This window comes from Bufo gargarizans, chromosome 11 (assembly GCF_014858855.1).
Source record: "Bufo gargarizans isolate SCDJY-AF-19 chromosome 11, ASM1485885v1, whole genome shotgun sequence".
NCBI lineage: Eukaryota > Metazoa > Chordata > Amphibia > Anura > Bufonidae > Bufo > Bufo gargarizans.
In genome coordinates this window covers 66,647,747-66,719,835 of record NC_058090.1, presented here as the reverse complement: position 1 = coordinate 66,719,835, position 72,089 = coordinate 66,647,747, and the positions used below count along the sequence as shown (strand labels likewise).

At 46.0% G+C, this 72,089-nt stretch overlaps 2 protein-coding genes across 2 annotated transcripts; one reads left to right on the top strand and one right to left on the bottom strand.

Annotated features, from left to right (window-relative positions):
- The first annotated feature begins 29,373 nt into the window (after positions 1 to 29,373).
- Positions 29,374 to 51,099, top strand: LOC122921292 (opsin-5-like). The gene is made up of 6 exons (XM_044271270.1): positions 29,374 to 29,482; positions 29,672 to 29,862; positions 31,315 to 31,414; positions 31,803 to 31,907; positions 32,563 to 32,786; positions 50,707 to 51,099. The coding sequence occupies exons 1-6, from the start codon at positions 29,374 to 29,376 to the stop codon at positions 51,097 to 51,099; spliced, it is 1,122 nt and encodes a 373-aa protein (XP_044127205.1).
- Positions 51,100 to 59,004: 7,905 nt separating this feature from the next.
- Positions 59,005 to 60,282, bottom strand: LOC122921291 (protein ANTAGONIST OF LIKE HETEROCHROMATIN PROTEIN 1-like). The gene has a single exon (XM_044271269.1). It carries the CDS (start codon positions 60,280 to 60,282, stop codon positions 59,005 to 59,007), a length of 1,278 nt encoding a protein of 425 aa, XP_044127204.1.
- Between the last annotated feature and the right edge of the window lie 11,807 nt (positions 60,283 to 72,089).

Genomic DNA, 72,089 nt, shown 5'->3' with positions numbered 1-72,089 from the left:
ACGGGTCAGTCGCACTGCGGAACAGCACCACTTCACCACCAATGACTGGGCCTCCATGCGAGACCTGTGTGCCCTGTTGCGCTGTTTCGAGTACTCCACCAACATGGCCAGTGGCGATGACGCCGTTATCAGCATTACAATACCACTTCTATGTCTCCTTGAGAAAACACTTAGGGCGATGATGGAAGAGGAGGTGGCCCAGGAGGAGGAGGAGGAGGAGGAAGAGGGGTCATTTTTAGCACTTTCAGGCAAGTCTCTTAGAAGTGACTCAGAGGGAGTTTTTTTGCAACAGCAGAGGCCAGGTACAAATGTGGCCAGCCAGGGCCCACTACTGGAGGACGAGGAGGATGAGGATGAGGAGGAGATGGAGGAGGATGAGGATGAAGCATGGTCACAGCGGGGTGGCACCCAACGCAGCTCGGGCCTATCACTGGTGCATGGCTGGGGGGAAAGGCAGGACGATGACGATACGCCTCCCACAGAGGACAGCTTGTCCTTACCCCTGGGCAGCCTGGCACACATGAGCGACTACATGCTGCAGTGCCTGCGCAACGACAGCAGAGTTGCCCACATTTTAACGTGTGCGGACTACTGGGTTGCCACCCTGCTGGATCCACGCTACAAAGACAATGTGCCCACCTTACTTCCTGCACTGGAGCGTGATAGGAAGATGCGCGAGTACAAGCGCACGTTGGTAGATGCGCTACTGAAAGCATTCCCAAATGTCACAGGGGAACAAGTGGAAGCCCAAGGCCAAGGCAGTGGAGGAGCAAGAGGTCGCCAAGGCAGCTGTGTCACGGCCAGCTCCTCTGAGGGCAGGGTTAGCATGGCAGAGATGTGGAAAACTTTTGTCAACACGCCACAGCTAACTGCACCACCACCTGATACGCAACGTGTTAGCAGGAGGCAACATTTCACTAACATGGTGGAACAGTACTTGTGCACACCCCTCCACGTACTGACTGATGGTTCGGCCCCATTCAACTTCTGGGTCTCTAAATTGTCCACGTGGCCAGAGCTAGCCTTTTATGCCTTGGAGGTGCTGGCCTGCCCGACGGCCAGCGTTTTGTCTGAACGTGTATTCAGCATGGCAGGGGGCGTCATTACAGACAAACGCAGCCGCCTGTCTACAGCCAATGTGGACAAGCTGACGTTCATAAAAATGAACCAGGCATGGATCCCACAGGACCTGTCCGTCCCTTGTCCAGATTAGACATTAACTACCTCCCCTTAACCATATATTATTGTACTCCAGGGCACTTCCTCATTCAATCCTATTTTTATTTTCATTTTACCATTATATTGCGAGGCTACCCAAAGTTGAATGAACCTCTCCTCTGTCTGGAAGCCGGGGCCTAAATATATGCCAATGGACTGTTCCAATGTTGGGTGACGTGAAGCCTGATTCTCTGCTATGACATGCAGACTAATTCTCTGCTGACATGAAGCCAGATTCTCTGTTACGGGACCTCTCTCCTCTGCCTGGGTGCTGGGCCTAAATATCTGACAATGGACTGTTGCAGTGGTGGCTGACGTGAAGCCTGATTTTCTGCTATGACATGCAGACTGATTCTCTGCTGACATGAAGCCAGATCCTCTGTTACGGGACCTCTCTCCTCTGCCTGGGTGCTGGGCCTAAATATCTGACAATGGACTGTTGCAGTGGTGGCTGACGTGAAGCCTGATTTTCTGCTATTACATGCAGACTGATTCTCTGCTGACATGAAGCCAGATCCTCTGTTACGGGACCTCTCTCCTCTGCCTGTGTGCTGGGCCTAAATATCTGACAATGGACTGTTGCAGTGGTGGCTGACGTGAAGCCTGATTCTCTGCTATGACATGCAGACTAATTCTCTGCTGACATGAAGCCAGATTGTCTGTTACTGGTCCTCTCTCCTCTGCCTGGGTGCTGGGCCTAAATTTATGAAAATGGACTGTTGCAGTGGTGGGTGACGTGAAGCCTGATTCTCTGCTATGACATGCAGACTAATTTTCTGCTGACATGAAGCCAGATTGTCTGTTACGGGACCTCTCTCCTCTGCCCTGGTGCTGGGCCTAAATTTATGAAAATGGACTGTTGCAGTGGTGGGTGACGTGAAGCCTGATTCTCTGCTATGACATGAAGACTGATTCTCTGCTGACATGAAGCCAGATTGTCTGTTACGGGACCTCTCTCCTCTGCCTGGGTGCTGGGCCTAAATTTATGACAATGGACTATTGCAGTGGTGGCTGACGTGAAGCCTGATTCTCTGCTATGATATGAAGACTGATTCTCTGCTGACATGAAGCCAGATTGTCTGTTACGGGACCTCTCTCCTCTGCCTGGGTGCTGGGCCTAAATATCTGACAATGGACTGTTGCAGTGGTGGCTGACGTGAAGCCTGATTTTCTGCTATGACATGCAGACTGATTCTCTGCTGACATGAAGCCAGATGCTCTGTTACGGGACCTCTCTCCTCTGCCTGGGTGCTGGGCCTAAATATCTGACAATGGACTGTTGCAGTGGTGGCTGACGTGAAGCCTGATTTTCTGCTATTACATGCAGACTGATTCTCTGCTGACATGAAGCCAGATCCTCTGTTACGGGACCTCTCTCCTCTGCCTGTGTGCTGGGCCTAAATATCTGACAATGGACTGTTGCAGTGGTGGCTGACGTGAAGCCTGATTCTCTGCTATGACATGAAGACTGATTCTCTGCTGACATGAAGCCAGATTGTCTGTTACGGGACCTCTCTCCTCTGCCTGGGTGCTGGGCCTAAATATCTGACAATGGACTGTTGCATTGGTGGCTGACGTGAAGCCTGATTCTCTGCTATGACATGCAGACTAATTCTCTGCTGACATGAAGCCAGATTGTCTGTTACTGGTACCTCTCTCCTCTGCCTGGGTGCTGGGCCTAAATTATGAAAATGGACTGTTGCAGTGGTGGGTGACGTGAAGCCTGATTCTCTGCTATGACATGCAGACTAATTTTCTGCTGACATGAAGCCAGATTGTCTGTTACGGGACCTCTCTCCTCTGCCCTGGTGCTGGGCCTAAATTTATGAAAATGGACTGTTGCAGTGGTGGGTGACGTGAAGCCTGATTCTCTGCTATGACATGAAGACTGATTCTCTGCTGACATGAAGCCAGATTGTCTGTTACGGGACCTCTCTCCTCTGCCTGGGTGCTGGGCCTAAATTTATGACAATGGACTATTGCAGTGGTGGCTGACGTGAAGCCTGATTCTCTGCTATGATATGAAGACTGATTCTCTGCTGACATGAAGCCAGATTGTCTGTTACGGGACCTCTCTCCTCTGCCTGGGTGCTGGGCCTAAATATCTGACAATGGACTGTTGCAGTGGTGGCTGACGTGAAGCCTGATTTTCTGCTATGACATGCAGACTGATTCTCTGCTGACATGAAGCCAGATGCTCTGTTACGGGACCTCTCTCCTCTGCCTGGGTGCTGGGCCTAAATATCTGACAATGGACTGTTGCAGTGGTGGCTGACGTGAAGCCTGATTTTCTGCTATTACATGCAGACTGATTCTCTGCTGACATGAAGCCAGATCCTCTGTTACGGGACCTCTCTCCTCTGCCTGTGTGCTGGGCCTAAATATCTGACAATGGACTGTTGCAGTGGTGGCTGACGTGAAGCCTGATTCTCTGCTATGACATGAAGACTGATTCTCTGCTGACATGAAGCCAGATTGTCTGTTACGGGACCTCTCTCCTCTGCCTGGGTGCTGGGCCTAAATATCTGACAATGGACTGTTGCATTGGTGGCTGACGTGAAGCCTGATTCTCTGCTATGACATGCAGACTAATTCTCTGCTGACATGAAGCCAGATTGCCTGTTACGGGACCTCTCTCCTCTGCCTGGGTGCTGGGCCTAAATATATGCCAATGGACTGTTGCACTGGTGGCTGACGTGAAGCCTGATTCTCTGCTATGACATGAAGACTGATTCTCTGCTGACATGAAGCCAGATTGTCTGTTACGGGACCTCTCTCCTCTGCCTGGGTGCTGGGCCTAAATTTATGAAAATGGACTCTTACAGTGGTGGGTGACGTGAAGCCTGATTCTCTGCTATGATATGAAGACTGATTCTCTGCTGACATGAAGCCAGATTGTCTGTTACGGGACCTCTCTCCTCTGCCTGGGTGCTGGGCCTAAATTTATGAAAATGGACTCTTACAGTGGTGGGTGACGTGAAGCCTGATTCTCTGCTATGATATGAAGACTGATTCTCTGCTGACATGAAGCCAGATTGTCTGTTACGGGACCTCTCTCCTCTGCCTGGGTGCTGGGCCTAAATTTATGAAAATGGACTCTTACAGTGGTGGGTGACGTGAAGCCTGATTCTCTGCTATGATATGAAGACTGATTCTCTGCTGACATGAAGCCAGATTGTCTGTTACGGGACCTCTCTCCTCTGCCTGGGTGCTGGGCCTAAATATCTGACAATGGACTGTTGCATTGGTGGCTGACGTGAATCCTGATTCTCTGCTATGACATGCAGACTAATTCTCTGCTGACATGAAGCCAGATTGTCTGTTACGGGACCTCTCTCCTCTGCCTGGGTGCTGGGCCTAAATATATGCCAATGGACTGTTGCAGTGGTGGCTGACGTGAAGCCTGATTCTCTGCTATGACATGAAGACTGATTCTCTGCTGACATGAAGCCAGATTGTCTGTTACGGGACCTTTCTCCTCTGCCTGGGTGCTGGGCCTAAATATATGCCAATGGACTGTTGCACTGGTGGCTGACGTGAAGCCTGATTCTCTGCTATGACATGAAGACTGATTCTCTGCTGACATGAAGCCAGATTGTCTGTTACGGGACCTCTCTCCTCTGCCTGGGTGCTGGGCCTAAATTTATGAAAATGGACTCTTACAGTGGTGGGTGACGTGAAGCCTGATTCTCTGCTATGATATGAAGACTGATTCTCTGCTGACATGAAGCCAGATTGTCTGTTACGGGACCTCTCTCCTCTGCCTGGGTGCTGGGCCTAAATGTATGACAATGGACTGTTGCAGTGGTGGCTGACGTGAAGCCTGATTCTCTGCTATGACATGAAGACTGATTCTCTGCTGACATGAAGCCAGATTGTCTGTTACGGGACCTCTCTCCTCTGCCTGGGTGCTTGGCCTAAATTTATGACAATGGACTGTTGCAGTGGTGGCTGACGTGAAGCCTGATTCTCTGCTATGACATGCAGACTGATTCTCTGCTGACATGAAGACAGATTCTCTGTTACGGGACCTCTCTCCTCTGCCTGGGTGCCGGGGCCTAAATATCTGAGAATGGACTGTTCCAGTGGTGGGTGACGTGAAGTCAGATTCTCTGCTATGGGACCTCTCTCCAATTGATTTTGGTTAATTTTTATTTATTTAATTTTTATTTTAATTCATTTCCCTATCCACATTTGTTTGCAGGGGATTTACCTACATGTTGCTGCCTTTTGCAGCCCTCTAGCCCTTTCCTGGGCTGTTTTACAGCCTTTTTAGTACCGAAAAGTTCGGGTCCCCATTGACTTCAATGGGGTTCGGGACGAAGTCCGGATCGGGTTCGGATGCCGAACCCGAACATTTCCGGGAAGTTCGGCCGAACTTCTCGAACCCGAACATTCAGGTGTTTGCTCAACTCTAGTAAGGATCTAACGAAGGAATGGAGAGCAAATGAATTTGACCTACTCTTGCGGCTAAAAGTTAGACCGACAATTTCACTTCTCTATCAATCTCTTAGAAACAAATGGGAGAGAGTAGACCCTAAGAAGATGTTTCGGAAGTGGGAAACGGTTTTGGAGATAAAGGACATACATCAGCTGGTTTGTGCGGGCATAGGGGCGCTGCATCAGGCTGTTCCAGATGAGAATTGGCGTGAGACCCATTTCAAGATTCTGCATCACGTAATATATGGGTTTCGATGTTCCCAATGCAGGTACAAAACAGGACAGGCTGATTGCATGTCCAAAATGCAATCTTTCTAGATCAGACTTGTACCATGGATTATGGAATTGCCCGAGATTGAGATCATATTGGGATGATATCTCAGATAGGGCTGCAACGATTAATCGATGTAATCGATTATATTCGATAACTGGATTCGTTGTCGACGAATCCAGTTATCGAATAATCGCCGATTCGTTGCTATGCGGGCGGGCGGTCGCTGCATCTTTATTTTACCTTTTTACAATGACGCTCCTGTAACAGCCAGGCAGAGCGGACGGCGGCGTAACGTCACTCACTCACGTGACACGCCTGCTCCGCCTCCTTCATTCATGAGGTGGGCGGAGCAGGTGCGTCACGTGAGTGAGTGACGTTACGCCGCCGTCCGCTCTGCCTGGCTGTTACAGGAGCGTCATTGTAAAAAGGTAAAATAAAGATGCAGACGTGATTAGTCCGACTTATAAGCATCGGGGCCGGGGCTGTTATGGGGAGGGGGGAGGATCTGTCTATGGCACTGCTATGGGGAGGGGGGGTCTGTGTATAGCACTTCTATGGGGAGGGGGGAGGATCTGTCTATGGCACTGCTATGGGGAGGGGGGTCTGTGTATAGCACTGCTATGGGGAGGAGGGGGGATCTGTGCACTGTTATGAGGAAAGGGATCTGTGCACTGTTATGCCCATAACAGTGCACATATCCCCCTCTCCATAACAGCGCCACCCACAGATCCCCCTCTCCATAACTGCGCCACCCACAGATCCCTCTCCATAACAGCGCCATCCACAGATCCCCCTCTCCATAACTGCGCCACACACAGATCCCCCTCTCCATAACTACGCCGTCCACAGATCCCCCTCTCCATAACTACGCCGTCCACAGATCCCCCTCTCCATAACTGCGCCACCCACAGATCCCCCTCTCTATAACTACGCCACCCACAGATCCCCCTCTCCATAACTACGCCACCCACAGATCCCCCTCTCCATAACTACGCCTCCCACAGATGCCCCTCTCCATAACTGTGCCGCCCACAGATCCCCCTCTCCATAACTACGCCGTCCACAGATCCCCCTCTCCATAACAGCGCCACCCACAGATCCCCCTCTCCATAACTGCGCCACCCACAGATCCCTCTCCATAACAGCGCCATCCACAGATCCCCCTCTCCATAACTGCACCGCCCACAGATCCCCCTCTCCATAACTACGCCACCCACAGATCCCCCTCTCCATAACTACGCCACCCACAGATCCCCCTCTCCATAACTGCGCCGTCCACAGATCCCCCTCTCCATAACTACGCCACCCACAGATCCCCCTCTCCATAACTGCGCCGTCCACAGATCCCCCATAAGTGTCGTCCACAGATCCCCCATAAGTGTCGTCCACAGATCCCCCATAAGTGTCGTCCACAGATCCCCCATAATAGTGTCGTCCACAATTTGTTTTAATATGGCCTTTGAACATATTTTTTCAAGTAAGATCATATAAACCTCTCTGTTTTGTAATTTTGTCGTTTTTGCCGATTAATCGATTAATCGTAGAAATTAATCGGCAACTAATCGATTATTCAAATAATCGTTAGCTGCAGCCCTAATCTCGGACCTGCTGAAGAATTGTGGTAGGAGCGAGACGGAAATCACCCCTGCAGTGGCGATCCTACACGTCCAGATTGATAAGGGTGACCAGTCTCATAGCTACACAGCAACCTCTCTTTTGCCACTGGAGCATAACATTGTACTAGGGGCAAAAAAGTGTTTGCTAAGTCTATGGCTTCAACCTCGGGCTCCCTCTGTCTCTATGGTCATCACGCGTCTCAGGCGTATGTTTCATCTCGAGTGGCTGGAGGCGACACAACAAAAAGAGATTAGGGGGAAGAAATTATACCTAACGTGGCGCAAATTTATATTTTAATGTTCCTTAATGATGTAACATGCTGAATATGCACTTTCATATTTCTTATGTCAATTATTATTTACTATCATTCCCATGTCTGTAATGGTATGATAATGTCAAATTGTTACTCTTTGGATTGGGAGAAAATAAAAAATTCTATTTAAAAAAACAAACATACACAGGAGCATGAATACCCCTATTTGCACTAAACTGGAAAGCGGTGTAGTTGTGAGATTGTAGATAAACTCTGCCTGTATAATGTTCATGTTTAAATTGTATTGGAACTGTCATTTGGCATTCCGGGCACTAGAGGCCACTGTTTTGCAGCACACTCAGCACACTCTGGGATCTGCATATGTAAAGCAGATGATGACTCATGCTTCCTGCTTCTGAAAACCAGGAAGTACTGATCTAACATTGTGGATGCACTGCTCTTTGACTGAATCCGATTCCATCCTGGCTTGCGGAAGTCCGGAAGTGAATGGACACGCAGAGGAAGGAGATTAGCTGTTGTCCCCTTACTGGATCCGGCTCTTTGAAAGAGAGATTGTTCCAGGAAGACATTGTACAGAGTGTGGGCAGAAGTTTTATTATCAAGCAAGGCCGCACGGTTGCTGAGAGGTTAGTGGCCATCCCGGGCAAGCGGCATCCTCGGGTCCCGAATGGACACAGGTCAGTACACCTGGTTACTAATTGTATTCTACTGTGTGGCGCCTGAAGTAACAGAGACTAGCCTAGGCCTTATCGTAGTTAGATAGTTAGGGTTACATGTTTTGCTAGGCCTTACTGTACTGGACTGTGGCGCAGTATTTGACTTGCAGGCTCTGCTGCGTCCGCCACCGGCTAGGTGTGTCCTCTTTAGCGGCACAGCAAGACTTGCAGCCTCTGCTGTGTGTGCCATCGGCTAGGCCTGTCCCTCGGACAGGGACGGTGACTGTGGGCCTGGGGTATAATTTAGTCAGTGTATACTTATATTGTTGTGTGTTCACTATTGTTAAAGTAAAGTTTCTGTTCTTGCATATAAAGCTGGTGTCAGTGTCGCTTTTCTTGTCTGTGACTTCGCTGTATCCTGGGGAGCACACCCCGGTACACGGCTTACATAGTAACCTGGCTCCTGCTCCTCATCCAGGATAATGTTGTCCTCGTTCTCCTCCCCCATCTACGGACAACACCAGGGATCCCAGAAAGATTTAAAGCACGCTCTTCTTGCTCCTCCTCCCAGGCACCATCCTCCTCTGACTCCTCTTCAGACTCCTGCTGACTTGTCTGAGATGGAGTAGCCCTCCCTAGGAAATCATCCAGCATTGCGACTTCCTCATCTTCCTGCTCCTGCTCCTCGACGGCTTGATCAATGACGCGATGCAACGCACGCTCCAGAAAGAAGGCAAAAGGTACGATGTCACTGATGTCGCCCTGGCTGCGACTGACCAGTTTGGTGATCCCATCAAATGGCCACAGAAGTCTGCATGCGTCGCGCATGAGCAGCCACTGGCGCGGTGAAAAAAAACAAGCTCCCCAGAACCTGTCCTGCCGCAGAGTTCGTACAGGTAGTCGTTAACTGCACGTTTCTGCTGGAGCAGCCTATCGATCATATACAAAGTGGAGTTCCATCGTGTCGGGCATTCACAAATAAGACGTCTGACGGGCAGGTTGTGTCGCCACTGAATGTCAGCAAGGTGAGCCATGGCTGTGTAAGATCTTCTGAAATAGCACAAGATTTTCCTGGCCTGCCGCAAGACGTCCTGGACCCCGGGGTATTTGACAACGAATTGATGCACGAACAAGTTCAGGACGTGTGCCATGCACCATGCACCATGCACGTGTGTCATTTTGCCCTGTTTCCGCGCGCTCAGCAGATTGGCACCGTTGTCGCACACCACTTTACCAACTGTCAAATTGAGCGGTGTTAGCCACTGATCTGCCTGTGAACTCAAAGCTGAAATGAGTGCATGACCGGTGTGGCTCTTGGCTTCCAGGCACAACAGACGCAGCACAGCATGGCAACGTCTCACCTGGCATGTCAAATAGGTTCTGGGGATCTTGGCCGGCGCAGCGGAAGAGACGGTAGCAGCGGAAAAGGAGGAGTCAGTCGAGGAGGAGAGGGAGGATGGAGTAGGAGGAGGAGAAGAAGAGGCAGGCCTGCATGCAATCTGTGGCGGTAAAACCAAATCTACACGGGTGCCACGGGTTACATGCTTGACGGCCGTCAGAAGGTTCACCCAGTGGGCAGTGAAAGTTATATACCTTCCCTTCCCGTGTTTGCTAGACCACGTGTCTGTGGTCAGATGTATCTTGGCACCGACACTGTGTGCCAGACAATATAGAATAAGCCACGGCACTCCAGAGGGATTCCAATAAATTTCTTTATTACACCTTGTGCAGCAACGTTTCAACCTAATGGTCTTTATCAAGCTCCCAATACACAGATAACACAGTGAACATTAAATACAGTCTCATGGCCCCGCATTGGTTACTGCTAGGCCCTACCCATTAACCCCCTCATTACTTCCTAAAAATATTCACATATTGCCCACTCCATAATCAATCCCAAAAGACATACTTTTGTCTGCCACATCGCCATGCTGTTTTAACGCTGCAGGCACCACCACATATTGGAATTGCTACAATAATAGTGAGTAGTGCTGGCCTATTTGTTACTGTGTGCCAGAGATACATTCACTTGCCGCTGAACGTGGCCATATTGCTCTGGGATGCACTTCTGCGAGAAATATTTCCTTCCTGGGACCTTCCATTGTGGTGTTCCAATGGCCAAAAATTTTCAGAGTCCACAAGTTTATATGGCAGAATTTTTTATGCTCGAACATTTGGGCCACGGAAGCCTGTTTTTTCCTAACAAACGTGAGGACGTTATGATGGAAGATGGCATGAAGGACAATTGTGAGGAGAGAGTAGAAGGAGAAGAGGCTGGACGGTGAGAGCCTGGAGTGTGGCTTTGTGGGTTCTGACGGCATTGCTCCCACTGGGCTCCTGTGATGGGAGGCCAGGTGCCTTCTTAAGGCAGTCGTCCCTAGGTGAGGGTTGGACTTACAGCGACTTATGCGTTAACTGCAAAGGCTGCAGATGGCAACATTATTGTCAGCAGCTGACACATTAAGAAAGCCCACACTGCGGTCGGAGCCATGTGCCGGCATCCTGGGAGCGCAAGATGTGACTGTACATGGTTGATGGCTCGCTCCTGATACATTAGCAGTCTGGTTTGTCCCTCCTGTGCAATGTAAGTTATGCCAGCTTCTCCTCCCTATCTGCTGGTCCATCTCTCTCTCTGAACTCCCCTCCTATTCCTCTCTTGTGGGCACCCACGTTACGTCCATAGACACGTCATCATCAACGTTACCTTCCCCACCACTAACGTTAGAGATCTCGGAGTAGGCAGCAACAGCGGGGACCAGATGAGGAGGGGATGAGGAGGGTACAGAAGCGGAAGGCTGAGTGAGCCACTCAACCAAGTCTGGTGCATCCTTTGAAGTAATTGAACGCACCTTCTGAAACGTACCACTTTGGCTCCGGCCTGGTGCTCCTGCCCCACCCCTACCACCCCTGCGGAAAGGCCTACCTCTTCCTCTGCCTGTCATTTTTTAAATGACCCGGTGACAAAAGTCTCTAGAGAAGCGCAATGTATGTGGAAGAAGGTATATAACACCCTGCTTCAATATGTTGATTTGGCGGCAACTGGTCTATAATCACACCAGTTTTAAAATAAAAATGTAATTAAAATTTTATCACTGTGTGTAGCAGAGGTTACGCAGTGAAAGCGGATACATTTCTTCAGTAGTATATTCTTATATAACACCCCGCTTCAATATGTGGTTTTGGAGGCCACTGGTCTATTACACCAGTTATAAATATGTTTTCCTTTAAATTTTCTCACTGTGTGTAGCAGAGGTAACGCAGCGAAAGCGGATAAATTTCTGCAGCACCCAAAAACACTATTTGAGTAGTATATTCTTATATAGCACCCCGCTTCAATATGTGGTTTTGGAGGCCACTGGTCTATCACACCAGTTATAATACTTTTTTCTAATTGCGTTTGTCACTCTTTGTAGTTTGGTGATCGGTTCTGCAGCGATACTACGTCACAATGCTGCACAATACCAATCCACTGTAATATGCTTTCTATATTAGAAAGTATATTATAAGTGTATCACCCCCCTATATACTGAACACCAATCAATAGCACACCGATACCAGTCCTTAAAAGGACTTTTGTGGACCTATTAGCTAGCAATTTGTGTCACTATTAACACTCTAACAGCCTGTCCCTGCTCTACACAGCAACCTCTCCCTACACTGGCAAAACACTGAATGTAAAATAGCGGCCAGACCAGGTCTATTTATAAGGTAGAGGGTATGTCCATGTGCTGAAATGTCTCAATTAGCCGTCCTGTACCACCTGATGGATGTGTCATGGGTCAAAGTTCTCACAATGTAAAAGAATATCAAATGATAGAGAACTCCAGCAATATGCAATACAATAAGAATGATTTTTTAATTGAAGGTGCGGCAATTTTACACGTGACGTTTTGGCCATAAACATAGGCCTTCATCAGACTGTAATATACAGAGAAACAAAGAACAAGTTACAACTTATATCCAAGTAAGTAGATTACATGATCAGTGGTTTCACGTAAAACTTATTACATAGTTACATATATATGATCAAGATCGTTTCCGGTGTATTTCCTCCCGGAATTTTGTGATTGAAGTCATATAGACATCTCTATGATCAGAAAGTTAAGGCAAAAAACATATCTCATAGTATGAGCATCAAGATCAAGTCAAACGTACATTAAAGGACTTCTGTCACCCCCCTAAAGTAATTTTTCATTTTTGGGCGACTTAAAATCCTTATACTGCGATTTATCAATATATAGTGCTCATACCCTTTTTCGATCAGTAGTTTCTTAAAAAAACACACTTTTATAATATGTAAATTACCTCTCTATCCAGCAAGTAGGGCGGTTACTTGCTGGTAGCAGCCGCATCCTCCTTTCAAATAAACGCCCCCTCCTCCTGTTGATTGACAGGGCCAGCTAAAGTATTTTTACATATACCCATGCTGGGTGAGAGAAATATCTCTGTAAATTAACAACTTTGTATAAATAAATTTTAAACGTTGTGATTTACAGAGATATTTCTCACACACAGTATGGGTATATGTAAAAATACACCCCAAAACACATTGCGCTACTTCTCCTGAGTACGGCGATACCACATGTGTGACACTCTTTTGCAGCCTATGTGCACAAAGGGGCCAAAATTCCAATGAGTACCTTTTAGGAGGGCATTTTTAGGCATTTGGATTCCAGACTTCTTCTCACGCTTTAGGGCCCCTAAAATGCCAGGGCAGTATAAATACCCGACATGTGACCCCATTTTGGAAAGAAGACACCCCAAGGTATTCCGTGAGGGGCATGGCGAGTTCCTAGAATATTAATTTTTTGGGCACAAGTTAGCGGAAAATGATTTTGTAAAAAAAAAAAAAAAAAAACATTTTCCGTTAACTTGTGCCAAAAAATATATATATTTTAGGAACTCACCATACCCCTCACAGACCCATTCTTTCCAAAATGGGGTCACTTATGGGGTATTTATACTGCCCTGGCATTTTAGGGGCCCTAAAGCGTGAGAAAAAGTCTGGAATATAAATGTCTAAAAAATTTTATGCATTTGAATTCCGTGAGGGGTACGGTGAGTTCCAGTGAGATTTTATTTTTTGTCAGAAGTTAGTGGAATATGAGACTTTGTAAGAAAAAAAAGAAAAATAAAAAAAATTCCGCTAACTTGTGCCCAAAATAAAAATCTTCTATGAACTCGCCATGCCCCTCAAAAGTGATCTTTATAACAGTGATCATAAAAAAAAATATTCTGTCACTGCGGTGGGGCGGACTGAACGCAAGTGTGCGCACAAGATCAGGCCTGATCGGGCGAACACTGCGTTTTTTGTGGAGCCTATAGAACATGTCCTATTCTTGTCCACAATTGCGGACAAGAAAAGGCATTTTCTATATAGTTCTGGCAATGTGCGGATCCACAAAATGCGGAAAGCACATTGCTTTCCGCATTAAGCGGTCGGTAGCTGGTTAAATCTGTATCTATGGTATCACAAAGGGGAATAAAGGGAAAAAGAATGAGCAAAATTTTATATATATATATATATATATATACAGTACAGACCAAAAGTTTGGTCTGAGACACACCTTCTCATTCAAAGAGTTTTCTTTATTTTCTTGACTATGAAAATTGTAGATTCACACTAAAGGCATCAAAACTATGAATTAACACATGTGGAATTATATACATAACAAAAACGTGTGAAACAACTGAAAATATGTCATATTCTAGGTTCTTCAAAGTAGCCACCTTTTGCTTTGATTACTGCTTTGCACACTCTTGGCATTCTCTTGATGAGCTTCAAGAGGTAGTCACCTGAAATGGTTTTCACTTCACAGGTGTGCCCTGTCAGGTTTAATAAGTGGGATTTCTTGCCTTATAAATGGGGTTGGGACCATCAGTTGCGTTGTGGAGAAGTCAGGTGGATACACAGCTGATAGTCCTACTGAATAGACTGTTAGAATTTGTATTATGGCAAGAAAAAAGCAGCTAAGTATATAAAAACAAGTGGCCATCGTTACTTTAAGAAATGAAGGTCAGTCAGTCTGAAAAATTGGGAAAACTTTGAAAGTGTCCCCGAGTGCAGTCACAAAACCCATCAAGCGCTACAAAGAAACTGGCTCACATGCGGACTGCCCCAGGAAAGGAAGACCAAGAGTTACCTCTGCTGCGGAGGATAAGTTCATCCGAGTCACCAGCCTCAGAAATCGCAGGTTAACAGCAGCTCAGATTAGAGACCAGGTCAATGCCACACAGAGTTCTAGCAGCAGACACATCTCTAGAACAACTGTTAAGAGGAGACTGTGAATCAGGCCTTCATGGTAGAATATCTGCTAGGAAACCACTGCTTAGGACAGGCAACAAGCAGAAGAAACTTGTTTGGGCTAAAGAACACAAGGAATGGACATTAGACCAGTGGAAATCTGTGATTTGGTCTGATGAGTCCAAATTGGAGATCTTTGGTTCCAACCACCGTGTCTTTGTGAGACGCAGAAAAGGTGAACGGATGGACTCTTCATGCCTGGTTCCCACCGTGAAGCATGGAGGAGGAGGTGGGTTGGTGTGGGAGTGCTTTGCTGGTGACACTGTTGGGGATTTATTCAAAATTGAATGCATACTGAACCAGCATGGCTACCACAGCATCTTGCAGCGGCATGCTATTCCATCCGGTTTGCGTTTAGTTGGACCATCATTTATTTTTCAACAGGACAATGACCCCAAACACACCTCCAGGCTGTGTAAGGGCTATTTGACCATGAAGGAGAGTGATGGGGTGCTGCGCCAGATGATCTGGCCTCCACAGTCACCGGACCTGAACCCAATCGAGATGGTTTGGGGTAAGCTGGACCGCAAAGTGAAGGCAAAAGGGCCAACAAGTGCTAAGCATCTCTGGGAACTCCTTCAAGACTGTTGGAAGACCATTTCAGATGACTACCTCTTGAAGCTCATCAAGAGAATGCCAAGAGTGTGCAAAGCAGTAATCAAATCAAAAGGTGGTGTGAGACAGTGACAGGTCTCACGCAGGTTAGAGGCAAGGAAGGGGTGGATAGTTCGGTCCACACCCCTATTCTACCACAGTTGAGACCAGCTGGAAGTAATCAGGCTGGCACAAAGCACCTCCCAGGGTGTCAGCAAGGGGGAAGTGTGTTGCCTGTGGACAGAGGCCTGGAGGCTCTGTGTGGTCCAAGCCAGGAGGGCTGAGAGACCACTATTCCCCATGTGTGCTGAGACACTGGACTGGAGACAGTGGGCGTACTGTGCTCTGTACAGCCAGGAGGCTGTGGGACATTGGCTGAGAAAGCTGCTTGTGTTCACAGGGTGTGAACAAGGACTTAGGTGAGTCAGGAAACTCTGTTAGTTAGAGCCTAGCCAGGCAACTGTTTATTATTTTATGTGGATGTCACATGTGTTAGGTGAAGCTGCGACTTTATGATAACCTGTATTGGTTGGAGTGTGCACAATAAATGCACGGTTTGGACCTGAAACCTGGTGTCCTAAAGTCGTATCTGTGAGAACGACCCCCAAATAAGAGGCGATCCCTTACAATTGGTGTCGGATGCGGGCAAGTTGTCCATGAGAGAAGGGCAACGGTCGGTTGCTAGGGGCAACGCTGAGACTGCAGGTGCTGCTAAAAGCAGTTTTTTGCCGTGTGTGGCATTAAAGGAACGGAAGCTTTTTTTTGGCCAGTGGAGCAGGTGCTGCTCATAAGAGTGTGAACTATTTTTCTGTGGTGCAAGTAAAACTGCAGTGAATTAAAGGGCCAGTAGCCCAGCAAAAGTGGACTTGTGGCTGAAAGCTTTTCCTGCTACCATGGGTCTCAGGGAAGAGTATGTCCGGCAGTGCTGGCGCATACAGCAGGCAGAAGAAATGGCCATAGCAATTGGCTACACTAAAAATGAATTTTTGATGCGAAATTTGATGCAGAGCGAGAGGCTTTGGAGGCACAGTTGCAGCTGGCCTTGAGAAATGGGTTCTCAACACTGTATGGACCCTGTACAAAGTTCCAAGAGGATGGTGGTGTGCCGGGACTATCAGGGGAAAAGCGAAGATATGCCGTTGCCAAGGGCAACCGTCGGGAAGATAAAGAGGGGGAGAGCGGTGCAGTTCTCCGGAGTGCTTATCTTCCCTGCGACTGTGTCCGGAGTCCTAGAGAGGAAGTGCGGAGGTGCAGTAAAGCTGTTGCTAGGAGCAACCACAACCTTGATGAGTCCACGGGAGAGAATGTCACTGCTTTACCAGAATGGTTGATTACAAAGGGTAAGACTTTTCCTGTTATTAACTATGTGGCAGAGCCAGTGACAGTGAGCCGGCGGCAGGGGATACATGCTGGGCCGGTAGGTAATAAGTCACACAGAGAAAAAACTGAGTCTGAACAGGCGGATAAGCCTGCTGTGATTGCTCCCTCGCAGAAATCTACAGAGCAGAAGGTTTCTGTGTTACCTCAGTTGCCAACATGGCATTACACACATGGACGTACTGTGTGATGATGATGTTGTACCCGCTGCTGCTTCCTTTGCTGAGTTGTCAGATACAAGTGAAGCGGTTGATGATGACGATGTGTCCCTGGATGTCACGTGGGTGCCCTCTCGAAGAGAAGAAGAACAGGGGGAAAGTTCAGAAGGGGAGACAGAGAGGAGGAGGGGACGAGTTGGAAGCAGGGGGAGATCATCGCAAGGAGCTAGTGGCACAGTCAGACAGCATGTATCGGCACCTGGGGTCAGCCAGACAGCACGCCAATCAACGCATGCTGTTGCCACCACCAGAATGCCATCATTGCAAAGCTCAGCAGTGTGGCATTTTTTTTGTGTGTCTTACTCTGATAACAGCGATGCCATTTGCAACCTGTGCCAAAATTCCAACACCCACCTAGGTACAACTGCTTTGCGAAGGCACATGGTCTCACATCACAAACGCCTATGGGATCAACATATGATGAGTACAAGCAGCACACAAACTCAAAGCCACCATCCTCCTCCTGGTCCAGCATCTTCAGCCACGTCAACCACTGCTGTCCTCCTTGCTCCCTCTTAACCACCCGCCACTCCACCTCTCACCTTCAGCACTTCCTGCTCATCTGCCCACAGTCAGGTGTCTGTCAAGGAAATGTTTGAGCGTAAGAAGTCAATGTCACAGAGTCACCCCCTTGCCCGGGGTCTGACAGCTGGCTTGTCGGAACTCTTAGCCCGCCAGCTTTTACCATACAAGCTGGTGGAGTCTGAGGCCTTCAAAAAATTTGTAGCTATTGGGACACCGCAGTGGAAGGTACCGGGCAATTTTTTTTTTTCACAAAAGGCAATCCCCAACCTGTACTCTATTGTGGAAAAGGAAGTCATGGCATGTCTGGCACACAGTGTTGGGGCAAGGGTCCATCTGACCACTGATACCTGGTCTGCAAAGCACAGTCAGGGCAGGTATATCACGTACACTGCGCATTGGGTAAACCTGCTGACCACTGCCAAGCATGGAATGCGTGGCTTTGCAGAGGAGTTGGTGACACCGCCGACTTGCAGGCAGGCCTGCTGCCACCTCCTCCACCCCTCCTACTCCATCCTCTTCGCTAACCTCCTCGGCTGAGTCCTCTTCTGCTGCTGCGTCTTGCTCCACATCAACAGCACCACCCCAGCTCCCCAGGGGCTATTTCACATCCCGGATACGACAGTGTCACACCGTCTTGTGGTCGACTTGCCTGAAAGCAGAGAGTCACACCGGACCAGCACTCCTGTCTGCCCTGAATGCACAGGTGGATCAGTGGCTGACCCCGCACCAACTGGAGATCGGCAAAGTGGTGTGTGACAACGGAAGCAATTTCTTGGCGGCATTGAATTTGAGCAAGTTGACACATGGGCCGTGCATGGCCCATGTGTTGAATCTGATCGTACAACGCTTTGTGCATAAGTACCCAGGCTTACAGGACGTCCTCAAGCAGGCCAGGAAGGTGTGTGGCCATTTCAGGCGTTCCTTCACAGCCTTGGCGCACACTTTTCCAATATTCAGCGGCGAAATAACATGCCAGTGAGGCACTTGATTTGCGACAGCCCGACATGTTTGAATTCAACACTCCTAATGTTTGACCGCCTGCTCCAACAAGAAAAAGCCATCAACGAGTATTTGTATGACAGGGGTGCTAGGACAGCCTTTGTGGAGCTGGGTATTTTTTTGCCACGTTACTGGACGCTCATGCGCAATGCCTGTAGGCTCATGCGTCCTTTTGAGGAGGTGACAACCCTAGTCAGTCGCACCGAAGGCACCATCAGCAACATCATCCCATTTGTTTTCTTCCTGGAGCGTGCCCTACGAAAAGTGCTGGATCAGGCCGTAGATGAGCGTGAAGAGGAAGAGTTGTGGTCACCATCACCACCAGAAGCAGCCTTATAATCATCACTTGCTGGACCTGCGGCAACGCTGCAAGAGGAGTCTGAGGAAGAGGAGTCAGAGGAGGAATGTGGCTTTGAGGAGGAGGAAGACCAACCACAGCAGGCATCCCAGGGTGCTCGTTGTCACCTATCTGGTACCCGTGGTGTTGTACGTAGCTGGGGGGAAGAACAGACTTTCAATGAGATCAGTGAGGATGAGGAATGGGACATGAGTAGCTCGGCATCCAGCCTTGTGCAAATGGGATCTTTAATGCTGTCATGCCTGTTGAGGGACCCTCATATAAAAAGGCTGAAGGAGAACGACCTGTACTGGGTGGCCACGCTACTAGACCCCCAGTATAAGCAGAAATTGGCTGAAATGTTACCGAATTACCGGAAGTTGGAAAGGATGCAGCAGTTCCAAAACAAGTTAAAAAGTATGCTATACACAGCGTATAAGGGTGATGTCACAGCACAACGGGAATCTAACAGGGGAAGAGGTGAAAGTAATCCTCCTCCTACCACGACCACGCCGGCAAGGACAGGACGCTTTACAGACGTGTTGTTGATGGAGGACATGCAGAGCTTTTTAAGTTCTACGCATCGCCACAGCTCTTCGGGGTCCACCCTCAGAGAACAACTCGACCGACAGGTAGCAGACTACCTCGCCTTAACTGCAGATATCGACACTCTGAGGAGGGATGAACCCCTTGACTACTGGGTGTGCAGGCTTGACCTGTGGCCTTAGCTATCCCAATTTGCAATAGAACTTCTGAGAAGTCCTATCAGAAAGGACCTTCAGCGCAGCAGGAGGTATTGTCACTGAGAAGAGAAGTCATCTAGGTCAAAAAAGTCTAGATTACCTCACCTTTATTAATATGAATGAGGCATGGATCCCGAAGGGACTGACAGTGGGGGATGCATTTGACTAAAAAAGGCCTGATGAGATGAGCTGCCTTAGGCTAAAAATGGTCCACACTCTGCTGTATTTAATCTCTGCATGCCGGATGACTTGCGTGACTTCTCCGCCACCAACTAGGGTTCAAGCCGCAATGTTTTAGTGCACTTTCTGCCTGGAAAACAGCGGCTGCAACAATACCTGGTTTTTCAGGCATGTGTACATGCCTAATTTTTCTGGCCTCTGGTGCTGCACTGTGGCTGCAAAAAAGAAAACAAAAAAAAGGCACATACATGTGTCAATTCCCCTTCATGATCGTTACCTTGTTGCGGTGAAGGGGCTTGCGTATCACAATGAAGCGAACACCTCTATGACTGTGTTGGCAATGTTGGCACACCCCCAGGTGATAAGATCAATGCTTCATTGTGAACAGACCAAAAGCGATCGGCTGAATAATTTTGCATAGAAAAAACATTAATTTTCTTTGTGATCATCTAAGGTGATCATTAAAGCCTACTAGGCCAACAATGGGCCCACAATGCAGAATCATTGTTTTCTGGGTCACTTAACTGTCACTGAACTACCTCAGCACCACCATAGGCTTTTAAAAACCCCCATCGCCTGCAATCTCCCAAACGTGCGCACGAGCACAGTCATCACTACACCAAGATTATAGAGGAATACAATTTATGTCATGAGTGTGTCAACTATTGAAAACCATCTTTTTCCATCTCCCGGTTCCTAAAATCTATTCCATACACGTCCCCTGATAGGGGACGTAACAGGGATTAAACTGATAAGAATAGTACTACTTAACACACCACTCATATAGGGTAGCACAGTACAATGCAATGCGCACGAGCAGTGCCCCAAATTGGAAGTAAGAGGACCGACCAACCATCTTTTTCCATCTCCCGGTTCCTAAAATCTATTCCATACACGTCCCCTGATAGGGGACGTAACAGGGATTAAACTGATAAGAATAGTACTACTTAACACACCACTCATATAGGGTAGCACAGTACAATGCAATGCGCACGAGCAGTGCCCCAAATTGGAAGTAAGAGGACCGACCAACCATCTTTTTCCATCTCCCGGTTCCTAAAATCTATTCCATACACGTCCCCTGATAGGGGACGTAACAGGGATTAAACTGATAAGAATAGTACTACTTAACACACCACTCATATAGGGTAGCACAGTACAATGCAATGCGCACGCGCAGTGCCCCAAATTGGAACTAAGAGGACCGACCAATCATCTTTTTCCATCTCCCGGTTCCTAAAATTTATTCCATACACCGGCCCCTGATAGGGGACAAAACAGAGATTAAACTGGTAAGAACAGATTTTTTTAATTTAAGAAAAAGAGGACAGCCTTTGCGGAGCTGGGTATTTTTTTGGCCGCGTTACTGAACGCTCATGCACAATGGCTGTAGGCTCATGCGTCCTTTTGTGGAGGTGACAAACCTGGTCAGTCAAACCCAAGGCAACATCCTCGACCTCATCCTATATGCGTTTTTTCTGGAGCGTGCCCTGCGAAGAGTGCTGGATCAGGCTGTAGATGAGCATGAAGAGGAAGAGTTGTGGTCACCATCACCACCAGAAGCAGCCTTGTCGTCGTCGATTGCTGGACCTGCGGCAACGCAGAGAGAGGAGTCTGAAGAAGAGGAGTCAGAGGAGGAAGGTCGCTTTGAGGAGGTGGAAGACCAACCACAGCAGGCTTCCCAGGGGGCTTGTTATCACATTTCGGGACCCTTGGTGTTGTACGTGGCTGGGTGGAGGAAGAGACCTTCAATGACGTCAGTGAGGACAAGGAACGGGACATGGCTAGCTTGGTATCCAACCTTGTGCAAATGGGGAGTTTGCAGTTGTTTGCGGTGCGTTTAATGGGGAGTTTGGTCTATCAGAGTTTGGTCTGTCACTGTGAAGCGGGTGTAACCCTTACACTACCTGATCGATACAACATCATACCTGATCGTATACACACACTGGATGTTTTAAAGCACGTTATTCCAAACAATTTAAGAATGTTAGGTGATTTATGCCCTTTATGGATCCCCCTCCGGCATGGATCCCCCTCCGGCATGCCACAGTCCTGGTGTTAATCCCCTTGAAACAACTCTTCCATCACTATTGTGGCCAGAAAGAGTCCCTGTGGGTTTTAAAATTCGCTTGCCTATTGAAGTCTATGGTGGTTCACCCGGTTCGCCCGTTCGCGAACATTTGCGGAAATTTTGCATTCGCCGTTTGCGAACGGAAAATGATATGTTCTCTACATCTCTAAGGCTACTTTCACACTAGCGTTCGATCGGATCCGTTCTGAACGGATCCGATCATAATAATGCAGACGGAGGCTCCGTTCAGAACGGATCCGTCTGCATTATTTTGGCATATAAAAGCTAGGTGTGAAAATAGCCTCGGACGGATCCGTCCAGACTTTCAATGTAAAGTCAATGGGGGACGGATCCGTTTGAAGATTGAGCCATATGGTGGCATCTTCAAACGGATCCGTCCCCATTGACTTACATTGTAAGTCTGGACGGATCCGCACGCCTCCGCACGGCCAGGCGGACACCCGAACGCTGCAAGCAGCGTTCAGCTGTCCGCCTGTCCGTGCGGAGGCGAGCGGAGCGGAGGCTGAACGCCGCCAGACTGATGCAGTCTGAGCGGATCCGCATCCATTCAGACTGCATCAGGGCTGGACGGAAGCGTTCGGGTCCGCTCGTGAGCCCCGAGATGAGAACCATGTTCTCATCTCGGGCATCTATGCCCCTTTTGATGCAAACCATTATCTTATTGGCCTTGACAGCAGCTGCCTGACACTAGTTTCTACAGCTTAATTTGCTGTTCACTAAAATTCCTAGGTCCTTTTCCATGTTAGTGTTACCCAGTGTTTTACCATTTAATATTACTTTACACAGTTTAGTGTCCTCTGCAAAAAATGATATTTTACTGTGCAAGCCTTCTACAAGATCATTAATAAATATATTGAAGAGAATAGTGCCCGATATTGACCCCTGAGGTACCCCACTAGTGACAGTGACCCAATCTGACTGTATACCATTAATAAACACCCTTTGTTTTCTATCACTGAGCCAGTTACTTACCCACATACAGACATTTTCCCCCAATCCAAGCATTCTCATTTTATATACTAACCTTTTATGTAGTACAGTATCAAATGCTTTGGAGAAGTCAAGATATAGGACATCCATTGATTCGCCGCGGTCAATTCTAGAACTTACCTCCTCATGGAAACTTACTAAATTATTTTGACATGACCGATCCATCATGTTATTTGCTTATTTATTTTTTTGGCCTATAGTTTCTGGGCTCTGTTTTTGGACTCTTTTTGAATATTGGCACCAGATTTGCTATGCTCCAATCCTGTGGAACACTCCCTGTCAGTATAGAGTACTTAAATATCAGAAATAAGGGTCTGGCTACGACATTACTTAATTCTCTTAGGATACAGGGGTGTATGCCATCTGGTCCTGGCGATTTGTCTATTTTTTTAAGACACCACTGTACTTCTTCCTGGGTCAGAGAGGGCACTTTAATGGGGAATTTACATTTCCATTCTGCATTTCATCTGACACTTTATTTTCCTCAGTGAATTCAATGGAGAAAAAAATATTTAATAGCTTTGCTTTCTCTTCATCGCTCTCAGCAACTCTCTCCTCATTACTTTGTAAAGGGCCGACACTTTCAGATTTATACTTTTACCATTTATATAATTGAAGAACATTTTAGGGTTAGTTATTAGTTTTACTCTCTTTGGCAATAAATCTCTCGATCTGTAGTTCGGCTGCTTTTACTTGTCTTTTCCTTATTCTAATTTTTTTCCTTTTAGTTTTCCAATGCTTCCTCGCTACCCTCCTGTTTTAGTGATTGAAATGCTTTCTTTCTTTTTATTTATTTATTGCTTTCTTTACATTTCTATTTATCCATATTGTTTTTTTTCTTGTTCCATAACCTTTTATTCCCATAGGGTGCATACCTCTTTAAAAATATCACATTATGTGGCTGTATTTCTATTTTTGAGGACTTTGTTTCAGTTAGTTAGGCCTATGGCCTCTCTTAGGCTACTTTCACACCTGCGTTCAGGTGCGGATCCGTCTGGTATCTGCACAGACGGATCCGCACCTATAATGCAAACGCTTAGATCCGTTCAGAACGGATCCGTTTGCATTACCATGAACAAAACAAAAAAAAACTTATTTTTTTTTTGTTCATGATAATGCAAACGGATCCGTTTTGACTTTACATTGAAAGTCAATGGGGGACGGATCCGTTTGAAAATTGAGCCATATTGTGTCAACTTCAAATGGATCCGTCCCTATTGACTTACATTGTAACTCTGGACGGATCCGTTTGCCTCCGCACGGCCAGGCGGACACCCGAACGCTGCAAGCAGCGTTCGGGGGTCCGCCTGCTGAGCGGAGAACAAACGGTGCCAGACTGATGCATTCTGAGCGGATCCGCATCCACTCAGAATGCATTAGGGCAGTGCAGATCCGTTCGGGGCCGCTTGTGAGAGCCTTCAAACGGAACTCTCACAAGCTGAGCCCCGAACGCTAGTGTGAAAGTAGCCTTAGTTGGCTAAATTTAGCTTTTTTGAAGTTTGGTGTTTTTGTTCCTCCTTGAAGAAACGCTCTTTTGAATGACAATTGGAAGGTTGTGACTTTATGGGCACTATTTCCCAGGTGTCCCCCAACCTGCACATGTTCTGTCAGGTCTATTGGTTAATACTAAGTCCAGTATGGCGTCCCTCTAGTCGGGTCCTGAACCAGTTGGGAAAGGTACCGTATTTTTCGCCGTATAAGACGCACTTTTTCTTCCCCCAAAATGGGGGGAAAATGCCCCTGCGTCTTATACGGCGAATGCAGCCAGTTTTACATCGCTGGCAGCGATGTAAAGCGAGCGGGGACTCTGGGAGGGACTGGGAGGAGGAGCTGGGGCCGGCAATAGCGGCGGGGCGGTGCAGTCACTGTACTAAAGGCCCGCCCCGCCGCTCCGGTGTACTAATAAAATATGTAATATTCAATTAATGGTTATTAAATATGCCCCTTTATGCCTAATAGTACCTTAAATCCTAAGCGCATCCGTACAATGCAGGCCGGGCGGGCGGCAGCGTAACTCCCTGATGTCACGTGCCTGCGCCGCCTACTTTATGAATGAAGCAGGCGGCGCAGGCAAGTGACGTCAGTGAGTGACGCGCCGTGCCGGCTGCCCGGCCTGCCGGCATTGTACTGAAGCGCTTAGGATTTAAGGTACTATTAGGAATAAAGATGCATATTTAATAACCATTAATTAAATCAGACATATTATATTAGTATACTGGAGCGGCGGGGGATCTGTGGATGGCACAGTTATGGGCTGGGAGGGTCTGTGGATGACACATGTATAACAGTGCCATCCACAGATCCCCCCCCTGTAACAGTGCCAGCCACAGATCCCCCCATAACAGTGTGTGTCATCCACAGTTCCCCCATAACAGTGTCCGTCATCCACAGTTGCCCCCATAACAGTGTCCGTCATCCACAGATCCCCCCATAACAGTGTCCGTCATCCACAGTTGCCCCCATAACAGTGTCCGTCATCCACAGATCCCCCCATAACAGTGTCCGTCATCCACAGATCCCCCCCATAACAGTGTCCGTCATCCACAGATCCCCCCATAACAGTGTCCGTCATCCACAGATCCCCAGTAATAGTGCCATCCACAGACCACCTAGTTCCAAACCCACAGCACACCTTTTGGTTAAAAATATTTTTTTTCTTATTTTCCTCCCCAAAAACCTAGGTGCGTCTTATACGCCGGTGCGTCTTATACGGCGAAAAATACGGTAATTGTAATTGGTTATTGCCAAGAACCTGTTTCCTTTATTAGATGTACAGGTTTCAGTTTCCCAGTCTATATCTGGATAGTTGAAGTCCCCCATAATAACCACCTCATTATGATTTGCCGCCTTGTCTATTTAGTTTAGTAGTAGATTTTCTGTGTAGATTTTAGTAGTAGATATTAGGTGGTTTATAATAAACTCCTATTAGTATTTTATTATTGTTTCTGCCTCCATGTATTTCTACCCACAGTGCCTCCACATGTTCATGTCCATCACTTATATCTTCCTGGACTGTGGGCTTTAGACCGGACTTTACATAAAGGCAGACCCCTCCCCCTCTCCGGTTTTGGCGATCCTTTCTAAACAGACTGTAACCTTGTACATTAACCGTCCAGTCATAGCTGTCATCCAGCCATGTCTCAGTTATGTCGTAGTTCTCCTCACACATCAGTAATTCCAGTTCACCAGTTTTATTAGTCAGGGCTCTGGCATTAGTATACATACATTTGAGAGGTTTATGTATATTTTTCACCCTACACCATTTCTTCTGAACTGTTCTAGTCCCTCCTTCCATTCTCACTACCTTGCCCCCAGTCTCTATCTGCACTATCTTCCCCTCCTATAATGTAATTGCCCTCCCCCAGTCCCTACCCTGTTTCCCCGAAAATAAGACAGTGTCTTATATAAATTTTTGCTCCCAAACATGCACTAGGTCTTATTTTCAGGGATGTCTTATTTTTCCATGACACAGGGGGATCAGAGGGGGAAATCAAAATGCCACAGGAGAATCAGAGCGGGGGATTACCATTTTAGTACCCCCTGCTTATCCTCCTGTGTCATTTTGATTCCCCCCTCTGATCCCCCTGTGTCATTTTAAGTGATCCCCCTCCCCTGTGCCAGCGGACAGTGGATTATTTAGTCTCTCCCCCCTCCTACCTTCACCAGACATCCCCCAACTACTTTATCAGACATCCCCCCCCCCCCACCTCAGTCACCCCTGTGTGTCCGTGCCGGCCAGATTCCACACAATGTGCCCGACTCCTGCCCTGCGTGACTCACTCATTGTCTACTCACAGCCAGACTCCTCTAGGGCAGAGTGAGCAGCAGGCGGCAGCTTGTCCTGGCGGCGGCGCGGGCTCTCTGATTTAAAGAGACCTCGCACTGCCTGAACAGCTCTGGCTGCGCTGCGGGCAATCAGTGAGCTGCGCAGCGGCGCCCGCCGCTACGGTCCAGAGGAGTCAGGCGGCTTACAGTAGCTTCGTGGGCCTCATATTCCGGAGGGGCCTTATTATCGGGGAGTCCTTATTATCTGGGAGGTCTTATTTTTTGGGGGATGCCTTATATTACAGCGAGAGGCAAAACTGGAAGTAGGTCTTATTTTCAGGGCATGTCTTATTTTTGGGGAAACATGGTAGTTTAAAAACTCCTTAAACTTTATAGACATCTTCTCCCCCAAAACAACTGCCCCTTCCCCACTGAGGTGCAGCCCATCCCTATGATAGAGCCTGTAGCCGACAGAGAAGTCGGCCCAGTTCTCCAGGAACCTAAACCCTTCCTTCCTACACCAGTTCTTGAGCCACTTGTTTACCTCCCTTATCTCCCACTGCCTTTCTTGTGTTGCTCGTGGTACAGGCAGTATTTCAGAAAACACTACCTGTGAGGTCCTTGCCCTAAGCTTTGACCTAAATCCCTAAATCATTTTTAAGGACGCTCCACCTACCTCTAACTTTGTCATTGGTTCCGATATGGATCATGACCGCTGGATCTTCTCCAGCCCCTCCCAGTAATGTATTAACCCGATCCACAATGTGTCGAACTCGAGCGTTTATCCCGGTCTTTGTGACAGATCACCCTATCTGTACCCCTAATAATTGAGTCTCCCACTACCAACACCTGTCTGACCTGCCCTGCTCTCCAGGTCCCCTGCTTACTGTAGCTGACATTCCACTAACTGTCAGAGGAAGGGTCCGGCTACAGCAGTGCTCTCCCTGAACTGGCCTCCCCCTCATCTGCAATCCTTGTAAACTTGTTGGGGTGTGTCAGATCAGGGCTAGCCTCCCTCTACCCTGCTTTTTAACTGTTATCCAGCTACCTATGAATACTTTTTTAAGGCACTATACATAATTTGTAAGGTTGACAGAAACTAGTTTATCCAGTTCAGCCTGTTATCCTGCAAGTTTATCCAGAGGGGGGCAAATAAAAACAAAAAAAGCCAATTTTTCCCATCTCCAATTGGGCAGTCAGAATAACACCCTGGATTAATGAGATCTCTGTACTGACCCTTGATATATTTATACATGGTTATTAGATCTCCCCTTGTCTTTTTCTTTTTTTTAAACTAAATCGCCCTAATTTTGGTACTGGGTACTGTAGTCCACCCATTCCAGTTGTTACTTTAGTGGTCCTCTTTTGAATTCTCTCCAGCTCTGCTATGTCTGTCTTGTTCATAGGAGCCCAGAACTGTACATAGTACTCCATGTGTGGTCTGACTAGCGATTTTCCGTTTTCCATGTCAGTGTTGCCCGTTTTACCATTTAGTATGTATGGGTGACTGGCATAACCTTACATTTCTCAGTGTTAAACCTAATCTGCTACTTCTCTGCCCAAGCCTCCAATCCATCCAGATGCATCTGTAGCAGCATACTGCCCTCCTTAATGTTAATCATTTTACATAGTTTAGTGTTATCTGCAAAAAGATGAATATGGCCCATTACTGACCCCTGTGGTATCCAACTGGTGACGGTGACCCAATCTGAGTGTGTACTGTTAATAACCACCCTGTTTTCTATCACTCAGCCAGACATTACCCACATACAGACATTTTCCCCCAGTCCAAGCATTCTCATTTTATGTACTAACTTTTTGTGTGGTACAGTATCAAAGGCTTTGGAGAAGTCAAGCTATACAACATCCATGATCTTGTCCGGTCAAGTCTAGAACTTAACTTCTCATAGAAACTGTTTAAACTAGGTGCCCTTTTGGTCCACTCACAATACACTTTCACAACCGCAGCACACGAACAGGTCACAAACTGCACAGTTTCAGATATACTGCCAATAATCATCAATTTTTGCAACTGTCATAAATTGACTTTTACCTATGACAGCAGCGAGAGATAAGTGCGCAGACTGCCTATCGCAAACCTTCTGTAGCCACCAAGCCAGCTCACCACACGTGACTTCCTTTATTTTCTACTCACTGCCAACGTCAAAAGTGGGAATTGGTCATAATAATGGGAATTGACTTTGCAGAAGTCTACTGTTATTAAAACCACAATTGTCCATCCAAGTGCCTATCCACGATGGGGATTATTAATTATTTAAATACCTTATTAAATTGGGAAGTACTGTTGTTAAACAATAACAATTCCCATTTTGGATAGACACTAGGATCAGCACTTGTACCTCTTCTAGTACTAAATAATGAATAAAGATTATGTTTTTATTATACAGTAAATCATACAAGGTGGTAGAACTGGGTTCTTATTGCCCTAGGACAAATTTTGGATATAATATAGGACAGTAGCTTATCTTTCCATGTTGAAAACAATTGCTTAAAAGCTTTTAGTAGATTAAGGTTTAGTTCATGATGTAATCCAGGCGAAAAAGGGTGTCATTCTGACAGTATGGCAGCTCTGAATCTCTAACTCGGCAGATTTACTTCAGACTGCAAAAGCTTTTAAAGCAAAGCAATCATCTGATGGGCTTTATGAATGAAAACTAGTCAATTACGGAAAGTGGCATTTTCTCTCCACTCCTCTTATAGCCAACCTGTACCTTCTGACACTTTTAAAATAGTTTCACAAGGAGAGATCATGGATGTGGTCCTGAAAGACAGCTCTTTCCAACAGGCCAACACATCCAATGGTGTAAGATCGTCTGATGAAGAAGAGACTGTGATTGGCATTTACCTCCTGCTCCTGGGTAAGAAATTGTAACAATATAGAATAAGGGAAGTCATATATTTTACAACACTTTTCATTTTATATATATATTGTTGAAAGTTTAAATACAGGTGAGGTTAAAGTTAATTAAACTGACTTAGATTGGACATTTGATGACTAGACATGATGTTGACATGATGTTGTCTGGAATTAATTCTGCTATCTACAGGCTGGTTCTCATGGTTGGGGAATGGAGCTGTATTCTGCATTATGTGTAAACGCTGGAGAACTTTGGACTCCCAGGATCTCCTGACATTTAACCTTGCAGTGTCTGATGCTGGAATCTCCATTTTTGGCTACTCTCGAGGAGTTGTGGAGCTGTTTCATGGACTAGGGAAAGATGGTTTCTGGACTTGCAATGTAAGGTGTATGTATATGTTTTGTGCTTGACATTACCAAGTTTGACCTGCTGCTCTCATTTCTATATCAGGAGCTATGACACTCATATATACAATATATATGCCCATTCAAGCTCATCACAGTGCCCAAGAAAGTGCCATCATGCTGTAGGGAGAATGTGCTTCCAAATCAAGGCTTGGCTAATGTAAATCAAGCCTAGGACTACAGGATAACAGTGAAGTTACTATATTTCAGAAGCAGTATATGTTTTTAAGGTGTGAGCGTTTTCAGCTAAAGGCCTAAAGCCTGAGGCTGCATTATTGATAGACTATGATGATAACATGTCATATCTTGAAATCCAATAAGGATATAATGTGAATGGTTACTTAAATCCACTCAAGATGTACGTTCCAACACTCTGCATGACCAACATAAATCTCACAGAAGTGCAGCCTGAGGTTTGAAAGGATTTTATTTTTCATATATTCATATTGTACTGTTTGCTAAAGGTACTGTTATACATTTTATTTGGCCACATGTCACCAACCAATGTAATTTCTTCTATTCCGTGTAATATTCTAGCTCGGTTTACTCAGTTTCTGTACTTCCAAAATAATGCTGCGAGTGGTGCTGCATTATTTTAAAGGGGTTGCGCACATTTGAATGGAATTTTTGCAACACCCCACTCCTGGGCAGACCTGCGAAGGGAAGCCTAATTACTTGCTTCCTAGTGCTGGCTCCTGTTCTTTCTTTTCCCGGCCTTCGCTGCCCCACTCAGGTCCCTGGATGTACTGTAAACTGGTTTGACACTTCAGCAGCCAATCGCTGGCTGCAGTGGTGACCTACTCTCTTTGCATCACATGACTATTTGTGATGACGCAAGAGTAGCAGGTCACCACACTGGCCAGTGATTGGCTGCAGAGATGTCAAATAGGAAATTTTTGATGGAGTAACAGAAACTGGAGAGTGCAGGAGCCAGCATCTTGAGAAGCAGGTAAGTATGCTTCCCATCGCAGGTCTGCCCATGAAGGGGGGAGTTTGTGAACCCCCCCCCCCCCAACATGCAAAACCCCTTTAATAACCAACTAAAATAAGGCTAAATACAGATGTAGTAGAGTTAACACACATGCTTTAGGAGACGTGTTATCTAAACTAAATGTGTTAAGCAAACACCTTCAATTGCTTTTCAATGGCTTTTGTTTCAAGATAAAGCGATGAGTTAAGACATTTGAGTTAAGAGTTTGTGTGTTAATCCTACTATATCTGTAGGTACCACGTCCCTATTATGTAAGCCATATATATGTGCAAACACATATACATGACATGAGTGCCTTGTTTGGTCTTTCATTTAGGAAGGCAGCAAGGTTTTTTGTCTGGGTTAAAATAATCCAGTATTACCTGAAGATAAACCAAGTATATGACCTTGTTTGAATCTTTTGCAATCTTCCCTGATTATCCTTCCACCCTTATTAGGTTGATGGCTTTCTGATACTCCTCTTTGGCCTGATTAGCATTAACACTCTTACAGCAATCAGTCTCCTTCGCTATGCCAAGGGATGCCGTCCCCATCAAGGTACAGTATTACCACTTGAAACATGAGTTTTAAATCATCACAAAAAGGCACAATCTAACTCCAGTAAGAGACAGTGTAGAAAACTGGAGCAACAGCTATATAAAAAGTGTTTAAAGATCTGCCACATTAATCATACAACATGCAGTGTTTAATAAATTTTGTGCAAATTACACCAATGGAGACTCAAAGCAATACTGACTTAAAACTTTCCTTCATGATAATTTCCTGCCATGGTGTTTGTCAATCAAACCCTTAGTAGCTGTACGTGAGGGCATATGAGAGTTATTGGGAAGTACAGTATATGTAATCTGAAATGCAGAAAATGAACAAGAAGTTGTGTCTTCATGTGAAAGTCTTAGTGTTAATGTATGATTTTTCTATTTCGTAGCTCACAAAGTGGATAAAGACTTCATTTCAGTGGCCATTCTTGTCATCTGGATCTCTGCTATTATCTGGGCTGGATCTCCAGTTTTGGGTTGGGGCAGCTTCATAGGTATATACCTAATAACAGACATTATGATCAGACAGACCATTAGATCTTTAATAGATAGCGATGATGTTGGCTTTTCTCATTGAAATTCTCTAGAATGGAGCTTTCAACGTGAACAAGAGCATGCTGAGCATGTGTGGCCACCCTCTGTTCATTTCTGTAAGAGTAGTGCTAAAGATAGCCGAGCCATGTCTGCTATTTCCGACAGTTCCACAGAAGTGTATGGCGTAGTGGCTGCTCTTGCGCAGTGCATTTTCCATTAATTTCTGTGGGACTTCCATCAATAACCTGGGGCTCAGTTATTTTTGGCACCCCCATACAAAAGAATAAAGGGTGGATGCTCATGCACGGTGCACTCGCCTTCACTTTGGGCACTTGGTTCTAGAGATAAGTTCCAGAGGTAGGATCCGCACGTATTTGAGATTTGTGGCATATCCTAATGATATTCCACCAAGGTTTGAGGTGAGATAACCTCTTTACTGTTACCAGGTGAAGCAAGAATAATTATTCACTGGGAACATTCGTGGAAAAACATTTTTTACCTAATGTCTGACTAAACCACATTTCTGCTTATCGTTGACCAGGACATAACCAGAAATCTGTATAAGTGTATCATGAATCATTCTTAGTTCAATTTCTTCTACAAATGTTTCTACAGAAAGCAAGTATGGTACATGTGAAATAGACTGGTCTCTTGCCACAAGTTCCACACCATACAAATTTTACGCCATCGGTGTCTTCCTTTCGGGCTTCTTCATTCCAGTGATGATAATGATCTCCTGCTATGTGTCAATCATTCGGGCTGTTCAGGAAAGCCACAGAAGTTCACGTGGTGGGGATATCAGTCAGCGGCAACTAATGATAGAAAGGCAAATCACACGGGTAATTTTGAACAATTGTTGAAATTCATAATTTTTGCTATTACAGCTGTAGTTTGAAAAGTATAATAGAAATGCAAATGTTTTGGAATGGGTGGAGGATGGGGGTGGAATAAGCACAGAACTACAGAACTGTACAACACGTGTTTTACCATCGATGTAACATTTTAAATCTCAGTGAAAACACCTGAGCTCCATGTTCTGCTGGGGCTGGTTGATTTCTTCAGTAGGCGGGTGAAGCTGGTGAAGTGCTCATTACAGACTCCAGACTTGAGTTGCTGCTAATGGAGCTTGTGATGCAGTGTCATGGCAGTGGAGCGTGAGTGCAGAGGGCTTCCCCAGGCAGGCCTTCGTGAGGATGGGCGATGGTGCATAGGCAGCAAACAACTGACTACATAGGATGTCTCGCTAGTAGTTGAGTTTATCTTCCCTCTCAGCAGGTAGAAAAAGGCCCCCATTTTGGACCAGTAACAAGGGTCTAACATGGTGGAGAGCCAGAAGTCTCTCCCTTTGCCAAATGATGATAATATGGCTGTCGCTATGCAAGCAACTCAGCATGCATCTGGCCATTTGCACAAGTGACTTGGCGGGACTCCCTGCCTATGTCTCCACTGCATACTGCCATATTGTGTCGGGGTCATCAGCCTGGTCCTTCTCATTGCCCTCCACTTCTGCAGATAAACCACCCATTTTTTTATACATTGCTTGTGCGTGGATGTCCTCCTCCTCTGCCAGTTCAGCCCCCACAGTGCTCAGCAGGCCATGATGTATAGCCACCACGTCTACTGTCCCCTGGTCAGCCAGATTTATCAGCATCTGCTCCAGGACATGAAAGAATGGAATAAAATTGTTCATCACATAATCCTGGTGATTCACAAATAAAGTAGCCTCCTCAAAGGGCCTAAGAAAATGGCAGGTGTCACGCATGAGCTGCCAATGGCTAATGTTGAAGTTACTCAGGGGAGTACTCCAGTCCACCTGCTTCATCAAGAAATTGTTCACGGTTTTTCTCTGCTCATATAGTTGGTCCAACATGTGGAGGGTGGAGTTCAAATGGGTAGGAATTTTGCATATGAGGTGAAGTTGGGGAACGCTATTCTGCCTTCGCAGCTCAAAGATGGTGTGTTTTGCTGAGTAAGAGTGGCTGAAGTGCATGCAAAGTTTTCTGGCCATTTTCAAGATGTCTTGCTGTATTCAGGAACCGCTTTACAACCAGATTAAAGATGTGCACCATGCATGGCGCATGGGTCAACCCTTCTTGATGCAGTGCCGACACAATGTTTTTCCTGTTATCAGTGACCACGGTTCCGATCTTAATTTGTGAGGAGATAGCCAGGATTCGATTTCCTTTTGAAGGATGTGGAGCAGTTCCCCCCCCCCCCCCCAGTGTGATTCAGTCTACCCAAGCAAACCAGGTGCAGAACAGCGTGACACCACTGTGCTCTGCATAGGTGGTATGCTGGAGGAGCACACTAAATTGTGCATGCAGTGGAGACTGAGGACAAAGTTGAGGAAGAGGAGGCAGAGGAGGACATTGGTGCAGGACTCACAGCTTGAGAAAGTGGAGGTGGCATTGCCGTCACCTGGCCAAGTTGCTGGTGTGGTTGGGCAGGAACCACATTTACCCAGTGGGCCGTAAAGGACATATATTGTCCTTGACCATACAGTAGTTATAGCTCCACACGTCGGTGCTGTCATAAACTTTAGCAGACACAGACAAGATCAAGGACTGTCCCACCTTCTGCTCAACATACGTGTGCAGGGCTGGTACAGCCTTTTTGGAGAACTTGTGGTTTAGAGTCAACCTTCTTGAAAGGGAGAGACTGTAGTACCACCTCCGGACACCTGGAGCACCTCCTACGGCTAGAAAAGAGCGAATTGAACCCCACAAAGTGGAATTCAATACAAATTTCAGGATAAATTTGATTCGCCTTGAAGCTGAATTTACTCGTGCTTCGCGTCAGCGATTCGATGTAACCTGAAATAGTGTAAAAAATTAAAAATTCATACTTACCTCCTCCATTTGCTTGCGATGGGCCGCCATCAGCCACCTTGATTGAAGATCTCGGACGAAATCCCATGCGCAGTGACGTATTACGTCTGCCGGCGTGATGTAATCTCGCGCTGCGTTAGATTTCACGCCAGTTCTGTAAGCAAGATGGTTTGATAAAAAAAAAAAATTATGTGAATTTTACACTTTTCATACACTTAGATGCCGGGATTATGTATGAACGAGGCGTCTGAGAGGTACAATGATAGGGGCAGCGCTATCGCAGCTCCCTGTTATTGCACCCTCTTCGTGATGATTTTCGCAATCAAGAATATAATCTCGAATTTGTGAATATATGACAAATATTCTACAAAATATTCGTGAAATATCGCGAATTTGAATATTGCCCCTGTCGCTCATCACTAGTTGTCACTCTGCTGACTCCAACTGGGCAAGGTAGTCAGCGACAATGGGCAACATCCTGGCAACCAATGTAACGTGCCCAAGTGGCATTACCACTCCTACATCCTGTTTATGTCTGTGTGGCGAAACCAACCTCACCACTGGGTTTTGGAGGGGCCTGGTTGCCAGCCTCTTTCCCCAGGATTATGGCCCATACTAACTTTGAAGGAGAAGACAGACCGGCCGCACAGCTTAAATCTGTGGAACTGTTTTGGACAGAAAAGCCATGAGTATAGCCAGGCGCAAGAGACTTTTACAAGTAATTTGTGCTATGTTGGGATGTTAAATGTCTATGTGTATTGTAAAGGGTGGGACATTGTATATGTTGAGTAGTGAGGTCTGTTCCATTGTCTCTCTGTGTGTGTTGGCGATTGCCCTCTGTCCTGAGAGAAAATTGAATTACAACTCGGTTGTCTCCAGGACAGAGAACATTGTGTATTCTCCTGCCTGTGATGATTATGTTAACCATGGTGTTCCATGATTATATCACAGGCAGAGGGGAGGATTCTATGTGGGTTGTAGCCTTTGTGTTATTGGTAATTGTATTTTGTTGATTGCGTCTTAGACAATGCCAATGCGTCTCAGTTAATTGCGTCTCAGACAATGCCAGTGTGTTAGTTAATTGTGTCAAAGACAATGCTTATTGTATTTTGTTGATTGCGTTACAGACAGAGGGAAGGGGGTTTTGTGTACAATTGCCGGGAAGGTTTCAATACTATAAATGCATGTGATTGGCTAAAATATAAACTGTCACAGTCTTCTACAAGGGCCCCAGGGGGAGTGTCTCTTGCTAGGAGACCTGCATAAAAGGCTGAAAAATAACCCATTAAAGAGTTCCTGTTTTTACCCTTTACCATGTTGAGGCTGGTGTTTGGGTAACTGATCGACACTGGGGGATTGCTATGCGCTGAAGATTTGTTATACTCCCCTGGCATAACTACTAGCTCTTGTAAGAGATGTTCCTGCTCTCTGGTTTTCGGAGAGGTTCACCCACTGGAGCCTTGTTGTAGGTCCAGGGTGGGTAGGAGACAGTGAGACCTCAACCAAGCTTCGGCGGTTCGTGGGGTCTGCAGTGCGTACAGTGTCAAGTGGAGTGCTTGGAGTCCTCAGAAAGCACTAGGAGCATCTATCGACTGAGGTACCCGGTCGGGGTGCCAGGAGATCCGTTACATTGGTGTCAAGCAGTGGGATGGCGTCTTAGTAAGAGGAGAAGCAGTTCGGAGACACTGTTCGTGGATTTACAAAATTGAGGGCAACGCTAGTATCCGTACAGCGCCCCTAGCTACAGCAGGATGGAATCGGCTAGTCTTCGGACAGCGTTCTATGAGGAGAAGGAGGAGGCAGGCGTGGACTACAGGGATGCAGACAGAAAGGAAATCTGGTATGATGCCCTGGAAAATGCCCAGCAGCGGCGAGGAGAGAGCCTCCCCAGTTATGAGCAGCGGATACAGAAGCGTGTGGCAATGCGGATGGGTCTCTTGGGAGAGCAGCCCCTGGATGAGTGGGTGACAGAACTGGAGAGCCTGGTATGGAAGGAGCTTTGGCTAGACACCGCCTACCAGGTACTCTGGTGGGATGTGATTCGGCACTCCCCCTGGATGGCTAAGCACGACAGACCCGAGGGTGAGGATTATGATGGCCCTGGCCTGTTGTTTGAGGCCTTCGCAGAACCGGAATTCGGAGATGCTGGAGACTCCCGGTTCTGGGATATCTATGACTACAGGGAGGCTATGCATGATTGGGCTACAGCTAGAGAGGTGAGACAAGACCTGGCATCTCTAGTGGAAAAGGAGTGGGAGCTGGAGCAGGACTACCAATACTTCTTCAGCTAGATTCGGTCCCAAGATACACTGCCAGAGAGCTGGGTGGCCGTCCCAGACCTACAACGCTACAGCTGGGAAGACCCGACTGAAGTATCCCCTGCTTCAGTACCAGCTACAGAGGTAGGGGACCTCATAGACTGGTCCTGGGGGGAAACCCATATGGCAGGTGGAGATGGGACCGAGATCTCTCCACCGGCCCTACAGGGATGCTGGGCAGTCGGCCCAGATCCCCAACGGCAGCCGGAGTTTCAGGGAGTAGGGACAGTTGGTCCTGCTCCCCAGTGGCAGTATGTTTTGCAGGGAGAGGAGAGCATCGTCTCCATTCCCCAGCGGCAGTGTACCTTGAAGGGAGAGGAGACAATCGGTCTCTCTCCCCAACCACAGGGGGACAGCACCCCTATCTCCGATGGGGCAGATGAGACCGCAGTCTCTGCACCAGGCCTACTGGGATGTTGGACGGCCGGTACAGATCCCCCACCAGGAGGAATGCCAGGAGGAGGAGGTAAGCGATCCCTCCTCTCCACAGCTGATCCGCAACAAGGTCTTGGGGGCAGGATTCCCTGACCCCATCCCAACGGAAGAGCTGGCATCTGGGCAGAGCGCAGTTGGCCTCTGCCCTTCTCTATCCTCTTCTCCAGAGGCTGACTTCCCACAGGCTACCCCAGCGGAAGAGCTAGCATCTGGGCAGAGCGCAGTTGGCCTCTGCCCACCAAGTACCTACAGCTCCAAGGTAGAGAACAACAATGAAGCAAGGAGTAGCAGATGCCCACTCAACAGCTGGGGACATACAGAACAGAGCCAGGCCCCAAAATTCAACAGGTCCAGTATTGGGTTGTGGGTGGACATCCAGACTAACTCAGGTACCGACCGGCGTGAGGTCAGGTATTTGGTTAGTCTTCCCTGGGGGGGGAGGGAGATGTGTGGCAAAACCAACCTCACCACTGGGTTTTGGAGGGGCCTGGCTACCAGCCTCTGGGCCCTCTCATCAGCCAGGCCTCCTTTGTTCACAAAGGACTTGTACTAACTTGAACCCCTGGTCTAATTCGTGCCATTTTGAGCTGTTAACTGACTATGTTTATTGTAAAGGGTGAGGTCTGTTCCATTGTCTCTCTGTGTGTATTGGTGATGTCCCTTTGTCATGAGAGATAATTGAATTACGTCTCGGTTGTCTCCGGGACAGAAGACATTGTGTATTCTCCTGCCTGTGATGATTACATCAACCCAGTGTGAGGTAATTGTATCAGAGGCAGAGGGGAGGATTTTGTGTGGGAGTGTCTGAGTGTATTGTTGTCACAGACGGTGTACAGGAAACAAGATAAAGCAACATGCATATATGAGTGGATCCAAAGCTAAGGAACCAAAAGGGAGACCCCTGCACAAGACCTGAGACTTTCCCTAGCTACTCAGCCTATGCAAAGATCCCAGAGGTGGAGGGTTGCATATCCACATACCTCGACTATATAACCCCTGAACACACTACAATAGTGAGGGGACACGACCACCGGCTCCCTACACCAGACACGGAGGGAGTCAGGGTCACCTGGGATCCAGCAAACAGAAAATAGATAAATGTTCAGCACTTAACTTTGTAGCAGACTGGAAAACAAGATCAGCATGCACACACACTCCAGGAAGTAGTATAAGCCGCCCAGTAATGCATTATGGGGCGGAATTTAAAGGAATGCAATCAGTCCAACTCCATGACAGCTGAGAGAGGCTAACGAGATGAGGAACTGAACAGCACAACAAAGAAAACTCAAGGAGGAGGTTCTGAAAGGCCTCTGTCAGAGCTTCCCAGCTGTCTGGTTGTGACAGTACCCCTCCCTCTACGAGGGGACTCCGGACACTCAGAGCCCACCTTCTCAGGATGGGGACCTATGGAAAGCCCTGATGAGACGAGAGGCCTTAATGTCCGTCACTGGGACCCACATCCTCTCCTCAGGACCATAACCCTCCCAATGAACAAGGTACTGAAGAGAACCGCGGACAATACGAGAATCCACAATCCTAGAGACCTGAAATTCAAGATTCCCATCAACCATAATCGGAGGAGGAGGCAAAGGCGAGGGTACAATGGGTTGAACATAAGGTTTCAATAAGGACTTATGAAAAACATTATGGATCTTCCAAGTCTGAGGAAGATCAAGACGGTAGGCAACAGGATTGATGACAGACAGGATTTTGTAAGGCCCAATAAACCTAGGACCCAACTTCCAGGAGGGAACCTTCAATTTGATATTCTTGGTAGACAACCACACCAGATCACCAACATTCAGGTCCGGACCAAGCACACGTCTCTTATCTGCCACACGCTTATATCTCTCACTCATGCTCTTTAGATTATCCTGAATAATCTGTCCTCATCAGGTAAACCAGAAGACCCCTCTCCCGAGAAAGTCCCAAACTACGGATGAAACCCATATGCACCAAAAAATGGTGACTTATCAGAGGACTCCTGACGACGGTTATTTAAAGCAAACTCAGCAAGGGACAAAAAAGAACACCAATCCTCTTGATTCTCCGCCACAAAACAGCGCAGATATGTCTCCAGATTCTGATTGACGCGCTCTGTCTGGCCATTCGACTGCGGGTGGAAAGCAGAAGAGAATGACAACCGAACCCCCAAGCGAGAACAGAAAGCCTTCCAGAATCTGGAAACAAACTGCGTGCCCCTATCAGAGACTATGTCTGAAGGAATACCGTGCAATTTGACAATGTGATCAATAAATGCCTGCGCCAGCGTCTTAGCATTGGGCAAACCAGGAAAAGGGATGAAATGCACCATTTTGCTAAAACGGTCCACCACCACCAGACTCACAGTCTTCCCCGAGGAACGAGGCAGGTCCGTTATGAAGTCCATGGACAGATGTGTCCAAGGACGGGAAGGAATGGGTAAGGGAAGGAGAGGACCTGATGGCCGTGAATCAGGGACTTTGGCACGAGCGCAAGTCTCGCAGGCTGCCACAAAACCCTCAACTGACTTACGAAGCGCAGGCCACCAGAATCTCTGAGCGATGAGATCCAGTGTGGCTCTTGCCCCTGGGTGCCCAGCAAGGACCGTATCGTGGTGTTCCTTAAAAATCTTGTGTCTTAAAGCGAGAGGCACAAACAACCTCCCAGGAGGACAAAGATCAGGAGCCTCTGACTGGGCTGCCTGCACCTCTGCCTCCAATTCAGAAAAGAGAGCAGAGACCACCACACCTTCAGCCAAAATGGGACCCGGGTCTTCAAAATTCCCGCCTCCCGGAAAACAACGTGACAGGACATCTGCCTTCACATTCTTAACTCCAGGGCGGAACGTGACCACAAAATTAAACCTAGAAAAGAACAAAGACCATCTGACCTGTCTCGGGTTCAGACGCTTGGCTGACTCCAAGTAGGCCAGATTTTTATGGTCAGTAAATACGGTAATAGGGTGTCTGGCTCCCTCTAGCCAATGGCGCCATTCCTCAAAAGTCAACTTGATGGCCAACAATTCCCTATCTCCCACATCGTAATTTCTCTCTGCGGAGGAGAGTTTTTTCGAGAAAAAGGCACACGGTCACCATTTGGCAGGAGAGGAACCCTGAGACAAGACCGCCCCACACCCACCTCAGAAGCATCAACCTCAACTATGAAGGGTAAAGAAATATCAGGTTGCACCAAGATGGGAGCGGAAGCAAAACTCTCCTTGATATTAGAAAAAGCCTTACGCGCCTCTACTGACCAAGAAGAAAAATCTACCCCCTTTCTGGTCATATCAGTGAGTGGTTTAACAATAGAGAAATAATTCAAAATAAACTTCCTGTAATAATTGGCAAAGCCCAAAAACCGCATCAGCGCCTCCTGATTCTCAGGAAGCTCCCACTCAAGCACAGCGCGGACCTTCTCGGGGTCCATGCGAATACCAGAAGCGGAGAGAAGGAACCCCAGAAATTGAATTTCTGGAACCGCAAACACACATTTTTCCAGTTTCGCATATAATTTATTCTCCCGCAGGATGAGCAAGACCTGACGTAAATATTCCTAATGAGTTTTGAAATCAGGAGAAAAAATCAAAATGTCATCCAAATACACTAATACAAATTTTCCCATCAAATGATAAAAAATGCTGTTCACGAAATGCTGAAAAACGGCTGGGGCATTCATCAAACCAAAAGGCATAACCAAATTCTCAAAATGGCCCTCAGGGGTATTGAAGGCCGTCTTCCATTCGTCTCCTTCTCTGACCCTGACCAGGTTGTATGCCCCTCTTAGATCTAATTTGGAAAATACTTTAGCCCCAACAACCTGGTTAAACAGGTCTGGGATCAGAGGAAGCGGATAAGGGTCACGAATAGTGATACTGTTCAGCTCCCTGAAATCCAGACAGGGTCTTAAAGAACCATCTTTTTTCTTAACAAAGAAAAAAACAGCGGCAACAGGTGACTTCGAGGGTCGTATGTGTCCTTTTCTCAGACTCTCAGAGATATAAGCACGCATAGCGATCCTCTCAGGTTGGGAAAGATTGTATAAACGAGATTTAGGCAGTTTGGCGCCTGGGATGAGATTAATAGGGCAATCGTACTCCCTGTGCGGGGGCAAATCCTGAACTCCACTCTCAGAGAAGACATCCGAAAATTCAGAGAGAAAAGATGGTAGAGTCTTAGTAGCAACCTCAGAAACAGATGTCGTGAGGCAATTCTCTCTGCAAAAGTCACTCCAACCATTTATTTGCCTCGCTTGCCAATCAATGGTGGGGTTATGTTTAGTGAGCCAGGGTAGCCCCAACACTAGAGGAGTAGACAAACCGCTAAGGACGAAACATGACACATCCTCAACATGAGCATCACTGACAATTAAACGGATATTGTGAACTATGCCCTTTAATGATTTCTGAGAAAGTGGAGCGGAATCAATAGCGAAAACAGGAATATCCTTTCCCAAAGTGCGCACCTGGAAACCATGAGTTATCGCAAATTGATTATCAATGAGATTGACCGCTGCTCCACTATCCACAAAAATCTCACAAAAAATGTTCTTGCTCTCTAGCGCCACCCTAGCTGGCAGGACAAAACGGGAACTACAAGCAAACGGAAAACCTTCCATTTCCGCCTCAACCCTGCCAATAGTATCAGACGGAACATTTTTAAAAGATTTTTTCCTGTTTGTTTCTTTATTACTCCCAGAAAACTGCCTGAATCTCCTAGAGGGACAAATATTTGCCAAATGATTTATACCTCCACAACAAAAACAAACCCTCCCATGCGAGCTGAATCTTCTATTGTCAGAAGCAATCAACCCCAGCTGCATGGACTCCTGCTCAGAAGGGGCTGACAGCGACTGAGACCCCTGCGCACAGAATGGGACCGCTGCACTGTCCTGGGACTGAGTATGACAGGAAGGGGACATCTCTCCTCTCTCTCTAAGACGCCTGTCAATACGAACGGCCTGAGACATAGCAGAGTCCAAAGAAATAGGCCTCTCATGAAAGGCAAATGCATCTTTCAATCCCTCTGAAAGACCATGGCAAAATTGACTTCGGAGTGCAGCATCATTCCAACCAGTATCAACTGCCCATCTCCGAAATTCTGAGCAGTAAATTTCTGCGGATTGTTTACCCTGGCATAATAGACGTAGTCTAGACTCTGCCAGAGCAATACTATCCGGATCATCATATATCTGACCCAGGGCTAAAAAGAATTCATCCACTGAACGGAGAGGCCGTGCCCCCTCCGGCAGCGAAAAGGCCCAGGACTGAGCGTTACCCCTGAGCAGCGATATAATGATCCCCACCCTCCGTTCCTCATCACCAGAGGAATGGGGAAGAAGGCGAAAATGGAGTTTGCAAGCCTCTCTAAAACGCACAAAATTCTCACTACCCCCGGAGAACGTATCCGGGAGCGAGATCTTAGGCTCAGAACAAACTCCATGAACGCAAGCTGAACTTGAAGCTGAGAAAAAGTCTTACGGAGATCAGCTACCTCCAATGAAAGACCCTGGAAGCGTTCAGCCAAAAGTGAAACCGGATCCATGCTTGAGATGGTTTTGGCGGCTTATAATGTCACGGACGGTGTACAGGAAACAAGACAAAGCAACATGCATATATGAGTGGATCCAAAGCTAAGGAACCATAAGGGAGACCCCTGCACAAGACCTGAGACTTTCCCTGGCTGCTCAGCCTATGCAAAGATCCCAGAGGTGGAGGGTTGCATATCCATGTACCTCGACTATATAACCCCTGAACACACTACAATAGTGAGGGGACACGACCACCGGCTCCCTACACCAGACACGGAGGGAGTCAGGGTCACCTGGGATCCAGCAAACAGAAAATAACAGATAAATGTTCAGCACTTAACTTTGTAGCAGACTGGAAAACAAGATCAGCATGCACACACACTCCAGGAAGTAGTATAAGCTGCCCAGTAATGCATTATGGGGCGGAATTTAAAGGAATGCAATCAGTCCAACTCCATGACAGCTGAGAGAGGCTAACGAGATGAGGAACTGAACAGCACAACAAAGAAAACTCAAGGAGGAGGTTCTGAAAGGCCTCTGTCAGAGCTTCCCAGCTGTCTGGTTGTGACAATTGTACATGGTTATTGGCTGTTTTTTACAAAACCCTGTGGGTGGTAACCTTGTTGGAAGATGTGTATAAATCAATGCTTGTGTGTTCAAATAAAGAGTTCCTGTTTTACATTCAACATAGAGCCTCGTCTCATGTGTGTGGGGATTGCTATACGCTGAAGATTTGCTATACTCCCCTGGCTATAACTACTTGCTCTTGTAAGAGCTGTTCCTGGCTCCTGTGGTGGTTTTGGTGTAGAGCGGAGTGCTTGGAGTCCTCGAGAAAGACTGGGAGCATCCATCAATGGAGGTACCCGGTCGGGGTGCTAGGAGATCAGTTACAGTCTGTATATGCAATAACCATTTCATCTTATGCCTTTATTCCAGGTCCTCCAGGTCCTTTCTTCTTATGCATTTGTATTTTTCATGTAATAACCTGGTTCTCCAGCGGGTGGCAGCAGACTTGGCAGTGCTACTTTACAGAGGGTGGGCCCTGGCTTTCCAGCTCTCTTATACACTCTCCTTCGAGGAGACAGTACGGTCTAGAGAGAACCAGTTGGTTCCTGTATACCACGCTGTAGGGAGAAACAGCAGACGCTTGTCACCGAGAGACTGAGCTCTCCATAAAATCCAGCCAGGACAAAAAGTTCCTGAAATCACAGTGAGAGACAGACTTAGAACAATAGCAACAAGTAGAAAGGAATTTAATATTGCTGACATATCAGAGCTGAGAGAGTTCACTACAGATTCAGTAGAGATAAGTTTTTTTGCAGAAGTATTTGCCTGCCAAAGTTCAGCTAAAACCTGTTGGGAATCAAGACCTGTTCTGTGGACATGTGTGCATAACATCTACAGAGACTGTAGGCCACCTTGCACCACTCTGGCAATCCTACCTCTGGCTGCCAACATTACCATCTACAAAGGGAGCATTGAGATTCCGCTGCTTAAACACAGCTGGCGTCACTTCTAAGGGGCAAGGGATGCCCTAGATGCTGAATCGGGCCATTGCAATCATTTGGCGTCACGAACAGGATGCGAATATTACCCCCTGTGTGCCGCTTACTATTATACTAAAGAACAGGAGTCAAACAACTAAATTGTGTGTCTTGTACAGCTGCAAAAATCAGGACCATCGCATATCACCCACAGGGAAATGACCTGTGCCAAAAGATAAACCAAACCTAGATCAATATGCTCAAGGCTATACCACCTCACAAGAGAACTGAGTGGCCTTTGCTTCTGCCTGAACTAGTGTACCTGTACAACAACACAACTCACTGCTCCACCAGGTACACCCTATACTACCTCATGTTTGGAAGGCAGGGTCGTTTACCTTCAGACCTTGCCCTTGACATCCATGTGCAGGACTCTGAACCACTCCTTCCCCAATCTGAGTGAGTCAAAGAGCATTAGAAGTGCTTAGAGGATGCCAGAGAAATAGTGGACTCTAAAATAGAGAAAGCTCAACAAAAACAAAAACAGGACTTTGAGAAACATGCACATGCTGAGCTCTTGCAACCAGGAGACAAGGTTTAGCTCAGAAGCAATCACCCAGTAAGCAAGTTGGATAGTCGCTGGGAACGCGAACCATACACAGTCTTGGCTGTCCCCTCATTGGAGGTCTATGAGATCCAGAGAGTGGATAAAGGTACTCAGCGAAGTGCCTGGGGGAACCTGCTCAGGAACAGCCAAGAGTAGTGGATAAATTACCTAAACCACCACTCCAACAAAGTTGTCGTCCATGATGGACTCCCTTCAGTGGCTCTCTCTGCCTCAAATTTGAGTCTTGATGCCGATTCCTGCAACCCCTGCATCTGCAGAACCAAGACCAGTGGCTGATCCTCCTTCACAAGTCCTGGATGCTACCTCTACCCCCAGAGACTCTGAACTGCCCTTACGGAGATCCGAACGGACCAATAAAGGTAATCCACCTGCCTGTTATCGGGAATTCTTTGAAATTAATATTTAACTATAGAGACAATAGGAGCCAAGCCATGGACACATCTTGAGAAACTTGCCCCTTGTTTTGTGGTTATATTTTTGCGCCTGAACTTCATGGACTCCAAACTTCATCTATACATATAACCTTACTACCTCATGTGGATTATAAATGACTTTTTGCATTATATGTTAATGCTTTGCAACATTACAAGCAAGCACCCAAAGAATAACCTCAAACGTATTCCTGAGCTCTTTGTGATTTTCTACTGTAATATTTTTGCACTAACGTTTTAAAGTTTCAGCAACGTTCAAGCTTCTTAACCCATTGCATGGTCTCTTTCACAAGTACAATGTGACCTCTTTTGCACTCTAAATGGACTCTGGACTTTATATTGCTAGTCAGATAGTTAGCGTTTTTGCTTTATTACTCATACGGACTGCCTCTGAGGACTTAAAAATACTAATGGTCCTGTATTTCTCTAGTGTTAGCTAGAAAGCCTAGGTATGATATTGTTATGTATTGTTGCTGCACAGGTACAACCAAGCGGTATAGTCACAAGCAAGTCTAACACTTTGCAAGGGTAACCCGCTGCTAATCTGTGTGTTATGAGGAAATAGTCCTCATGAAAATATGGGAGAATACCGGTCACTGCTCCTAGTTTGTGTACTAAGGCTTTAGGCCTTGCCTTAGAGACCTATATGTTTTAGCTACCTGTTTCAATCATCAAGGTGACAAAGTGTAAAGCATGATTAGGCCTTGTTGCTGGAAGGCCACCCTTCTATTTGCTGGAGTTTCATTGCATACTGGTGGGATATAAGAGTAAAGACTTCCCCAGGCTTTCTTTGGTACTAGGGCCTAGTACACCCAGAAAAGCCAGGAATGAGCGCTTAATGCACACCTATTTGGCTCTCTGGTTATACCTAAGTGGGAAACCTGACACCCTTCTTGTCCGGGCAGAGACCTTGCGGTAGCCGTCGCTACGTCAGTTAGTAACTGTATATATAGTCTAATGCAGCACTTTGACTTCCCTTGGGTACCATTGGAATATTTCCTAAGAACAAGCCGGGGAATGTAATGCCCCCAAGTGGCATTACCACTCCTACACCCTGCTTATGTATGTATATGCAATAACTATTTAATCTTATGTCTTTATTCCAGGTCCTCCGTGTAGTGTGCATTTCCAGCTCTCTTAAACACTCTCCTCTGAGGAGACAGTACGGTCTAGGGAGAACCAGTTGGTTCCTGTATGCCATGCTGTAGAGAGAAACAGCAGACGTTCGTCCTGGAGGGACTGAGCTCTCCATAACATCCAGCCAGGACAAGAAGTTACTAGAATCACAGTGAGAGACAGACTTAGAACAACAGCAACAAGCAGAAAGAAAAGCACTTCTAGTTAGTATTGCTGACAAAGCAGAGCTGAGAGAGTACATTACAGATTCAGCAGAGAGAAGTTTGTTTTGCAGAAGTATTTTCCTGCCAAAGTCCTGCTAAAACCTGTTGGGAAACAAGACCTGTTCTGTGGATTGTTTGGATTATCGTTTATGCAAAGTGAAGCAACTATTGAACTTCCATACAACCAAGTCTGGACTCAACTTTATTTCTACACTATCCAAGTTAACTATCCTTTTGCACTGCTTCGGACCACATCACTTCTGGGATCCACTGATATCCAGGTAGGAACACTGTGACATGTGTACATAACATCTACAGAGACTGTAGGCCACCCTGCACCACTCTGGCAATCCTACCTCTGGGTACCAACATTACTATCTACAAAGGGAACCTTGAGCATCCATTGCTTAACTGCAGCTGGCGTCACATTTACTTGCTCTATAAGAGGGACATATTTCATAGAGACTTCCTAAGAGACGAGGGATACCCCAGATGCTGAACCGGGCCATTGCACCCTGAACCTGTGGGAAATGACACATGCTCCCTGCACGGTGCACATCCTCAACCTAGCTGTGCAACACTTTCTAAATAAGTACACTCCCTTGCACAAGGTGCTGGCAAAGTCCAGGAGACTGTCCAAGCATTTCAGCCATTCTTACTTGATCCGGAACGTTCTACTGGACTTGCAGCTACAATGCTTATTCCTCGACATTCTAACTCACTGGAATTACATATTGCACATGCTTGAGCGTTTGTACGAGCAGCGGAAACCCGTGAACTATTTTGTCCTCAGCACTCAGCAGCAAAAAGCATGTGTTGCTTCGAGGTTAGGCAGTGACGCCTCATTCAAGACTCCTGTCAGGTGCCAAAACCCTTCAAAGAGGCCACAAAGTTTGTCAGCAGGGACATCTGCAACATGAACGATGTTATCCCCTCATATTTATCTTAGAACATATGCTGATCCCATGCAAGCTGTCTTCCCTGTAGCTAGTGGGTACCCACAAAGGGAATCTGCCATGGAAGGTGAGTAAAAGGAGCTGCCACTGCAAGAGGAGAAGAAGGTGGAGGAGCAACAGGACGATGATGATGATGGCACTGGCAGGACACATCTAAGAAAGAACTGGCTCCTCAAGCACACTAGCCAGAATGACAAGCTGTATGCTTGCTTGCTTATGCAGTGGCAGGCATATCGTTGACATCAAGCAGTCTTTTGATTACTGATTAGATGTGCTTTTAGAACCACTGCTATCCAGCAGGGAAGCCAAATTACGTTATTACCATGGAACCCTGTGTATGCAGCTTCCCGCAGCTTACGGTGAACAGACGCTGCCTGTCAGCATGTCTGAAAGAGAGGCCCCCTCTGGCCCCCCACAGAATCACTCCCCTCTCGTTGCCTAAGGCAGCAGAAGCCAGAGCAGCCATTTACAGAAGCAATCCCAATCTCCTCAACATGACGGTGCAGTTTTTCCACGTGCAACGCCGGGCTGAGGCCAGTCAGCAAGCTGACAGTTCCCAGCTTAAGGCCTACCTACATTCTGGCCAGTCTCTGGCACATAACCTATTCCTTGATCCCATGAATTTCTGGCGAGGCAGACTGGGTTCAGTGGACTGAACTGGCATAGCACGCTCTCTCGCTTCTTTCTTGCCCAGCCTCTAGTGTCATCTCAGAGAAAGTATTCAGCACTGCAGGGGGGCATGGTGACACCCGAATGGACCAAGTTGTCCTCCACTAGTGTCTAAAACATCATTTTTATCAATATGAAAAAATCCTGGATTCAGGAGGAATTTCACACTCCTACAGCTTAGGCCGATGAATAGATTTGGCCTTGCTGATGTTGTCCTATCTTGTCATTGTCGCTGCCTGCCTTCTGTCCTGCCTCCATCATGTCACTGCCACCATCATGCCACTGCTGCGGTCTGCTGACCGCCCTGTTCTGTATAGCTGCTGCCGCCATCATGCCACTCCCACCATCATGCCACTGCTGCAGCCTGCCGACCATCATGTTCTGTAAGGCTGCTGATGCCTCCATCATACTGCTGTCTGCCAACATGTACCATAGTGCTGCTGCTACCACCGCCTCAGCTGCTGCTCCTCATTACTGCTAATCCCCTACTGCCACCACTATTAACGCAAAGTATCTGCTACTACTTCCACTACCACTACTACTAGTACTACTATTACTACTACTACCCATGGACAGCTGACTTATAGCCTTGTATCTTCCATGTCATTTTGCTTCTGCTGCCACCACTATTGTGGCCACGTGCCTCTTATTACCCTACCCTTTCCACATCTACATTGCACTATTGCTGCTCCCAATTAAAGTGAGAATCTGTATAGGCTCGTTCACAACAAGACACTTTTTCTTTAGACAATAACACTTGTGCATTTTATATGGGCAGACACATGGCTGCCCAACAGGCCACTTAAAAAAAAAAAAGTTTTGTCCCATAACACCGTGTGTGTTTAAACATCATCTGCCTCTGATAAAGGTCAATTTTTGGAAGCTTTGGAATATGAAAAAGCATAACACATGTGTCGGTGCGCGGTGCGGTGTGTTTTTAAACATGTATGTTAACTCCATCAACCGTGTGTTTACCCATAACTATTTATAATATCAATGGCACTCAGACATTATTTACTATTGTTGTCACTGTATTCAAGAGCTTGGGGAGGGCAGAGGAAAAAAGAAAAAAAATTCATAAAAAATAAACAAAAATATATTTTTACTAGAATAAATATCACCACATACTGAACATACGCAGCAAGCCACAGAGGAGCCAGTGCAGATGATGGGAGAGGTATTGGCTCTGAAGTGTTGTGTCATGGTGTACTCCCTCAGGCCATTGCTCCCTGGGGATCGGTGTAGTATTGAAGAAATAGCCATAGTTCTTATAGCCGTAGTTGTTGCTGTTCACTCTTTACTTGGGGCTTTATTTCTTTGATCTTTCAAAAGAATCCACTTTAGGAGCAGGAGCTCTGTAGTGTGCTTCCTTTCTCCTCTGCTTCCTTTCAATAGGTATTCTCCCTCCTGGCAGGAAGCAGGACCAGCCCACTCCTACTAAGGGCCCATTCACATGGCCGTATGAAAGGGTCTGCACCCATTTTGCTAAACTGCGGAGCATGCTGCGGTTTGCTCTCCGTTATGAGTACGGAACGGAATGCATTTTGGAGCATTCCGTTCTGTTCAGTTACTTTTTCCCCCATTGACAATGAATAGGGACAAAATTGAAGTGTTTTTTTTCTGGTATTGAGACCCTATGACAGATCTCAATACCGGAAAATATTAACGCTACTGTGAAAGTAACCTTATACCTCCACATACTGTATAAATACTATATGCATATTCAATGTATATAAAATATTTCACCATACACTGAGCATTCAAATGCTTCCATATGCTGTACATATACAAATTACCAACATATTCAGTACATACAGTATGAATTATGCCTCATATACCGAACACACAAATTCCAAATTATACCGTGTCTATAAGTGATGACATAACGAGGAGGTGAGTTTGAAAAGAAAAACAATCCTGTAGTGGCGCTGTCATTGAGGGGAGGGAGAAGATAAATCCCAGGTAACTTTTTCAATCAAACTTTTTTTTTTTTTTAAAGATGAGTGTTAACAGCATGTTTTGGGGACGAATTGCCTACTTCATCAGGTTGTAACAGATGTGTAATAAAGAGCCAAAGAAATAGGGGGAAATAGCTGAGAGGACAATTTATTGTCTTTTTGCCACCAAACTAACCTATATTACGTATTCTTTCTATTCCATAGGTGTCATTTGTTATCTGCACAGCATTTGTGCTAGCATGGTCTCCATACGCTGTTATATCGATGTGGTCGGCTTGCGGTTATCAAGTGCCAGCACTTACCACAGTGGTAGCCACACTCTTTGCCAAATCAGCAAGTTTCTATAATCCAATGATATACTTGGGCCTTAGCCCTAAGTTTCGACATGAGCTTCGCGCCTTGCTTTGCTGCACACAACAAAAGAAAGATCTGCCTTTAGATTGTGAAGAACCAGTGAAGCCCTATGAAGAATCTAAGAGACAGTCAGAGGACTCCAGCCAAACCAATAGGAGGACAGAAAACATCATGATGACTAAAAGCTCTTTATCGCAACAGAATAATATTGCAAATGAAGGGTCAGAAAATGGAAGAGTATGAAAAGATCTAACAATTTAGATATGGCTTCAATCCTTCCATCTTCTAATATGACTGCATATGTCTACGTAGGTTATGCCATTACTTGATTGATGGGGCTCCAACCACCATGGTGCCCATGATCCTGAGAAAAGAAAAGGATGCAATGCTGATTTAGGCCCTTTTCAGCTGGGCGAGAATTCCTTGCGGGTGCAATGCGTCAGGTGAACGCATTGCACCCACACTGAATCCGGACCCATTCACTTCAATGGGGCTGTGCAGATGAGCAGTGATTTTCACACATCACTTGTGCGTTGTGTGAAAATCGCAGCATGTTTTATATTCAGCGTTTTTCACGCAACGCAGGCCACATAGAAATTAATGGGTCTGCGTGAAAATCGCAAGCATCCGCAAGCAAGTGCGGATGAGGTGCGATTTTCCTTATAACATGGTTATAAGGGAAAATAATAGCATTCTTAATACAGAATGCATAGTAAAATGTGTATTGAGGGGTTAAAAAACATTAACTCACCTCATCCAATTGATTACGCAGCTGGCATCGTCTTCTTGCTTCTTCTTTCAGGACCTGCAAAGGACCTTTGGTGACGGAATTGCGCTCATCACGTGGTGAGCGCAGTGACATCAGCGTAGGTCCTGCTGAATGAAGATAGAACATTTCTATCTTTATTCAGCAGGACCTGCACTGACGTCACCACGGTCACCACGTGGTGAGCGCGATTACATCAAAGGTCCTTTTGCAGGTCCTGAAAGAAGAAGCAAGAAAACAATGCCAGCTGTGCAATCAATTGGATGAGGTGAGTTAATTGTTTTGTTTTGTTTTTTTAAAAACTGAACATCGAACGCATAGGTCACATTTGGAGATATTTAATTTGAAACCCGATAACCTGCTAAATTCATTGATATGTGTCAATGTTTTATTCAGATGTTGTGTTGGGTCCTTCATAAACAGGACATCATCATCAAAGAAAGCCGACCTGACCTCATGTTTCCCCACCTGTATGCCCGACAATAGGTCACCTGTGTCTATACGCCATACCAGTGGTTCTAGTGCTAGATTGAATAGCAGGGGTGATAGTGGGCAGCCCTGGCACGTCCCTTTATGTAACGTGAAGAGTGCTGACCTGACGCATGGGGTATACAGGTGAAAATCGAAAATTTTTAATATCTTGCAAAAGTCAATTTATTTCAGTAATGAAAATTAAAAGGAATTGCATTAATGCAGCTTAAAATTCGAATTTTGTGGAAAAGGTACAATATTCTATGCTCAGTGTCACACTCTAGTCAGCTAATTGATCCATATCCCATGAGCAAATGGTACCTCAAAATTGTGACTTTGGGGTTTCATAAGCTGTAAGCCATAATCATCCAAATTATAACAAATAAAGGCATGAAATATCTCGCTTTGCATGTAATGAGTCTATCTCATATATTAGTTTCACCTTTTATGTTGCATTACTGAAATAAATGAACTTTGTACGATATTCTAATTTTTCGAGTTTCACCTGTATATCTGAGCAGTTGGGGTCGAATATAGCTCTGCCAGGAAGTTTAGGAAAGGTCCCCTTAGACGTTTTATGTCGAGTTCCAGGCCCAGTCATAGCCAGCGGACTGTGTCAAAGGCCTTTTCGGCGTCCAGTGCTACAAGAGCACTTTTCAGAGCAGACAATGGTTGTCCTCTGGCCCAGTCCAGTACAGTTAGAGTCTTCCTGATATTAGTAACTGAATGTCTGAACAACTTTTATTTATAATGTGAGCGGTGACTTCCAAGTTTCTAGTGTGGCTTTTGTTGGGGTTCTGTTGATGTTGTGTGTAGGTCGTCCTATTATTGTGTGGGCTATTATTTTCCCTTGCAATACTGCTTTCCCTGTCTCCCAATAGAGAGAGGGATTGTCCTCATGTCTGGCGTTGTGGTAATCATACTCGATCCACCATCCCTGCAAGAGCTTCAGAAATGTTTCATCTCTCATGAGTGAGGAGGGAAAGCGCCATATATAGTCTGTGCCCCTTGCTTGCCTGTCCTCTAATTCCGCTATCACTGGTGAATGGTCCGAGATTATCATTGGGCTCATTTCTGTGAACGCTGTGTGGGATGTTAATGTGTCAGACAATAGAATGTAGTCTATCCTGGACCATGATCAACCAGAATGGGAATAATGGGTGCATTTTTATTTTTTTTCAAATCTTTGTTTATTGAGGCAAGATAAGTTAGTACAGGGTATACATTCCAGTTTGTGTACATACAGCACAACAATAGAACATCACATAGGCAGTGTTACTTCCCTGTACATCATACACCAATTTGTTGGAGCTATCGGGAGACCATAATGGGTGCATTTTTTGCTGTCGGGGTGTTGGCTTCTCAATATGTCGCTTAGAGATAGGTCAGTGATAAAATCAAGGAGGATCGTTCCAACAGGTCTGTGGCAGCTAGGACTTGTGTCTGAAGTCCTTCTATACTCTCGTAGAGTCGTAGCTCGTGTAATGTTCAAGTCTCCAGCTACTATTATATTTCTATGGGGGTCAGACTGTATCTGGGCCTGAAGAACTAGATAGCAAGCATTTTGTTCCATATGTGGGCCATATATATATATTATATATGCTAAGGTCCCCGGCTGGTGTTTTTAACACTACATGTTAAAACCTGCCTGACTGGTCAGAGGATTGTGAAGTGACTTGGAGGGCTTTGTTTTAGGACAACAGGCTGAGTACCCCTCCCCTCCTACCATCCGCTGGTGACCCCAACACCTCCCCCACCCAAAGTCTCCCCCAACCAAAGTTTTAGATGGTTTAGGACCTGTGGGTATTTGCTCTGGTAGACAGGCTTGCGGACGCAGTACAGAGGCAACGACAACGTCTTTAACTTAAACAGTGCAGTGTTTTATTCACACATAAGTAAAGTGACAACAAAAAGGCAGTTTCAAGGAAACGTTAAGTTTGGTATTTGTTCACACCAGGCTGCAGCACATAAGTCCTTGGGTGAAGCAGAAGTCCACACGTTTTTTTCCAAAACAATATAGCAGGCTTTAGTCCCGGCCCAAGTTCTCAGGCTCCAACACCCAGACTGACAAAGCTCCAGTATCAGATGGAGGATAATCCGCCCAGCTGAGACTGCTGGCTGGTTTTTTTTCCCAAACCAAAACCCAGCCTGGAACGTTGGGAACAGCCACCCACCCTGCACTTTGGCTGCTCCCAGTAAGAGCCGGCCCGGATCGGCTTTACAGCCACACTAAATAATCAATAGTTTCAGTCAGCACTAGCTGCCGCTGACACTTAAAATTACTGTCTCTTACCTCACCGAGGCCAGGAACCTCAGTGACACATATCTTCCGTCAATGATGGACCCTTGCGCTTTCCTACAGACCATAGTTGGCTTTTGTGGGAGCGCAGCCCCTTTACATTCCAGGATATCATACACATATTAATGCTAAATGGTAGGGATAAATCCGCACATAATAGTTGAAGAGTGTATCCTGTGTTTGCCCGTAAGAGATGTGAGAGGAACCAAGAACACCAGAAGTTTTCCTATCAGCAATGTTGCAGCATGACATATTAATAAACAATGAACATACATAAAGAAACATAATATATAAAAATCCCCCCTTATCACCTTTTGGAGAGCTTCTATCTCAACATGACTTCCTTTTTTCCAACATGTTTTACTCCTGCAACCTACCCCCCACCGCTCTAATAATAAACATATATACTGTATTATAGTTCCAATACTAAACTGCTCCTGAAGACACGCTAGTTGTCTGATGAGAGTCCATGGTTGTTAGCCACTTTCAGCGCACGTGGCGTTAGGTTCTTGGAGAAAGTTCTGCTGGGTCTGGGCTGGTTACAGGATGGAGATTTACATGTGTCAGTCCCCTGTAGCAAGAATCCTGGGAGTTTTAGGTGGCTGTTTCTCCCGTGGGCCAGCTCTTTTGGGCATATCTAGTCACTTTGAGGATGAGGGACAGGTTTCCACATTCTGATTCCCTATTCCAGGGATGTTTAGCAGATTGGCCAGTTCACTTTCTGCCTCCTGGGGGTCAGTGTATGACTTCTGGAATCCTCCAGAATCTGTGACCCTTAGGATTGCTGGTTAGGCCAGTTGAAAACAAATTTTCTTCTGGTACATTTTGGTGCAGAGCTTGCTGAAGACCTTTTGTTTCTTGGTAACCTCAGCCGAGTAATCAGCAGAAATCAGTACCGAAAATGAGATCAGGCCCTTAAAATGATCTCATGACGGCTTCCTTCTATGAGTAGTCCAGGTATCGGGTGATCGCTTGCCATGGTCTGTCTGCCCTCGATACTTGTTGGGGGCCTGTCAGGCCTATGCAGTGTGCTCTCTCCACCTTGTAAGGGCCTTCCAGGCTGAGAATTGCAAAGATGTGCTGAAGAGCTCTAGCTGGAACACTTTCAGGGAGTCCCACCAGGCGTATGTTATTCCTGCATGATCGGTTCTCGAGATCATCAATCCGGTCATTCAATCTGGTAGTGTCCAGCAGGGCTCTCTTATGCGTATGTGAGTCTCTGCTATGTCGAAAATATTCTGCGCTCCACCTCATCTAGCATTTTGGCCTGTGAGGACTCTTCCTTCTGAATTGCTTTTAGGGCAGATGAGACGGTGGCTGAAAGCATGAACTGGATGTCTGGTTTTATTTTTTTGGCGACTTCAATCGGCAGCCTTTAATAATTGATGTGGAGAGAAGGGTCTGTCTGGTCTGTCTTCCCCTGAGTCTTCCTCCTTTTCTGAGAGAGCAGCACTATCTTCCCTTCCTATAATGTAATTACCCTCCCCCAGTCCCTAGTTTAAACACTCCTCCAACCTTCTAGCCATCTTCTCCCCCAACACAGCTGCACCTCAGGCTTTTCCATTGAGGTGCAGCCCATCCCTACGATAGTCTGTAGCCGACAGAGAAATTGGCCCAATTCTCCAGGAACCCAAACCCCTCCTTCCTACACAAGTTCTTCAGCCATTTATTAACCTCCCTAATCCCTCGCTGCCTGGCTCGTTGTATAGGTAGTATTTTGGAAAACACTACCTTTGAGGTCCTTGCACTAAGTTTGTGACCTAAATCCCTAAAATCATTTTTAAAGACGCTCCACCTACCTCTAACTTTGTCATTGCAATGTGGACCATGACTGCTGGATCCTCGCCAGCCCCTCCCAGTAACCTGTCAACCTGATCAATGATATGTCGAACTCGAGCACCTGGAAGACAACACACCGTTTGAGAGATCGCCCTATCTGTACCCCTAATACTGAATCTCTCACTTATAGCACCTGCCTGGCCTACCCTGCTCTCCTGGCCCTCTGCTTACTGGAACTGACATTCCCCTGACTGGCAGCGGAGGTGTCCTGCTGCAGCACGGCTCTCCCTGAACTAACATCCCCCTCATCTGCCAACCTTGCAAACTTATTGGGGTATGTTAGATCGGGGCTAGTCTCCTTGGCACTCTTCCTTCTAACCTGCTTTCTAACTTTTACACAGCTAGCTACCTAATTTTTCTGAGTCTCCGTGCTACCATCCTCCCCCACATCTACCCCATAGAGTGCCATGCCATGTGTGTGAATAATGTATACATATGGATTTTATAATGGATAGTAGGTGTATCAAGTATGATCAGTACTGCATATGGTAAGTATTATGGAATATATGGGTGGTCATAGCTTAAAACAATGGAACAAAATATGTACATCTAAAAGGCTGGCAGCATAAATAATACTATAATAATACTATGACTATAAAAGCTTTCTGTCTGCAACTAGTTATGCAATTGTGACATACAAATACATACATAAGGATGTTGTATGCTCCTAGTTAGCTGCTATATAAGCATTATGTTTAGTATGAGAGATTTGTAACAACGGACACATATGCCTCGTTTCCACTGAGCGGATCGATTCGGGTCGGTACGGTACAGTTCGCTATTTTGGGTGTTTCCACTATGAAAGCGATCCATACAAGCGAACCGTACCGCACCATTCAGGGTCCTGCTTCTGATGTAGGGCCATAGAAAAATGGAACGGTTCGGTTAGGGCGGAGCTACTTGCGTCACACAATACATTCTCCTGATTGGCGGCCTGAATTACATCAAATGTAAGCGCAACATAAACAGCACGCCGCGATTAGTACAGATAATAGGAGGATGCCTGCAAACCACAGCAAGCTGTGGTCGTCTCAGGAACTATCCACTTTTTTAACTATTCTTGGGGATGGCGCTATTCAGTGTGAGCTTGATGGATCAGTGAGAAATGAAAAGGTGTTCCAAGATATTTCTCAGCGGATGGCGGCCGAAGGATTTGAACGGACGTCGGGTCAGTGTAGGGCTAAGCTTAAGAAGCTTAAAATACAATATAAAAAAATTAAGGATGCCAACGGCCGTAGTGGAAACAGTCGCAGTACCTGGAAGTGGTACGATGCCATGGACGCCATTTACGGTCATAGGCCGGCAAACCAAGGCAGGGAGGGAGGTCTGGACTCTGCTACTGCACTTCTCGAGTCCATGATAGAACCTGTTGGTAAGTGTTTTTTTGGGGGATTCTGCATATCATTTCGCTCTGCTAACCTTAGGCTACGCTCACATCACCGTTCAGCCTTTACGTTCTTTTAGGGGCAGGAGAACAGAAAGGACGGATAAGCACATAACTGACACCAAACTGAGTCAAACGGAGCTTGAGGGCCCCATATAGACTATGGGGTTGTTTCTGCTCAGAAGATGATTTTTAAGCGGAGACCAAAGTTGTGCATACAGGACTTTTGTCTCCGCTTAAAAATCATCTTGTGAGCGGAAACCTATCGGACTCCATTATAGTCTACGGGGTCCTCAGGCTCCGTTTGACTCAGTTTGGCGTCAGTTATGTGCTAATCCGTCCTTTCCGTTCTCCTGCCCCTAAACCAGGCATGTCCAAACTGCGGCCCTCCAGCTGTTGTAAAACTACAACTCCCAGCATGCCATAATAGCTGTAAGCTATCCAGGCATGCTGGGAGTTGTAGTTTTGCAACAGCTGGAGGGCCGCAGTGTGAACATGCCTGCCCTGAACGGAGCAGGAGAACGGAAAGGCTGAACGGTGATGTGAACGAAGCCTCTAATATATATATATATATATATATATATATATAAAACCATATTTGCATTTTCAGATACAGTTGAAGGACTCTCCAATGATGCGTCAAACTTGTCTGATGATAGTCCGTCAATGTCGTTCAGCAGCACCAGCACTATTGCATCACCACCTTCCAGCCAACCACATAGTACGCCCAATGCACCCCGGCAAACAGGTAAGACATGATCAGGTTTTCTTCTTATTTTTTAATTTGTGCATATATTTTGTCCACTCACACTTGAAAGAGTACATAGCAAGATTACTTGTGAACTTTTTTCTGTCTGTACGTTTCATATGTGTGTTATTATCTAATATTCGACATACCAATTTCTAACAAAAACACTATTCTGTTCTGTTGTATATTCCAGTTGAAAGGAGACGCTCGCAGCTGGATCTGCGCACAGTCTTGGAGGATATGCGGGCAGCTGAGGAAAGGCAGCTGGAAAGGCTGGATAACCTTTCTGAGCGGAGGTTTCAGGCACTGCGTCAGGATGCCCAGGAAGCTATGCGCCAGGAGGCTGAAATTGCACGGCAACAGATGGAGCAGATGGCTACATTCAACCAGGCCTTCCTGGGTGTCCTTGGGCAGCTTGTTCAAGTACTAGGAGCCAGTCGTGATCCCAGACCACCACCAAGGGAGTAGTCCCTCTCTGCCAGCACTGTTCTGATGTAAAGATTGGATGTAAATGTGTATATTTTTTAGTATATAGCAAGATTACTTTTTGTTTTTAAAATGCAAGACATGAGAGACCCTGGTTGTGTCTGATGTAAGGTAAACTTTATTTGACCAATAAAAAATGAATACAACATTAAAAATTAAGTGTTAAGGTGTCGCATCAGAGCCTGACGTACCTCATTGCACTCTTCCTCCATATCCTGTGCTACTACCCGTACTGGCTCTTCTGCATTCGTATTCCAGTCCTGGTAGAAGTCTTCTCCATGTCTTTCACAAATATTGTGAAGAGCACAGCAAGTAAGCACCATGGCTTTTGCAAGTTCAATGTCACTGTCATTCCTTTTCATAAGACACCGCCATCTACCCTTTAGTCTTCTAAATGCATTCTCCACAACCACCCTTGCCCTGGATGTTTTCCTGTTGTAGATTTGCTGTTCTGGTGTCAGGCGGCCATTGTCAGCAAATGGTTTCAGGAGCCAATTTTGTAAAGGGTATGCAGAATCCCCGAGCACATAATAGCCAACATTCACCCCTGAAATGTTCCTAGTGTGACCAGAGTACAGGCCTCCCTGGCCCACCCAGTCCCAAAATGTTGACAATCTTAGAACTCGAGCATCATGCAAACTTCCAGGTTTTCCCACATTCACACTCCAGAATAGTCCTTTTCCATCCACTACTCCCTGGAGGATGATGGAATGCCAGCCTTTGCGGTTAAAATAGTCAGTGTGGTATACTTGTGGTGCTATTATTGGTATGTGTGAACCATCAATAGCGCCAACACACTGTGGAAGGCCCCACCTGTCCTCAAAGTAGTTAACCATGTCTTTTAGCTTTTCACTGTCTGGAAAATGAACAATCTCAGGAGCTAGCAAAGTGCAGACAGCCTTACAGAAGTCCTGCACACACCGGCACACTGTTGATTTGCTCACACCGAAAAGGTGGCCTATACTTCGGTATTCACTGTTGGTAGCCAGCTTCCACAGTGCAATGGCAACTCTTTTCTTCACTGGCAAACTAGCTCTGAAGTTGGTGCTTTGCTTCTTCATTGCTGGACTTACCTTTGCACAAAGGTATCCAAAGGTTTCCTCCGACATTCTGAAATTGCGCAGCCACTGTGTGTGTGTAAATCCGAGGACGGTCACATCCCACCACTCATTTGAACGGGGTAGAGCCCAAATGACTGGTCGGCGGCGCTGCTTTAACGAAAGGAGAAGTATCTGCCGTCTTTGTCTTTGTCTTTGTCGCACAAGGCTGTATTTCTCCTCCCGGCTCAAGATCCAAGATTGAAGTTTTCTTCTCTTTTCTGCTGTATTTCTCTTTGCCGCTTGCAATGTTCTGTCATACAGAGCAGCATGTATTTTAACTACCATGCACCAAAATGCAAGTAGTGAAAACACGAGCTGCTGGATGACCTCCATTTTTGTTGTTTGTAGCGTCGCGTTTGTGGTCGCACTAGTGTGACGTCACGCTACGCATTTTTTTTCTAAACCACGTATGGACCCGGCGGACCGATTTGCAGTGGAAACGCTCAACTAAATAGACCGGACCATTACAAATCTTCCAAACTGTGCCGAGCCGAACCGATCCGCTCAGTGGAAACGAGGCATTGGATACATGAATTTACAAACTTGGATATAAGATTTCTTGTTCATTATGCAACTGAATATAGAGTTTTGTTTCCAGCAATATTTGTAGCTTTTGGTTACAGCATAGACTAAACCATGCCTTCCAACAATGAATAATATAATATGTAACACTGCCATATAGTAGTAGTACCTTATAGTATTGTGCAGGACAAGCTCTCTTGGTGCCAAGGTAGGGGTTTCAGGATTCATTCCAATCAAAGCGGTGCTTACTAGGCTCCCATTTATAACTAAAGATGGCCTTGTGGTTTGCCCGGAGGTCGTTTTGCGGCGAACTTTGCTCGTTTGCGATTTGCCGAACAGGGGAACATATGACGATGTTTGCCGGCGCCATAATCTTTTGCATTGTGCAGAACTATGACCCATGACACATCAGGTGGTACAGGACATCCGATTGAGACGTTTCAGCACATGGACATACACCCTACCCTATAAATCAGGCATCTCAAACTGCGGCCCTCCAGCTGTTGCAAAACTACAATTCCCACAATGCCCTGCTGTAGACTGATATCCCTTCTATAAATAAACCCGATCTGGCTGCCATTTTACATTCTGTCTTTTGCCAGTGTAGGGAGAGGTTGCTGTGTGGAACAGGGACACACTGTTAGGGACACCAAACGCTAGCTAATAGGGCCACAAAAGTCCTTTTAAGGACTGGTATAGATACTGCAGCTATACAGAGAGACAAATGCTGTTGGGACAACTAATTGCAACAGGTGTGATATACCAGTTGCCCCCCAAAAAAACTGTTCGCGGCAGGGGTGTGATATACCTAGAATATACTTTCTATATAGTGCATTTGTATTGTGCAGCAGTTGTGTGTGTTTCTGCTGCGATACTGCAGCTATACAGAGGGACAAACGCTGTTGGAACAACTAATTGCAACTGGTGTGATATACCAGTTGCCCCCCAAAAAAACTGTTCGAGACAGGGGTGTGATATACCTAGAATATACTTTCTATATAGTGCATTTGTATTGTGCAGCATTTGTGTGCGGTTCTGCTGAGATACCGCAGCTATACAGAGGGCCAAATGCTATTGGGACAACTAATTGCAACTAGTGTGATATACCAGTTGGCCCCAAAAAAACTGATTGAGGCAGGGGTGTGCTATACCTAGAATATCATTTCTATATAGTGCATTTGTATTGTGCAGCAGTTGTGTGCGGTTCTGCTGAGATACCGCAGCTATACAGAGGGACAAACACTATTAGAACAACTAATTGCAAATGGTGTGATATAGCAGTTGACCCTCAAAAAAACTGATTGAGGCAGGGGTGTGATATACCTATAATATACTTTTTATATAGTGCATTTGGGTAGTGCAGCATTTGTGTGGTTCTGCTGCGATACCGCAGCTATACAGAGGGACAAACACTATTGGAACAGCTAAATGCAACTGGTGTGATATACCTATTGCCCCAAAAAATACTAATAAAGGGGTTTGATATATCTGTTTCCAGCAAATAATCATTGAGGGGTTCTATATACCTGCTTCCACAAATACTGCTCTTCTATACAGACTTTGTCAAAGGGTCCTCTGACAGTTGTCAAGCATGCAATCCGTGGTACCTGTGTGGATTTGGTGTTACCTCCACGAATTGCATACAGGCCTGCCTCTTCTCCTCCTCCTACTCCATCCTCCGTCTCCTTCTCGGCTGACTCTTCTTTTCCACTGCTACTGCCTTCTCCGCTGCACTCCCCCAGCTCCCCAGAACCTATTTGACGTGCCAGGTGAGACGTTGCGATGCTGTGCTGCGGCTGTTGTGCCTGGAAGCCAAGAGCCACGCAAATCCTTTCAGCTCTGCGGTCACAGGCTGATCAGTGGCTAACCCCGCTCAATTTGACTGTTGGTAAAGTGGTGTGCAAAAACGGTGCCAATCTGCTGAGCTAGCTGAAACAGAGCAAAATAACACACGTTCCGTGCATGGCACACGTCCTGAACTTAGTTGTGCAGCTATTTGTTGACAAATACCCCGGGTCCAGGATGTCTTGCGGCAGGCCAAAACAATCTCTGGCTATTTTAGAAGATCTTACATGGCCATGGCTCGCCTTGCTGACGTTCATGCTCATGACTCTTGCACCGCATGCTGTTGCCTGCGATTTGTATGTAGGTGTTCAACCACAGGTGAGGGCCGCTAGTGTGCTGCCTCACTTGTGGTTGCCGCGGGCAACAAGTTATGTTGTACTGTTGCAGCATAGCAGCCTGAGCTGTTGCTAGGCAGCTTGCTGTAAGTGCATGCGGTTGAACTTGGCAACTTGGTTTGTATGTGTGCACTTTCCTTGTTTGGTGTGCATGGGGCTTTATTTGTGTGTATTCCCCTTTGAGTTGATGTCTTCCCTTCCCTGGTGTTGGAAGGGTTCATTCCCTTCTGTGTGTGTGAACACTGGGTGTGTCTCTATGTGGGTGTGACTACTTGGCCCTATAAAGCCTAGTTGGAGATCAGTAGCTGAGGGGTGCTTCAGCCATGCTTTGCTGGAGACACCCTCCTGGTTTTTACATCTGCCAGTGGGGGCCACCCTTGTGGTCATAAACTAATTGTGATTCTTAAGTTTATGTGATGTCCACTTGATGTTTTCCTTGTTATGTTATGCACCTATGGGTCTGGGTTCCTGTGTGTTTGTGTGTGTGCTGTGTCCACTGGTGTTTGGGTGTGGACACTTGCTGTATTGCACGGGATCCAGTCTGTGTGTCTGTGGCAGGTAGGTGTGGAAGTGCTTTTCATCCTCCTGCCATATCCATAGGCCGTTTATGTCCTCTTCCCTTTGCAGCTTGGCTAGTGAGACTCCTGTTCCTCCGTGCCTAGGAATAACAGGTCGTCTTACCCTGCTCCTTGTTCCAGGGCAATCCTGAGGGCTAGCAGGGACCCCAAGGCATACGGTGTATGAGTCCTCCCACCTTCAGGGTTGAATCATATGATTAGGAGTCAGGGTCAGTTTAGGGACACGATAGGAGGTGACCTGCTCCCTAATACTGTCGTCCTGGCCAAGCAGCACTTAACATCTTCTGGCATCGCACGGCTGAGGGTTTTCTCCATCCTCAGCCGTGACATCCACCTTGTATATGCTTGATAGGCTGCTCCAGCAGAAAATTGCCGTTAACGACTACCTGTACGAACTCTGTGGCAGGAGAGGTTCTGGGAACTTGTTTTTTTTTCACTGCACCAGTGGCTGCTCATGCGCGAAGCATGCAGACTTCTGCGGCCATTTGATGACATCACCAAACTGGTCAGTCGCAGCCAAGGCACCATCAGTGACATCGTACCTTACGCCTTCCTTCTGGAGCGTGCATTGCGTCGTGTCATTGATCAAGCCATTGAGGAGCAGGAGCAGGAGGATAAGGGAGTTGCAATGCTGAATAAATTCCCAGAAGGGGCTACTCCATCTGAGACAAGTCAGCAGGAGTCTGAAGAGGAGTCAGAGGAGGAGTCTGAGGAGGATGGTGCCTGGGGGGATGAGGAGGAGCAAGAAGAGCAGGATTCAAACTTTTCTGGGATCCCTGGTATTGTCCGTGGATGGGGGGAGGAGACCGAGAATGACATTCTCTTGGGCGATGAGCAGGAGCCAGGCCGTCCACTGCTTCCAATTTAGTGCAAATGGGGGCCTTAATGCTCCAGTGTTTGAAGAGGGACCCCCGTATAAAAAGCATAAAGGGCAAGGACCAGTACTGGGTGGCAACGTACTTAAACCCCCGGTACAAACACAAAATGGAGGACATGTTACCAGCATTATAGAGGGCTGGCAGAATGCAGCATTTCCAGGCCTTGCTTCAAGAAATGCTGCATTCTGCTGTTGCCGGAGCTGGCAGAGGAATTTCCACCCACAGAGAAACAGTTGTGGGTACCAATCCTACCGCGCATGCAAGAAGAGGGCGGTTTGAAGATGTGTTGGTCACTTCGGATATGAGATCATCCTTGCAGCCAACCCATCGACAGCCACCCTCCGGATCCAGCCTCAGGGAATGCCTAGACCGACAGGTGTCCGACTACATTGAGTTAACGGCTGATGTGGACACTCTGAGAAGCGAGGAACCCCTTTACTACTGGGTGTGCAGGCTTGACCTGTGGCCAGACCTGGCACAATTTGCCATGGAACTCTTGGCTTGCCCCTTGTCAAGTGTCCTGTCCGAAAGATCGTGACTGATAAGCGCACTCGCCTAGCTCACGACAGTGTGGACTACCTCACATTTCTAAAAATGAATGCGGCATGGATCTTGGAGGAATTCAACACCTGTGACGACCACTTTTAATTGAATTTCACCTGTTACCATTGTTTGTTTTTTTCAAGAGGGGGGATTTTGTTAGCCATGTTTTTAATCAAATTTTATATTATTAGTTCTTTTAAACATATGTACACTCACCTAAAGAATTATTAGGAACACCATACTAATATGGTGTTGGACCCCCTTTTGCCTTCAGAACTGCCTTAATTCTACGTGGCATTGATTCAACAAGGTGCTGATAGCATTCTTTAGAAACCTTGGCCCATATTGATAGGATAGCATCTTGCAGTTGATGGAGATTTGAGGGATGCACATCCAGGGCACGAAGCTCCCGTTCCACCACATCCCAAAGATGCTCTATTGGGTTGAGATCTGGTGACTGTGGGGGCCATTTTAGTACAGTGAACTCATTGTCATGTTCAAGAAACCAATTTGAAATGATTCGAGCTTTGTGACATGGTGCATTATCCTGCTGGAAGAAGCCATCAGAGGATGGGTACATGGTGGTCATGAAGGGATGGACATGGTCAGAAACAATGCTCAGGTAGCCTGTGGCATTTAAACGATAGCCAATTGGCACTAAAGGGCCTAAAGTGTGCCCATAAAACATCCCCCACACCATTACACCACCACCACCAGCCTGCACAGTGGTAACAAGTCATGATGGATACATGTTCTTATTCTGTTTACGCCAAATTCGGACTCTACCATTTGAATGTCTCAATAGAAATCGAGACTCATCAGACCAGGCAACATTTTTCCAGTCTTCAACTTTTGGTGACCTCGTGCAAATTGTAACCTCTTTTTCCTATTTGTAGTGGAGATGAGTGGTATCCGGTGGGGTCTTCTGCTGTTGTAGCCCATCCGCCTCAAGGTTGTGTGTGTTGTGGCTTCATAAATGCTTTGCTGCATACCTCGGTTGTAACGAGTGGTTATTTCAGTCAACGTTGCTCTTCTATCAGCTTGAATCAGTCGGCCCATTCTCCTCTGACCTCTAGCATCAACAAGGCATTTTCGCCCACAGGACTGCCGCATACTGGATGTTTTTCCCTTTTCACACCATTCTTTGTAAACCCTAGAAATGGCTGTGCGTGAAAATCCCAGTAACTGAGCAGATTGTGAAATACTCAGACCGGCCCGTCTGGCACCAACAACCATGCCACGCTCAAAATTGCTTAAATCACCTTTCTTTCCCATTCTGACATTCAGTTTGGAGTTCAGGAGATTGTCTTGACCAGGACCACAACCCTACATGCAATGAAGCAACTGCCATGTGATTGGTTGACTAGATAATCGCATTAATGAGAAATAGAACAGGTGTTCCTAATAATTCTTTAGGTGAGTGTATTTGACATGGATTTGTAATGTCCTGCAGTAAAATTGATATCCAATGACCGTCTAATATATCTCCAGCCACATAATCACTTGATGTTTTCTGTCCGGTGAATGCCTAATATTTGGAGCCTGTACTCCACTGGCCTGCAGTAAAATTTATATTTAATGATCGTCTAATATACCTCCAGCCACATAATGACTTGATCTTTTCTGTACGTTGAATGCATAATTTTTGGGCCCTGTAATCTATCTGTCCAACAGTAAAATTGTTATACAGTGACCGCCTAATGTACCTCCAGCCACATTATCAATTGTTATTTTCTGTATAGTAAATTAATAATTTTTGGGGCCTGTAGTCCACTGGCCTGCAGTAAAATTGATATCCAATGACCGTCTAATATACCTCCAGCCACATAATCACTTGATGTTTTCTGTCCGGTGAATGCTTAATGTTTGGGCCTGTAAGCTCCAGCAGGGCACATATTGATCTCCCTCTGGTATGTTACTGTCTATGTTGTGGGATAATTTGTGCACTTCTAGTAAGTATTTGGTGGCTGCAAATATGACCTGAAGGTTTTTCAGGTTCGCTTGATATTAAAGTGAATGGGGCCCACCGCAAACTTGCGGTTCGCGAACATTTGATCGCGTTTGCGCGATCACGAATAGTCCTGGCCGGTGTTCGTCCATGACTATTTATGACAAAATGTAGAACATAGTGGTTAACAGACATCTTTATTTTCTTCACAAGGAGGCACATACACTTGATGGTTATACTCAAAGAGTAGCAGTCTCAGAATACACTAGATGGAATGTTGCAGACCTTAAAGGGACACTGACAGGGCCAATAAGCATATTGAGGTATATATATGGCAGTACAGGTCTTATAATGGGTATTACAATCATATAAGTATCCCCCCTGTCCACATTATACATACAGTAAACTTAAGTTTTATAACCGGCTCCAACGGTCTTCAATCTGCCCAAGGGGCGGCGTTTCACCTCTCTTGCGCCCAGCCAGCCTCCCCCAACTGCCGCTTTGAAGCGCCGCCCAGCTCATGAATATTCAGTTTGCTGGGCGGCTTCTGTGGTCCCCGCTCTGAAACGCTGCGCTGAACAGTGCCCTGCGCGTGCGCCGGATCTTGTGAAGTCGGGGACAGTAAGCGCCGCCCAGCGAAGTGAATATTGATGAGCTGGGCAGCGCTTACTGTACCGGACTTCACAAGATCCGGCGCATGCGCCGGGCACTGTTAAGCGCAGCGCTTCAGAGTGGGGACAGCAGAAGCCGCCCAGCAAACTGAATATTCATGAGCTGGGCGGCGCTTCAAAGCGGCAGTTGGGGGAGGCTGGCTGGGCGCAAGAGAGGTGAAACGCCGCCCCTTGGGCAGATTGAAGACCGTTGGAGCAGGTTATAAAACTTAAGTTTACTGTATGTATAATGTGGACAGGGGGGATACTTATATGATTGTAATACCCATTATAAGACCTGTACTGCCATATATATACCTCAATATGCTTATTGGCCCTGTCAGTGTCCCTTTAACTCTTCACTTATGAATGTCCCTTTACTTTGACAGCTGGACCGTGCAATATTCTACTGGTATACTGAGTCACGGTGTGCCTAAATGCTGCAGGGCCAGAAGAGTGTGAGGCATTGAGCCATGTTTAACAGATGAATGGTTCTTTACTTGCAGATAAAGTTCAAACACAGCAGTCACACAACTGCAATGGCAGTTAACAGGCCAATTTTCCTTCTAATGAGCAATCTTCCGCACAGTGTACTTTCATCTCTGGTGTAAATACAATCATGCAGAAATAGGGGTGCAACTCTTCACTTGCAGCTTTCTGCACTCTCTTACTTTTCTGTTTACTAACACACAGATCCACAATGTCCTCTGTGGGATGTGGACCTCTAAAAGTCTGCCTCTAAAATATGTCCAGACTCTCAAAGCCTTTGATATCATGGGACAAGTTTGCTGCATAGTTTATAAGCCTCTCAGACAAGTAATCTTCACAGTCTCTGTTTTGCATGCACCTCCTTTTAACACTGGTATACTTCAATATTTCATATTTTCCTTTTTCTTCCTCAAGAGCTTGTTTAAAGCTATTTTTTATATATATATTTTGCTCCTCTTTGGATGGATCTCTGTGTTCTCTGTCTATGTTTCTTGAAACATCTGCTCTCTTCTCTGACTAACTCTGTTTTGGCCTACTCCCCCAAATGAGGAGGGTGGCTCAGTCCCACCTCACAATGTTAACTATGACTTGTTCAGTTCTTTTACATCCATTGGGATACTTCATATAGCACAGGGCTGGCCAACCTGCGGCTCTCCAGCTGTTGTAAAACTACAACTCCCAGCATGCCCAGTTTGCCTACAGCTATCAGCCTACAGCAGGGAATGGTGGGAGTTGTAGTTTTACAACAGCTGGAGAGCCGCAGGTTGGCCAGCCCGGATATAGCACATGACCATACCTTTTTAAGGCTACTTTCACACTTGCGGCAGGATGGATCCGACAGGCTATTCACCCTGTCGGATCTGTCCTTCCGCTATTTTGCCGTGCCGCCGGACCGCCGCTCCGTCCCCATTGACTATAATAGGGACAGGGGCGGAGCTCCAGCGCAGCTCGGCAGTGCAGGGCGAAAGGCCGCCTGCATGTCTGAATTTTTAGTCCAGTGGTCTCTCACCGCGAACTGCCGTGCTACGCCGGAGCGCCACCCTGTCCCCATCATAGTCAGTGGGGACCGAGTGGCGGTCCGGAGGCACGGCGAAATAGCGGAAGGACGGATCCGACAGGGTGAACAGCCTGTCGGATACATCCTGCCGCAAGTGTGAAAGTAGCCTAACAGAGCTAAAACCAGCCTTGTTCCTCACATGGGTTGAGAGAGCTCCACATTCACTGCTCTGCTAGATTATCTTCAGCCTGGCAGCTCAGGGGGTGTGTCCTTTCTGCTGCAGCTCTCTCCCTGTAATTGCCACAGCTTCTAACAGAACCTAAGGTTGGTGGCAGTTGAAGATATAAACTGAACATGTTTCACCAGCTCAGTGAGATGGACAAAAAATAGGGAAAAGAGCAAACAGCAGGTGGCACTATACAGATACATTTTAATGGCTATACTAAATGTTTAACTACAGGCAATTACAAAACTATTCATATCCAGGTGCTGGTTTGAGAAATGTAGAATATGGTTTGTGACAGAACCCCTTTAAGTCTCTATTTCCATTGTTCAGATAAACAGAATAGACATCCATAAGGCCTCTTTCAGACGAGCGAGTTTTCAGCGCAGGTGCAATCTGTGATGCAAACGCATAGCACGCGCACTGAATCCGGACCCATTCATTTCAATGGGTCTGTGTACATAAGCGTTGCAAGCAAGTGCAGATGCAATGCGTTTTTCACTGATGGTTGCTTAAGAGATGTTTGTAAACCTTCCGTTTTTATCACGTGTGTGAAAAACGCATCAAAACGCATTGCACCCGCGCAGAGAAAACTGAACAGCTGAAAGCAATCGCAAACAAAACTGACTGAACTTGCTTGCGAAATGGTGCCAATCCGTATCGTTCGTGTGCAAGAGGCCTAAAGCTTGGAGGATATTTCAGCCAGCCTTTGGGAAGCAACACGTTTACTGACCATATTGTAAAAGTTATTAAGTCAGATGCACAAAGGAGGCAGAGAAAATGCAGGAGGTATATAGTGAGGAGAAAAAAAAACATTGAATATATATTAGATTCCATTTAAAATGGGAACTGTTCACAGGAACAGTTTAGCTGGGAATGACAGCAGAACCATGTCATTGTAAATAACTCCAGGCCAACCAAGATAGATAAAGAAAGATCTAGATTAATGTGTGCACTGATAAATTGCTCACTGCATATCTGTATGAGTTTGTTTGTTATAAGAAACATTTTTGGAAAGAGGCTCGTAGCTGTCGGAATATTTATGCTGTCTCCGATTGACAGTCTATATGATTTATGTGAATAAATTAAAATCGGTAATAAAGGAGATTCTAACTTATTATCATAAATATCAAGCTAAAACAAGCTCGTGATCTGCGTTGAATTGAAGACAAAACCCAGTTACAGACAAAATATATATGTAATTTATTAATACAATTTATAGTGCAAAATAATATATATATAACAAAATTGGCGGTAATAAAATTCAATCAATGATATGCAAAATAGTGGTAAAGACAAAAATAATTGAGAACATATATCTATATATACGTAATTATGCCTTCTTATAATAATACCCCTCACTTATATTAAAAGTCAATTTAATACTTGATTTCTCTCAGCCGACAAATGTCCGATTAAACCCAAATCTGGTTTATCTTTTATCTATATAAATATATATATATTATCAACCATACTGGTCTAGAACTGAATTCAGTTCCTTGGAGATAATACCGTGTTTTCACTAGTATATTTTTAATCTCCCTGTATTGGATTAATTTTGAGGATGATGCTGCAGGTACACCCCCAATCTTATTCCAAAACAGATACTATACACAAAGTATGGTTAATTGAATATATCTATAGATATGTATTATATTAATTAATTATCCTATAAAATATAGGTAAGGTTATACTATACCAAAATGTCAGCTAGCAGAAATCAGTTTCAATGGTTCTAAGATGGCTGCCTCCAATGACTGGCAAGATGGTCAAGATGATGTTCAGAGAGAGAGTCAGATCGATCCCTTCTGTCAGCCCATACCATCTTTTTATCCTCTCTTAGAAAGGGCTTGGCCAAGTTTTATCATTAACTAGTGACCTCACTTTATAATTAATAGAACCTCCCTCTAGGGAAAAATATACCCTAGATCTTTGTTACCCTAACACTAGATGGCACTAGTATTCCATACAAAAATCGAAGCATTCATTTATTTCTCTATTCATATACTAGCAATAAAATGTAATCTAAGGTTTTAGACAAAACCTTGAGAAGATCTTAAAGAGACAATGAGTTTTATACTTGGTCAACTAACTTGTGTATCCTTAAGTCTTTTGACCAGACTTGATTAAATCAAGATAAATAGGGCTATCTCAATTCATTGTTCTTGGATGAGACATGGTTTGTTCATGATCACCTGTGTCCACATTTTCCCATTCCAGGAAAGAAATAATTAATTTGTGTGTTCCACTGAGACAGATTCTAAACATGACAGAGGAGTTTATACCTCATTTCTAATCTTACAATTGAATATATCTATGAGGACTATACTCTTATATATATACTATATATTCAGCACACCTATTAAAATTGATTATATAAAATCAATCTACTCCTATATTGATTAATATAAAAATCACAAAGAAAGATTAGAGTCTTTCTATTTACTAAAATCATCAGAATTCAAATACATTGTCTTATCTAGGCCATCATATTTCATTAGACCTTGGGACATCTCCTTCTCACAAAACAGACTTAGGTAAACACTTTGGTATATATCGTAAACCTTAGGTTAGCAATTTCAGAGTAAAAAAAAAATCTTGAATTCACTCTGCCTTAAAATAAGAAAAAATGGTTGTTCCTTAGGCTCATGTCCATACACTTATATAGGCCTTATAATTATGGACTTTATTCATACTCAATAGTTCTGACAAATCCCCCCCCTTCTTCCCACGTTAGTCAAGGATCCCCTTAAGACCTAACTGGGAGAAGGTCGGAAGAATTTTCATGTTCATCAATATTGTATCTGAGTCTTTTATCGCATCATAACGTCAATCCTGGAAAAGTATATTATCACAGAAATTCTGTGTCCAATGGTTTTAGCATGTGAGAAAAATGCAAAACTTGGCACCAATCATGCCATTATTGCTGTGACTTTGTTCTCATGCATAATGTACCAATTTGGTTCCTTTCCCAAGCTAAAATGGTGATATCCGGTATCTTTATCCAATGAATGTCCTTGGATCCAGTTTCGCAAAGATTCCTGAAATATAATCTTCTTAGCCATCATTCACAATCCTGGGACATCTGAAACACGACTGTAGATTCGGGTTGATGATTAGTTTCGTCTTTAA

What these genes read in the sequence shown, in the direction of transcription:
- LOC122921291 (XM_044271269.1), bottom strand. Translation starts at nt 60,282, where the DNA reads ATGGAGGTCATCCAGCAGCTCGTGTTTTCACTACTTGCATTTTGGTGC.
- LOC122921292 (XM_044271270.1), top strand. Translation starts at nt 29,374, where the DNA reads ATGGATGTGGTCCTGAAAGACAGCTCTTTCCAACAGGCCAACACATCC. An exon ending in CATTTACCTCCTGCTCCTGG is followed by an intron (nt 29,483 to 29,671) that starts GTAAGAAATTGT and finishes TGCTATCTACAG; the next exon opens with GCTGGTTCTCATGGTTGGGG. An exon ending in ATGGTTTCTGGACTTGCAAT is followed by an intron (nt 29,863 to 31,314) that starts GTAAGGTGTATG and finishes CACCCTTATTAG; the next exon opens with GTTGATGGCTTTCTGATACT.